Source organism: Panicum virgatum, chromosome 9N (genome assembly GCF_016808335.1).
Source record: "Panicum virgatum strain AP13 chromosome 9N, P.virgatum_v5, whole genome shotgun sequence".
Taxonomy (NCBI): Eukaryota; Viridiplantae; Streptophyta; class Magnoliopsida; order Poales; family Poaceae; genus Panicum; species Panicum virgatum.
In genome coordinates this window covers 76722511-76791352 of record NC_053153.1, presented here as the reverse complement: position 1 = coordinate 76791352, position 68842 = coordinate 76722511, and the positions used below count along the sequence as shown (strand labels likewise).

At 49.0% G+C, this 68842-nt stretch overlaps 7 protein-coding genes across 9 annotated transcripts; 1 reads left to right on the top strand and 6 right to left on the bottom strand.

Annotated features, from left to right (window-relative positions):
- Positions 1-32270: 32270 nt before the first annotated feature.
- LOC120688282 (40S ribosomal protein Sa-2-like) lies at positions 32271-34358 on the bottom strand. The gene is made up of 5 exons (XM_039970536.1): positions 34108-34358; positions 33457-33719; positions 33160-33357; positions 32865-33060; positions 32271-32696 (listed from the first exon to the last, which is right to left on the bottom strand). Exons 1-5 carry the CDS (start codon positions 34253-34255, stop codon positions 32563-32565), a joined length of 939 nt encoding a protein of 312 aa, XP_039826470.1. The 5' UTR covers positions 34256-34358; the 3' UTR covers positions 32271-32562.
- Positions 34359-35942: 1584 nt separating this feature from the next.
- Positions 35943-39497, top strand: LOC120689848 (O-glucosyltransferase rumi homolog). The gene is made up of 7 exons (XM_039972275.1): positions 35943-36121; positions 36337-36381; positions 36640-37274; positions 37554-37746; positions 37955-38019; positions 38099-38309; positions 38863-39497. Exons 1-7 carry the CDS (start codon positions 35969-35971, stop codon positions 39259-39261), a joined length of 1701 nt encoding a protein of 566 aa, XP_039828209.1. The 5' UTR covers positions 35943-35968; the 3' UTR covers positions 39262-39497.
- Positions 39498-40042: 545 nt separating this feature from the next.
- Positions 40043-43382, bottom strand: LOC120689847 (eukaryotic translation initiation factor 3 subunit K-like). The gene is made up of 8 exons (XM_039972274.1): positions 43118-43382; positions 42347-42403; positions 42210-42260; positions 42051-42113; positions 41672-41722; positions 41517-41583; positions 40692-40774; positions 40043-40469 (listed from the first exon to the last, which is right to left on the bottom strand). Exons 1-8 carry the CDS (start codon positions 43223-43225, stop codon positions 40269-40271), a joined length of 681 nt encoding a protein of 226 aa, XP_039828208.1. The 5' UTR covers positions 43226-43382; the 3' UTR covers positions 40043-40268.
- Positions 43383-45475: 2093 nt separating this feature from the next.
- On the bottom strand, positions 45476-47127 carry LOC120689846 (ethylene-responsive transcription factor 1-like). 2 transcript variants are annotated; one of them, XM_039972273.1, is made up of 3 exons: positions 46806-47127; positions 46327-46671; positions 45476-46221 (listed from the first exon to the last, which is right to left on the bottom strand). In XM_039972273.1, the coding sequence occupies exons 1-3, from the start codon at positions 47068-47070 to the stop codon at positions 45977-45979; spliced, it is 855 nt and encodes a 284-aa protein (XP_039828207.1). In that variant the 5' UTR covers positions 47071-47127; the 3' UTR covers positions 45476-45976. The 2 variants fall into 2 exon arrangements, with proteins under 2 accessions (XP_039828207.1, XP_039828206.1); XM_039972272.1 differs by having other exon boundaries at positions 46327-46677; positions 46806-47126.
- Positions 47128-51353: 4226 nt separating this feature from the next.
- Positions 51354-52909, bottom strand: LOC120692382 (ethylene-responsive transcription factor 1-like). Of its 2 annotated transcripts, none has more exons than XM_039975651.1 (3): positions 52592-52909; positions 51714-52454; positions 51354-51644 (listed from the first exon to the last, which is right to left on the bottom strand). In XM_039975651.1, exons 1-2 carry the CDS (start codon positions 52845-52847, stop codon positions 51742-51744), a joined length of 969 nt encoding a protein of 322 aa, XP_039831585.1. In that variant the 5' UTR covers positions 52848-52909; the 3' UTR covers positions 51354-51644; positions 51714-51741. The 2 variants fall into 2 exon arrangements, with proteins under 2 accessions (XP_039831585.1, XP_039831584.1); XM_039975650.1 differs by having other exon boundaries at positions 51354-51625.
- A 5225-nt stretch (positions 52910-58134) lies between these two features.
- On the bottom strand, positions 58135-59409 carry LOC120693306 (ethylene-responsive transcription factor 1-like). Its single transcript, XM_039976730.1, has one exon. The coding sequence runs from the start codon at positions 59193-59195 to the stop codon at positions 58281-58283; it is 915 nt and encodes a 304-aa protein (XP_039832664.1). The 5' UTR covers positions 59196-59409; the 3' UTR covers positions 58135-58280.
- Positions 59410-66895: 7486 nt separating this feature from the next.
- LOC120690842 (ethylene-responsive transcription factor ERF073-like) lies at positions 66896-68109 on the bottom strand. The gene has a single exon (XM_039973688.1). The coding sequence runs from the start codon at positions 67979-67981 to the stop codon at positions 67049-67051; it is 933 nt and encodes a 310-aa protein (XP_039829622.1). The 5' UTR covers positions 67982-68109; the 3' UTR covers positions 66896-67048.
- Positions 68110-68842: the final 733 nt, after the last annotated feature.

Here is a 68842-nt window from a genome sequence, read left to right as displayed (position 1 = left end):
GAAGCTCAAGCGGAGGACGAGGCCCTCGCAGCCACCCTCGACAAAATGGCAAGAGAGGCCTTGGATTCCACGCACCGACATGCCGGGAGCTTCGAACCCGCCGAGTGTATCAAGAAGGTGCCTCTCGACCCGGGCCACCCGACAGCAAGGCGTTGCAGATCAGCTCCACCCTCGACGACAAATAGGAAGTGGTGCTCGTCGATTTCCTCCGCGCCAACGCAGATATCTTTGTGTGGAGCCCCTCGGACATGCTTGGCATACCGAGGGAGGTCGCCGAGCACTCTCTTGATGTCCGACCCAACTCCAAGCCGGTGAAGCAGCGCCTAAGACGCTTTGACGAGCTCAAGCGCCAGGCGATCGGCGAGGAGTTGCAGAAACTTCTGGCGGCCGGATTCATCAAAGAGGTATTCCATCCCGAGTGGCTAGCTAATCCAGTATTAGTGAAGAAAAAGAGTGGGAGCTGGAGGATGTGTGTAGACTACACTAGTTTAAATAAGACATGTCCGAAGGTTCCCTTTCCTTTGCCACGAATCGATCAGATTGTAGACACTACTGCGGGATGTGAGCTCTTGTCCTTTCTTGATGCTTACTCCGGTTACCACCAAATCAAGATGAAAGAGTCCGACCAGCTCGCGACTTCTTTTATCACACCTTTCGGCATGTACTGCTACGTTACGATGCCCTTTGGCCTCAGAAACGCCGGAGCCACCTATCAACGGTGTATGCTCCACGTTTTCGGAGACCATCTCGGGCGCAGCGTAGAAGCATATGTCGACGAAATCGTTGTGAAATCCAGGAAGGCGGACGACCTGGTTGCTGATCTCAGGATCGCATTCGATTGCCTACGAGCCAAAGGGGTAAAACTAAACCCCGAGAAGTGCGTGTTCGGGGTGCCTCGAGGCATGCTCTTGGGTTTCATTGTCTCCCAGCGGGGCATCGAACCCAACCCTGACAAAGTCTCGGCCATCACTCGGATGGGACCAATCCGAGACTTGAAGGGGGTACAGAGGGTCATGGGATGCCTAGCGTCCCTTAGCCGTTTTATCTCGCGCCTCAGGCGAGAAAGGCTTACCCCTGTACCGACTCTTGAGGAAAACTGAGCGCTTCACGTGGACCCCCGAAGCTCAAGAAGCCCTCGAAAGGCTGAAAGCATCGCTCACTCGAGCTCCCATTCTCACACCGCCTACGGACGGCGAGCCCCTCTATCTGTACGTAGCCGCGACGACCCAAGTGGTCAGCGCGGTGATCGTGGTCGAAAGACAAGAGGAGGGTCATGCTCTGCCCGTCCAATGACCAGTGTATTACATCAGCGAGGTGTTGTCTGAAACTAAGACACGCTATCCACAGATTCAAAAGCTGCTCTACGCAGTGGTTTTGGCTCGGCGCAAGCTGCGCCACTACTTCGAGGCTCATCCCGTCACCGTGGTCTCATCTTTCCCCTTGGGAGAGATAGCTCGCAACCGGGAAGCCGAGGGTAGAATTGCCAAATGGTCTGTGGAGCTGATGGGAGAAACACTCACTTACGCCCCTCGCAAGGCAATCAAGTCCCAAACCTTGGCTGACTTCATGGCTGAGTGGACGGACACTCAGCTACCCCCATCGCAAATCCAGGGCGAATGCTAGGACTATGTACTTCGACGGGTCGGTGATGAAAACCGGCGCCGGTGCCGGCCTCCTCTTCATCTCACCCCTCGGAGAACACATGCGGTACGTGACCCGCTTGCATTTCCCTGCTTCGAACAACATGGCGGAGTATGAGGCCCTCCTTGAGGGCCTCCGCATTGCCGTCGAACTTGGCGTCAAGCGCCTCGACATACGCGGGGACTCTCAACTCGTCGTCGATCAAGTCATGAAGGAGTCTAGCTGTCACGACCCGAAGATGGAGGCGTACTGCAACGCAGTACGCTGCCTCGAGGACAAGTTCGACGGCCTTGAGCTCAATCATGTCCCGCGCAAGTATAACGAGGACGCCGACAAACTGGCCAAGATAGCTTCGGGGCGGACCACCGTCCCCCCGAGCATCTTCGCTCGCGACATCCCCAAGCCCTCCGTCGAGTTCAATCAACCGACGGAGCCAAGCCCCTCGTCCGACGGGCCCTCCGGCGGGAACCCCCCAGCGGACGGGGTCGAGCCCATGGACTTTGACCTCGGGACCACCTCTGCGGACGAGGCCGAAGCAATGGAAGTTGACAAGACCCCCACTTCGCATGACTGGCGCGTCCAGTACCTTGACTGGATAGTTCGAGGGATCTTACCCTCGGACCACACTCAGGCGCGATGCCTCGCCAGGCGGGCCAAGTCCTTCGTCCTAATCGACAATGAGCTACACAAGCGTAGCCCCTCGGGTGTCCTGCAATGATGCATCCCCATCCCCGAGGGCAAGGAGCTGATCCGCGACATCCATGCTGGCATCTGTGGCCATCACGCCGCGCCACGCACTCTCGTGGGTAACGCGTTTCGACAAGGCTTTTACTGGCCCACCGCAGTCGCCGACGCCACTGACGTTGTGCGGACCTGCGAGGGGTGCCAGTTCTATGCTCGAAAAACACATCTTTCGGCCCATGCTCTGCAGACCATCCCCATCACATGGCCGTTCGCCGTGTGGGGGCTAGATCTTGTCGGTCCGTTGAAGAAGGCGCCGGGGGGCTTCACCCACTTACTGGTAGCGGTCGACAAGTTCTCCAAATGGATCGAGGCTCGATCCATCGGCAAGATCAAATCCGAGCAAGCAGTCCAATTCTTCACTGACATCGTCTTCAGGTTCGGGGTCCCGAACTCGATCATCACCGACAACGGCACCCAGTTCACAGGCAAGAAGTTCTTGGCGTTCTGCGACAGCTTCCACATACGTGTGGACTGGTCGGCTGTGGCACACCCACAGACGAACGGGCAAGTGGAGCGCGCCAACGGCATGATCCTCCAAGGACTAAAGCCAAGAATCTTCAACCAGCTGAACAAGTTTGGCCGGAGGTGGCTCACGGAGCTACCCTCGGTCATCTGGAGCCTGAGGACGACCCCAAGCAGAGCTACGAGTTTCTCTCTGTTCTTCCTCGTCTATGGTGCCGAGGCCATCCTCCCCACCGACTTGGAATACGGATCGCCAAGGCTCAAGGCATATCAAGAACAACGAAACCAGCGAGTTCACGAAGACTCGCTGGACCAAGTGGACGAGGCTCGAGACACGGCGCTCCTCCACTCTGCGCGCTACCAGCAGTCTTTGCGAAGGTATCAAGCGCAGAGGGTCCGGCGCCGAGACCTCAACGAAGGGGACTTGGTGCTAAGGCTTCGACAGGACAACAAGGGCCGCCACAAGCTCTCACCTCCATGGGAAGGACCGTACATAATCGCCGAGGTGCTCAAACCCGGCACGTACAAGCTGGCCAACGAAAAAGGCGAAGTCCTCACCAATGCTTGGAATATACAACAGCTACGTCGTTTCTATCCCTAGAAATTTCAAGTTTTTTGTACATTTGCCTGTACTCGCATCTTCAATTCCCCGATATAATAAAGTACGCATTACTGGTTTATTTTTGGGAACCATCCGGGCCCTCGAAGGCTAGGACGCGCGTTGACGCTGAGGTATGCTCGGCTTTACCCTCGGCAAAGCCGAGCCTCCCTCGGGGGCTACTACGGGGGGGGACCCCCGAACGTCCCCAAAAAAGTCGCCAATATTTTTCGAAATATTTCCGTCTCGACCCTAAGCTTCTCGTATCCTTGGAAAAAACCGGCGCGAGGTGTAAGCAACTACGGACGGGGCCGGCCGAGTCGAGAGGCCGCCTACGCCTCCGGGATATGGCACCCCCCTCACCACCCTACGCCTACGTTGCTTATGAACGCGAACCCCCTCATAGACGTTCGTCCAAGTCGCATACAAGAACACGGAAATAAAGTAAAGAAATAATAGGCTCGAACACGCAAGGCCTCGACAGGTCACGCATTCAAATTATGAAAATAAAATCTCATATACTCATAGGATGCGATAACAAAGTGCGACTATGACATAAACACTAATCTATTTACATGGGCTCCAAGGCCCAACTGTCCTACAGGCTACCATCCCCCCCTTGCGGGTCTTCAGGGGCGTCGAATTCGGCGATGGGAGGGATGTCCACCTCGAGCTTCGCGGCGAGGACGGCGGCGAACTCCTCCGCGGCCGCGTCGGCTTCATCCATGATGGTCGATGCGGCGTCTGCGTCAGCATCATCGGGCACGACGTACCCCGACGACACCTTCTGGAGATCCATGAGGTAATGCGTCGAGGCCACGGCGAGGGCCCGCAGGACACCGAGGCGGAAGGTACTCTTGGCGTGTTCGGCAATCCGGCCGCCTAGCGCGCGCAGGCGGCTGATCACCGAACTGCCCGAGACGGCACCTTCCCCCTCGAGCTCTTGACACACACTCATGGCGGTCTGCTCCAGCTCAGCAAACTCCATCTGTGCCGCCATGAGTGCGGTGTGGACCGCTTCCTTCGCCGCGGTCTCGTCCGCCACCTTTTGCCTCAGCTCTGAGTAAAGGAAATCAACATTAGCTACGAAAAGAAACAAATCGACGGAAAATTGAAGGTACTCACCCGACATGTTCTTCTGCGCCTCCTCCCTCTGGGAACGGGCGGCCTCCTCGAGCGAGGACAAAGAGGCTTCTTTTTCCTTAAGGCTAGCCCCCATGTTCTGGAGGGCCACCTCCCTCTCTTCGAGGGCCACACCCTGTTCCTGGAGGGTCCCGGCGAGCGCAACCATGGCCACCTCTTTGTGGAGGAGCTCGGCCTTCTGCTGCTCGAGAATGGCGCTGAGGCGTTGCAGCTCGGCGCTCTGCGCCTCAGCCTCCCGAGCTCTTTCCTCGAGCGCCGTCCGAAGGTGCTGCAGCTCGACGGCTTGGGCCTCGGCCGCCCGAGCCTTCTGCTCCGCTGCCGCCCTCTGGGCGTTCCGCTCATCGGTGACCCGGGCCAGTTCCTCCTCCAGCGCCTGCTGACGTGCCCCCAGATCGGCCATTTTTGTGTTGACATCGATATTTTTGAGCACCAGTTCGGCGTTGTGTTGCCCGAGCTGGCTCATCTGGGAGTACAGCCGGTTCATCTCGGTGCTCTTCTCGCGCGAGATTTCCCTCAGCTGCTGCAAAGGGGGACGGCGTGGGTGAAGACACGCAAAAACTAAAACCAAATCCGATCAATTTTCGGCGGGAAATATTTACCTGGCTGACCTGGTAATCCGCGTTCTGATGAAGCTGATAAGCGCGGTCGAGGTCCTGCAAGATCTCGCGCCCAACGCCCATCTGCTTGTTCCAGGCCTCCTCCTCCTCCTGCTCCTTGCGAAGGAACTCTGAGGGGACACCAGACGGGACGATAACCAAGAGGTGGCTCCCCTCCGACGCCCCCGCTGCGAGCACGCCCGCGCTGGCCGACGCGAACTCGGCAATATGTGCGGCGGCGCTCGCCGTAGCAGCGGGGTCGATATCCATCGAGTCCCCGTACTCCTCGCTGCTGTCTGGCAGCTCCACCACCGCCGTTGCGCCCTCCTGTGCCGTGGGCACGGGCACTATCGCGACGGTACCCTCGTCCCGGGCCTCGGTGGGCTCCGAGATGGGGGCTCCTTCTATCTCTGGCGCCTCATGCGCCATGTCCTCTACGAGGCCCTCGCCCTCGACCCTCGGGGGCTCGAAGACGAGGATCTCCTCCGCAACTTGGCCTGCAGGGCGCTCCTGCGCGCCCCCGCCAGTTTCTCCTTCTATGTCCAGTCGGGCGGCGCTGTCTGCGTCGCCCTGACCGGCCTCAACATCAATGACCGCTTGAGCGGCGCCACCGGCATCGCCCTGGCCGGTCTCCTCGGCGTCGGCCGCTTGAGCAGCCGCCTCGGCGCCACGGTGGCCGACGTCATTCTGACCGGCGTCGCCCTCCTTCTCCCGGGCTTGTTGCACCGCCTGGGCCCCTCGGGCCACGGCCTCCCGTAGCCTAGCGGCCGCCGCCTCGAGATCCACGGCAGGAGGGGGCTGCGGCGCCGTGTGCGGAGTGCTACGAGCCCCGGTCTTGAGAGCCTTGGCCGGGGCAAGCCGCACTGCATCCTTGGGAACGGCCCCGGGGCTGGAAATCAAGAGACGCGAGTTGAGCAGGATCGAGAAATCCGCCAAATACGTGACAAAAACGAGATCCGAAATACATACCTAGATCGAGCGCTCATACTCCGCTTCTTCGTGGCGGTCTTTCGGCCTCGGGGCATCGAACTGTCCCTCGAAGACTGCCCCGAAGCCGCCCCCTCGTGTCGGCCCGGTGGCTCGAGGCTGCCAGCGCGGACGACTCCTCTCCCGCCGCGGCCTCGTGGCCACGGATCAGCACTTGGGGCGCAGGCGACTCCTCGCCGGCCGCCGGCGAGGATGACCCCCGCGCCGCACCCTCGAGGGAGAGGTTCGCCAATGACCCCCCTGCGGCCCTTGGCTCCTCTCGTGCCACGGTCGCTCCCTCTTCCTCATCCCACAGGTAGAACGGTGGGGGGCTCGCACCCTCCCCGTCCCCCCTCGGAGCGTGGTCCTCGGCGTCCGAGGCCTCCTCCTCGTCCTCCTCCGAGGACTCAGGTGTGGCGGGCTGCGGCTTCCCCTCCGCCCGAGCGAGCTGGCGCGCTTTGTCGTGCGCCGCCTTCCTTTTCCTCTTCCTCTCGGCCTTTGCCTCCGCCGTGTCCTTCCGCCTCTTCATCTTCTTTGCATGGAGGTGATTGATCAGGCGCTGTTCTGGGGCCGGGGGCCTCGAGATGCCGCACCTCAACCCCTAAACAACACACCCGAGGTGGGGTCAGGAAAAGGGAACTACACGATGCACGACGAGTTCGAAGCCAAAACTCACCAGGGAAATATACCCCGGCTCGGGGCGCATCTTGATCCTCCAAAGATCCGCGGGATCTTGGCGAAAATCCGCCACCGCGTACTTCGCCCTCCGGGCGGCGTTGGTGTGGGAGAGAAGCTTGCTCGACATCCTCGAGCCCTCGACCTTGCTCCCAGGGGTGAGCTGGTAAATCGGCAGGGCCCTCTCCACGAGAGGGATCACCCTCTGCCGGTGAAAGTTCGCGATGACGGCCCCCGCTATCAACCCCTTCCTCGCCAAATGCGCCAGCGCATCGGTGAGGCCCTCGAGCCTGGCTTGTTGCGCCGGGGGCGACACCCCCCAGTCCCACTTCGCCGGACGCTCCCGAAGAAACCTTGTTGGTAAACGCCGGGAGCGTGCCACTGAAGTTTCGAAGGTAGAACCACCCTCGGCCCCACCCGGAGTTGTTTGTCGTCATCTTGCTTGTGATGTAAAGGTTCCTCCGGTTCGGGCGGACATGGAGCGTCAGGCCACCGGCGCGCGCGAACCGCCTCGGCTGGTTCCGCGCGTTTTCGACGAAGAGCTCGCCGCGGAACAGGTGGATCCAAAGATCCCAGTGGACGTCGATGCCGAGGTACCCCTCGCAGACGGCGACGAAGACCGCCGCCTGTGAGATGGAGTTGGGGCTGAAGTTGTGCAGCTCCACTCCGTAGTACTCGCACAGGGCCCTCATGAACTTGCTGACGGGGACGCCGAAGCCCCGTTCGTGGAGGCGCACGAAGCTTACGACGTAGCCCTGCGGGGGCTTCGGCTCGGTCTCGTCCGGGTGCGGGGAAATCCACGCCGGAGCCCCCAAGTCCGGGTTCCGCGGCAGCAGCCGCTCAGCGACCAGCTGCTCCAGCACCGCCTCGGTGGCGGAGGACTTCCCCCATGGCAAGGGCTCCTGGATGTCCGACATCTCCGAGAGTCGAGGGGGGACGCGAAAAGGAAGGCTCCGAAATGGCTAAGTCTCTCTCTCTCTCTCTCTCTCTCCTTTCTCCTTCTCGCTCTTGGCTATGGGTTCAGGAGGCGACGGAGGCGGAGAAGGCGAAACAGGATGAAGGCAAATGGCCAGGTGAACCCAAAACGCCCACTTTCTCTTCGTATTTATTCACCTACTCGGGCGCATCCGTAGCCACGGCCTAAATCTACCGCATTGAATGCGGTAGATTTTGCTATCGCTGACGGATGGGCCCCACGACCGCGGGGTCCCCCACGCGCGCACGCCGCAATAAATGCGGCACGGTAACCGGCGGGTGCGGCGCGACTGTTGCGCTATCCCATCCGTCAGCCGCCTCCCACGCCGCTTCGTCTACCCGAGGCTGTTGCCTGAAAAGGCGCGCCCACACCGTGCCGCACAAATCGGGCCACGCCGCCCGCTACCGGCGGAAGACCCGCACACACGCGTGGCTCGCGACTCTGCGACATTTTCAGATCACGACGGAATATTCCTTCATGGGGTCTCTTTACCCTCGAAGGAATCGCATTTCGAGGCCTTACTGATCAGGGGTTCGAAGCCTGGCCCTTCGGGGGGATCGACAGGCACCCCAGATCACCGGAGTCAGGGACTGCAGGGATGTGCCATACAAGCTACCCTCGAACACGGAGTTCGAGACATCCTAAGAAGTGTTCAAGGCCAGTCGAGGGTGCCTAGAAGGGGGATCCCATCGAGGGAGAGCATCGAGCCCTCGAACCCTACCGAATGGGTTCGAGCCCCGCCTAGCGAACCCTCGCGAGCGCTTTATGAGACGTGTCCATGGACCACGAGCCGACCCCTATCGAACGGGGCACGGACGTCCACTTGAACAACCCGCTAATAGCTCACAGAAGCAGCCATGGCTCGCGGCCCGGGCATGGGTAGCATGGTGCGCTTCACCCCTCCTCCCTGCGGAAGGGCGACGAGGGTCGTAATCGAATTCGAGGGTTCCCCTGAACGCCTTCACACGGGCCTGGGCTCGGGGGCTCCCCGCACACCACGGTACAAACCACACCCTTGAATAAGTCGACAACCGTCCATTGTGAAACTCCATGTGTCTAATCAAACCCTCCGCTATTAACGTACGCTCCCCTAATGGCTAAGCTGAACGCCGGGTCGTTGTACCAGCACTAAGAATGCCGAGGCCGGCTGAAAAAGTGCCGATGCCGGCTGAAAAAGACGCTGGACGGCCATCCCAGTAAATCTACCTAGTGGGACAACGTTTGTAGCCCTTGGACGAGCACAAACGCTCCTCCAAGGCCTCGGGGGCTACACCCGCGGGTGCGCTGACGCGCCCCCGCGAAGGAGACTTCACACATATTCGAGGGTCGTAACTCTATGTACACCCCTATACCCTCGGTAATCCTCCCCGTAGAGGAGAAAGGGGACTTTATTGCTCAATGCGAATAAAGATTACAAACGGTTACCGGCGCGAAGCCATCGAAAGATACAAACACGTTGCCACCTACGTGGCAATTTTCCCTATCTTGGGGAGGAGCGGGCGACGAAGAAAGGCACCGGGCCCCTAGCTGACGCAACAGCGAGGCTGCTAGGGATGCGAGGACCAGCCCCCAGACCACACGGGTCCAGCGGGATGCTTTCCTCTCAAGCCTTCTTCTAGCGTCTCCTCCACCGAAGACCATGCGGGGGGTCGAGCTGGCGGACAGCGCCCTCCTCACCGTCTCCCCGAGAGCAACCTTGTCGCCTGGGGGACGATGCAAAGAACAGCCGCCCAACCTGGCACGAACGCCATGGTCAGGCGTCTCCATCCCCCTTCAGGCTAGGGGACATCGCAGAAGCAGGATCCCACGGGCCCAATGCTCTTCTGCTGATCCCACTGAACCTAAGGGATGGAGCGCACGCCCACTCCGGTCTTCCCCAACCGCTCGCAAGCATTCCTCTAGCGCCAAAAGCCTAAAAAAGCCAGGCCACCCCATCTGGGGGCCGGTCACAAAAAGGCAAAGGAAACATTACAAGAGTTGGGCAACGCTGGAAGAAAGAGCTGGGAGGATGGAGAAAAAAGGGAACCTCACGATCCCTATTTATAGCTGCGCCGGGCACAAAGCTTCAAGCCTGGCGAAGAGCGGAGGCTTGTGTTACCCGTGACGGCGCGGCAATCCACCAATAAAGGATGCCCTCGGTCACCGCACCGAGACATGACCGAACGAAATAAAGTGGAGCTCAGCCCTTGGACGCTAAGCGGTGCGGCGTCGGCTCTGGCCGGCTGCCCTCGAACAGCGCACCGCAAGGCGACCAGGAACGCGGGAGCCAAGGCTCTGCATGCAGTACAGCGTGATGAAAGCGCCAGCTGCCAAGCAGCGGGCGCCGCCGTCGCCCTGCCCCCCCCCCCTCAGCACGCGGACACGTTTCGTCCTTCAAACAAACAAACAAAAGGGCACGCGCCTCGAGCACCTTGCCCGCAGGCGCACTACCCCGTCTGACGAGTTGTCACATCCGCCGGGCCGGCGCCCAGGCGCGCCTGGCGGGGGCACGGCAGTCTCCGATCACGTCAAGGGAGAAATCGCCGAAATACCCTTTGGTCGAATCCCTTAACTCGACCAAAGCCTCGGGGGCTACTGTCGAGTACCACAATTAGGGACACCCTAATCAGGGTACTAAGATCGCTTTAAAAAACACAAACACCTGTTAAAGCAACTGGGCCCACGAAGGCCCACGGCCTACTTCCCGTCTGGAAGAAAGGAAAGGACTCAAAGAAGCCCAGCGTGCGGCCCATTCACATTCCCCTCGAACCCACTGAACCATCTCCGCCTCGTTCGAGGGTCCCTCTCGGGTCCGCTGGGCAATCTCCGCCCCGCTCGAGGGTAGCGGAACTACCCTCGAGCAGAAGACCAATCTCCGCCTCGCTCGAGGGTAGCGGATATACCCTCGAGCGGGTAACTTATTCTCTGCCTCGCTCGAAGGTCCCTCAATCACGCAACGCACCTCCACCTCGCTCGAGGGTAGCGGATCTACCCTCGAGCGGTGTCTCATCTCCGCCTCGCTCGAGGCCGTCTGTCGGCACAAAGGACAAACGGCTCCGCCGCCCAACCGTTCGCCGTACGAAGGCATTCAAAGTCAGCCACTCCACCACGGCTCAAAGGACAGGCGGCGTCAGGCCGCCACTCCCACGGTAGATATGGCCGGGGTCCCATCCGCTGACTCTGGCCACCACACCGCCATCCCGGACGCTGTGGCAGCGCCTTGGGACCTGCGACGCGGGACAAGACAGGCTCGGTACTGCTCCCGCCGACCTCCCGGACTCGCCTCCCACTGGGGAAGGGGTCCGGCGCATCACACACGGGTGGGATCCCAGACCTCCCACCTCCTCTCAGAGGCCCGGGACCTCCACGTGTCCCCCGGGCCTTCTAGTGTGCACGCCTGCGCCCCGACCAGGTGGTCCGGAGCCATCCCGCGCCATAACTACCGCCGGAACACTACAGGACAAAGGACGAAATCCAGGACGACAGCGACGCACGCCGCCTTCCCACAGTATACTTACTACAGTATCCGACCACTGTAACCCCGCGATTCAAGGGAAAACGACGACTTCCATGCCCCCACTCGTGTACCCCACCCCTCCTTATACCTATAAAAGGAGGAGGTGGGCTTCCTTTAGCAGGGGCTGGCGGATCTCCCTGGTCTGGACTCTAGTCTGCTTGGTCTCTCTGGCTTCTCTCCTCAAGAGGACGCACAAGGACTACTGAGCACTCATCTCCACCGACTCCACTCTTAGCTGAGACTTGGGAGCTTCTCTCCCTTCTCTCGCCTCGCTTGTACCCCCTACTACAAGCACTCCGGGTGCAAGATAATACAGTGCCCTCGCACACCCCCTTTGCTGGACGTACGGCCCCGCGGCCGGAACCAGGATAAACCGTGCGTTACTGTGATTGCCTCTTGCATCATCATCTGGGACGAGAAAACACGCAGCATTCACTAGTTGGGATCCGGGCCCCCGGGTCGGGACACCGACACGGGTGAAGGGCCCCTCGCTGCGAACTCCCAGAGAACCTGGAGGCGACATACTATTCAACACCCGCCATCATCCCATGCCCAGAGTAGCAGGTAGCAATTCAAAGTGTCATTGTAACTCAGGTCTACAGCTTACCAGTTTCGACTACCTCCTACTTCTGGCATGTGGTTAGTACTGTTCAATCCTCGGTCAGCAGGGCCAACAACGGTACGGTTCTCAATCGACACAGGCAGAGACTCACTTTCCAATCATTCCATGCCCATAACCAATTCCTATCCACCTGGTCTCCAGTTTCCCTTTCTTTTCTCAATGATTCATTCTCCAGTAACTTCGCCATAAGAACAAAACCTTATATCTCGCGAGTGACAGGAAATCACTCGACTTCTACTGAATTCTAATTAAGCATGGCAGTACTAACGAACTGCACATACTAGTAGAGACACTGAGGTAACCTAGGGATCATGCATCTAGGGTTTCAAGCAACTCCTAGAAACTTAATGCACAAGTACTTAATTAAGAACATTGCGTAAATTTAAAATAAGGGTTATGCTCCAAGGCTTACATGTGATAACACTAAACCAATGTTAGTATTATCAAGCCCTTGGGCCCTTCCAATTTTGGGTCGGTTCTTCAGTTGCTCCAGCTGGTCTTCTCTTTAGGATATGTCCACTAACGTCGTCTTGTGGATTCAGCTCCCAATTCGCCTTTCAGTTCCACGCGTCATACATCTAGCGTACCTAGATGATATGTAACGATGCAAGTGCATGAACTTAAGGAAAATACCACACGAGGCAAGCCTAAGGTCACAATTATATGGATGTTGAGGTGTGGGTTCAGACTTCAACTCCTTTTAGCCTGAAGTGTCTCCTTCAAAGAAGAGCTACTAAACTCACTTAGTATGGTTAAACCCGATTAAAACACTATCTTACAAAATGTAAAACAAATAGCACAGGAATTATCTTAACTAGGTATTATAGATTATAATGAGGCTAAACCAACTGGTTTCACATTTTTTGCGTACTCCTAGCTCTATGCATGCATTAACAATCTACAAAAGCAGTTTATCCTTGCATAAGCAAGACTACACATCAAAAGTGGTCAAACCACCCATTTCATGGTCCTAACATACAGAGCATGAAGATACGAAGCTAAAAAAACTAGTTTTGTGTTTTAACATTTTTCTACTAATTTACACGGATTTTTTCAAAATTAGCTGACCACAACAAAATTGATAGCAGGGGTTCATTTGCAAACAGGTCTGATCGGTCGCCAATACCGGTCAGACCGGTCCTCGGGGGCAAAAACAGAGGATGTCGGGGCCGTGGCCGACATGGCTGGCAGCGGCGGCGCTGGCACTGTTTCGGCAAGGCTGGGCGGTCGGGGTCAGGCCGAGGAGCATCACCGCGACGCGGCACACCCCATGCGTGCAGTGGAGCGGCAGCTTGGCAGGGGTGGAAGCTCGGTGGCGCGCGGGCTGTGTGAGTAGGGCAAGCCGTGGCGGCACGGCAATGTTCCGGTACCGACGCCATGGGAAAGAACGGAAAAAGGGTTCGGGGAGCTTTGGTGACTCACCATGAACTTGTTTTGGGCATCGATTCGAGTGGAAGAGAGCCGGAAGGAGGGACTCGATGTTGGGATGTGTGACACCCTAGGTGTCTGCACATTAAAACTAGATTTATTTCCTATGCTTCATGTGTGAAATTATTTGAGCAAGGGCCTACTTGAAAATTTTAAGGACCTTTGTGTAATTATAGATTGTTCTAAGGTCAACTTTACAGTTTTATTTGAATAGGATGTGTGATTATAGATTTTGTGGAGGGTTTATTTGCAAAATTCAGTGCAATCATTGCATGGCAGGAAATCTTTCATTTCAGCCTAAGTTTAAAGTGAATTTACCTTGAAAAAGACAAAAGTCCTTTGAATTCAAATTCTCCTTATGTTTTCAAAAATAACTCTTTAACCTTTGATCAAATAAACTTTTGCACAACATCAAAGTTGTAGATCTTGAAAAGTTGAACAACTTTCATGTTGGGCACTTTTATATTTGAGCCCTAGATTAAAAGTTATTGCTGATTTACAGTTGGGTGCCTGGAATTTTCGGAAATTGCAAACTAGTCATTTCTTCCACCTCCAGCCTGCTTCATCTGTTCCTATGGCCGCCGTTGCTGTGAAGTGCTGCCCGCCGCCGTGGAGGGCCAGCCCGGCCACCTCTTGCTTGCTGGGCAGTCCCACACGTCGCGCTGAACCTCTCCACCGCTCGCTACCCCTCGCGCTGGCGTTCTCCCCGCTCTGCCACGCCGCACAGAACCGCCCGCCGGCCGCCACCTCGCCGCCGCCGTGGAGAGCTCGGGACAGAGCCCGCCGCTCTCTCCTCTCGCGCGCAGCGGCACTACAAATACCCCCACGAACCGTTCCCCTCACTCTTTCGCTCATTCCTAGCTCCCAAACCCCAGAACGCCACCGCCGCCTCGATCGAACGCCGGTGAGCTCAACGCCGCCGCGGAACCGCCACTCCAGCCCTTCTCCACCCGCGCCAACCCCTCCATTAGCTTTGCCTCGTCTCCGCGAAGCTAACCGACCACTCCTCCTCGCCCAATCCCCACTGGAACCACCCCGCCGCCATAGCCGAGCTCCGCCAGCCGCTGCTCGCCGTCGACGCCATAGCTCCGGTCCTCCTCTCGAGCTCCCAAGCCACCCAAGGGTTCGCCTCGGCCTCCTCTCCGTTTTCCCCACCCTAAACCTCGCCGCCGGTGACCCCTCTCGCCGGATTTGGCCGGTCAACCGCCCCCCCTCTCTGACCACGGCCAGGGACCTTGTTTGAGAAGGAGCAAAAGTTCTAGGGGGTTTTAAGCAAAATCTAGGGGCTATTCTGTGAAACAATTTAAGTTTTCTTTATTTCTTGCTGTGAACTTTGAAAATGTCTAGAAATTCGTAGAAAATTCAGAAAAATGCAAATCCAAATGTTTTGGAATCCTTGTTAAAAGATCTACAAAGTTTGTTACATGCATATTTTGAGTTCTGGACTGAATTTTAATCCAAGAAATAGAATAGAAATAATAGGATTTATTTGTTCCATGAGTTCTACTCATTACATGTATGTGATTTTTGGCCAGCTTGTATTTTGCAGTGTTGTTAGCCTCTGGTAGAAAGTTGAAACCTTTTTTACATCATTAGCTAGGTCAAAATTTCAAGATTCTTTTATATACTAGTGTTGCTAATTTATTTGTGCTGGTTGAATTACTAAAGTTCTGTGTGTGAAACTTTTTCCATGATCACATGTTGCTAAAATAGTACTGTTGCCCAAGGTTGGGAAATTTCTGATCTGTTTAGCTTTTTCTTTTATTTAATGCTTGTTGTTGGGGATTGGACCTTCGTGTCAAGCCCTCACCCTCAGAAATGCTCCCTAACCTGTTTGCTGGGCCACAACGAAATGGAGCCAAGCATACCCGAAGGTATCGGATGAACACTAAGAAGTGCAAACTCAAAAACCATGACCTTCGGGCCGAAGGATATCGCCTTCTGAAGGCCGAAGCTAACGGATGGCTGCCCAGAAACGCAAGCGCAAACACCAAGGCCTTCGGTCCGAAGGGTACCGCTTCCACCGCGCCGAAGGTGACAAACGGCCACCCGGAAGCATAAACTCGAGGATCAAGACCTTCGGGAAAAGAGCCCGTGGCCGGGAACGAGGATGACGGCTGGTCGATCGTTGATGGAACCTTCATGGCCCAAACTCCCGGAGGAACCCGAAGGTTATTGAAACCTTCGTCGGCTGAAGACATGTGAGTAAAATGTGAATATGTAAGAAGGTTGGATTTGTACACCTCCCGAATATGTGAGAAGGTCGGATTTGTAAACCTCTCACCTTGTAATTTTACCTCGGAACTGGCTGAGAGTGAGCTGTAAATGAGTTGGGAGGGGGCAATTTAGGAAAACCTGGCCGAGGGCTAGGGGTATAAATAGCCCCCTCTCTCCACAGTGTAAGTGATTGAATTTTCTGATCATTATTGGAGAGTTCGACACTTACTTTCATTGCCACCTTTCTTACTGTTCATGCTCCTTGTCTGGGCATCTACAAAGCAGAGATCCCAACACTTGTTAAGTGAGTTTTAATCATGTTAAATAGTTTTCTTGCTTAGAAAATCCTGCGAATTTTTTTAGAGCCTTGTTTTTGTCACAGGTTACTGTCTGTAAAATTTGAACACCAGTTCATGGATAGAACAGAAGCTACAAATGAATCTTGTTAGTTTGCTGTCAGTTTTGTTTATTTTCTCAGAATAAATTCTGTGTAGATTAAATCCTGAAAATTTTACAGAAGCTTAGTTAGCACTGTGTTGGTGTTCTGTCTAATTTATAGCCTCTGTTTTTCTATAGTTCAATCTGTAGAATTCAATCTTGTTCTAGGAGTTGTCTGAATAAATGATTTATCCTGAATAAATGGCTGCATGTTTTAATATGAAATTTTCAGGGTAGATCACTCTGATTACCTTCTGTTTGATGTAATTTTTTCTCAATTTAATACTGTATGTGAGCTGAGTTGTTTATTTATTAGCAAACCATGATTTACTTGTTATAGGAAACCACTTCAACTTGCTTGGTGAAGTTAGTATAGTTCTTTTGTGCTGTTGATCATGATGCCTTGGGTAGTTAAAAATGTTAGTTAACTACTCTATAAACGATTGCCCATGTGATAAATATGTTTGTTAATTGTTAGACTACAACTTTATCGTGAAGTGAAGTTTGTTTACAATTTCATCTCTTGCATCACATATAGATACGACTGCTTTATCAGACGGAACGTACGAGCTGATCCCGGAGTCCGAAGGAGGTGATCACGAAGCTCAAGTGAACACCGCCGTACTGACTAAAGACCCGGACCAAAGTTCGGAAGAGCCCCAGGCTAACCTAGCTAGCGACTACCGAGAAGGCAAGCCCCGGACATAACCTATATTTCAAATTATTACCATTTACTATTATTACTTACTTGTGCATTTACAGTTCTTAGGATTTGAATTGAAACCCTAGATGCATGATCCTAGGAACCTATGTACTGAACACTAGACCTGAGTTCGAATAATTGCTAAGCTTATAGGACCGGTAAAAGTCGAGTGATTGCCTGTCACTCGTGAGCTCTATAGGAATTGATTGTTTACTTTCTGTTATCAATATAAGGACGACGGACGGGGTTGTGTTCGATATCATGACCTTGTGTGAGACCTCGTCTGTGTTGATGAACTTGCTAAGGTCGCGGTGTGTGGTAGCGGTGGTTAAGTTTTTGAACGTACTAGCCACATGCCGTAAATATGGTACGCGGTAAGCCTAGTCGCCGATTGGACCTGTGAGTGGATATACCTTTCACTCTCTCTTAGGGATAGGTTTTATTTTTATGTTGCGCAACACTGTGACTTCGAGGGACAAGGTTGGACCTTGGAGCCCTGTAGTCGGGGAGAGTGACCCTATCCACAAGCCGGGAAGAAAGGTAAATGGTTGTTTGGGAACGACTCGACGGTGTTCCAAACGTGTGTGTTAGGTCTGCCTGGCCAGGTTAACAAATTCGATTCGAACCGTCTGCTTCTCACAGTTTGGGACTGCTTGATCCCTTTGCCACACAGAGTAATAAGAGCAACAATATTATGATCAATCTTGATGGTTGCTTATCATTCTACCATGGTTGAATAGTAGTTGCTTACATAGAATGGTTAATCAACTAGAATCCTAGAAGCTAAAACTTAAAAGTAAGGACCTACTCTTTATTGCTTTTCAGCAAAAATGAAAACCAGATCCTCACAGAACCTTGCATAGTCTAGTTAGGTGGGCTATGTATACCCGTTGACGGTTAAGTCTTGCTGAGTATTAGAATACTCAGCCTTGATGTTAAAACCCTTTTTCAGGTATGAGTTTTGAGGACCAGGTCGCTAGTTTGTCTTGGCCCTACTCTTTGCCTCCTGGCTGGTCCGTAGAGTGGGATACGTCTTCGGCCGGCAATGACCCTTACGAGTGATACCATGCTTGGGCTAGCCTGGTATACTTTTGCGACGTGTTGTAGCCGTCGTGTGTTATCTTCCGCTGTTTAAACTCTGAAGCTTTACACTTATGGCTTGTATAACGGTTTTACTAAGTTTGGTTTTGTAATAATGGTTTGAACTGGTTTGTAATCACTACTTTGCCTGTGTTGTAAAATTGTGGTTGTAATATCTCTGGACTCGCCTTCATGCGAGGTATGCTTGTTCGATCCGAGAACCGGTGGTTGTATCGGGACGTTACCCGACAGACCAAGAATTGTTTCGTTTGAAGTGCGTTTGAGCCGGTGTTGCCTTTATGGTGATGGCCTGCGCACTTGAGCCGAGATAATTCAGGTGGTTCTGCCACAGGATGGAGCTTCGGCGGCGGCGTCAATGGTGTCCGGTGGTGGGGAGGCCGATTCCGGGCGGAAAAGAGGCCGGCCGAGTTTGGGGAGGGACTGTGGAGGTGGAGGACTAGGTTGTAGGGTTTGGGGAGCGAGAGATTGAAGCGGGGCGGCGAGGGACTGGTCGGTGCGGCGAGCGGCGGCGCTCGGCTCTGCTCTGCTTGATGCGCTCGAGCGTGATGAAGGAGAAGGGGAGGAGAAAGGGGAACAGGGCTTCGGGGACAAGATAAGGATGGGCGAGTACGTGGAGGGCGAGGATCGCCGGCGTGGTGACGCGTGGAATCGACGGCGAGAAGAACGGCGTCGGGATGGGCGACAGGGGCGCATTGGTCCGATCGGTGCCCCATACCGATCCGACCGGTCGAGGCTCAGCCAGTAGCAATTTATCAGATTCGATTTTTGAGCGCCCAAAACTCAAAATTTTTGTATAAAAACTTGAATTTTGGCCAAAACAAAAGTTGTAGAGGATAAAAAGATCTACAAAATTGAATTTGGGCAAAAGTTGATCTGAGCTCCGGATTTGAGAGGAAAGAGGTTTAAAACTCAGCTCAGATTTGAAATTACAAATTTTGAAAATAGGATTCGACTAGATTTGACTGCAGTTTTGAAAATAAACCAATTCTTAAAAATTATGGTTCAACCCTACTTAGCAGAAATTGGCCCAAACATAATTAAATTTGAACGCATGTGATGACATGCAATTCAAAATGTAATTAGACGTGCACAATTAATGCTAATTACAAAGCTTAAGCTACGATTAGCAACCAAAGCACGAAACTAACACCCGGGGTGTTACATTTTTTCTCTTTCTTCCTTTCTCTCTCACCCACATCGGATTTCACTCGCTATTCGCCCATTACTATACTCGCTCTGATGCCGCAGCATTCAGCTCGAGGCTGCCATGGCGATGGTTGGAAATAATAGATCCTCGCGGAGTTCTGGTGACGAGCCCCTCTCCTGACGCTTGACGACAGTGCCCGCTCTATATGGATGTGATGCCCGCTCGTCGCCGCCCTCTCAAAATTCGTATCTAGTTCGTGCTCGTGCCTCATATTCATGAGCAAACTTTGCCAAAATTCGTGACATTTTGATAATTGGCAGCTCGTTGTTTCCGCTCTGTTGACGCCTTTTACGGATCAACACACGAACACGCTAGGTTGCGCAGCGCGAGGAGGAGCTCGATGCAATGCCTCCTGCATGGAGTGGTCAGACCGGTCGCCGGGGTGAATCTGCGACGACCGACGAACACTCGCCCGGGAGGGACCTTGTTAGGGCAGGCGCACGTAGAGTTGTTCTAGGATCGGCAGGCCACCTAGAACGCCTTCAAACATCGCGGAGACGAAGAAAGAATAGTAGTTGAGAGTTGTAAAAGCTAGGGTTTGGAGAAAAGGTAAAGATGATAATAAGTAGTAATTGTATTGTGTTTTGATCGATTGGATAATACTCAATCGGCCTTGACTCTTTATATTTATAGAGTGGGATGAACTTATCCCGCAAGGAAACTCTTTTATAGATCTAATTCTACAAAGAATTATAATTACAGTCGGACTCCTCCTAGACCGGTCAGACCGGTCGGTCTCTGCCGGACTGGCCACAGTGCCCCGATCGATCAGACCGCTCGATCGGACCGGTCAGACCGCTTGATTGGACCAGTCAGACCGGTTGATGCCAATTTTGGCTGTCAACATATGTCCTCTTATTTTTTGGTAAAGCTTACTTGCCAAAAACATTCTTCTGAGTCAAAATTGTCTAAGGGCGATGATTAACATTACATCGGCCATTATTTGTGCGAAGGGCAATAAATAACTATCGGTCATAACTTGCTCTATTCAAGTTTATGTAGAAACAACTTGCTTCGGCCGCCACACCTTCTTCATGTTAACTGACCTCCCTGGCGTAGCCTCCACTTGTTGCTCCATTGACTCCTTTTTGCACAAACATTCCAGCCTTTGCTTCTGAGTATGAGACAAGTCTGAGGGACACCACCTCGGTTATAAATACTTTGAATCTTGCTTCACACTCTTCTCATCAGCTTTGCTGCAACCAACCTATTGTTTAACCAGATTATTGTTAGCAACAATCGGTCTTTGTGGAGATGCATGATTTGGATATATAGAAGGATATTGAATATAACATGACTGCATATGCATCCTACTATAATCCATAGGCGTATAGAAGTAAGGATACTAGCAATACCATGGAGCAATCGGTACACTAAATGAAGCATAATTACCTTGACCGGATCACTCTTGATGTTTCGACGATGGCTCCGTATTCTTGACTTTGCTTGGTCACCTCTTCTGTCTCTCAGCAATCTCCTCCTCATATTTGGCCAAGAGTTCCTTAAAACTCGGCCTTGTCTTGCTTTTGGAGGAATTCCCAGATTTACTGGGCACACCGGTCAGACCGGTCGTAGGACCAGTCAGACCGGTCGAATCGGTCAGACCGTCGCTGGGGCCGGTTAGACCGGTCGATTTGATGTCAGCCTCCTTTTTGTTGTCTTGCCCCCCGAGTATCTTTGTAGCTTGAGAGGTCTTCTGTGCCAGCTTCTTCTCATGCCTTTCATCACCAATGATTACATTCTTCCTCTTCATTGATTCGGCTTGACTTGGCTGAATTAGCTCTTTAGGATTATTCAATTCCAACATGTGCATTGAAAAAGAGTTCTGATCAACCTGCATAGTAGGAATAACCAATCGTCATTCATTAATGGCCGATTGAATCTACCTACGTAATACGTTGCAATTATTGGTAACATGTGAAAAAGTATAATGAAATTTGTAATATGCTCGCCGCTTCAATTCTTCAAGCGGCGGTATAGTATGTGATATCTTGATGTATCCAATCCTATATAACTCATCAAAAATTCTTTCACACTTGTGAAAGCTTCTAGGTCCCTAATTCGAGTTTTGGTAATTAATGACAACGGTTTGTGGATTAATAATTTCATTTGAGATAATGAGCTTAGGTTGTTGGATAGATAGCCGTACTATCAAGAGGGGTCATGTACTTGTGCTTGACGGGTCTTTAGTGTCATTTTGCTCAAAATGTCTAGATGCATGCATGAGGGCTAACGATGTTTTGAAAAGTTTGAAAAAAGAACTAAAGTTTGAGTGCTGACTGTCTAAGTGCGGACAGTCCGCCCGTGGGGTGCGGACGGTCCGCCATACAATTTGAAAATGTACCAGAGAGGCTGTTTGCCTCTGGTGGGGGTGAAAAATGAAGGGCGGATGGTCCGGCCCAGGTGGGTGGACGGTTCCCCCCCTCTAACTCAAATTGTACCAGAGACGTTGCATCTCTGGTTGGGCTGATGGTCTGAACGGCGAACGGTCCGCCCCTGGGGCGCAGACGGTCCGTCGTTCAATTAACTTTTGTACCAGAGACGTTTGCGTCTCTGGTGGAATTTAAAGTTGAACGGCGGACGTTCTGCCCCTGGGCATGGACGGTCCGCCGGTATTTTTCAAAAGTGACCAGAGACGATTTTCGTCTCTGGTGGTGTGGAACTTTGAACTACGGACGGTCCGCCCCTAGGGCGCGGACGGTCCGCCGGGGCTATAACGGCTAGTTCTAACACACAATCATTGTACTCTGACTCGCTGGTTTATAAGGGCGGACAGTCCGGTTTTTGAACCGCGGACGGTCCGCGATTACGTAGAAAAAAGTGTAACAGCTAGTTTTTGAGGGGATGTCTATATATACCCAATGCCCGGCCATTGGGAGGCTCTCTTGGCCATTTGGACTACTTTTTTGACACATTAGAGCTGAGCCATCCCTCTCTCACACATTCTTACTTAGAGATTGCATTCTTGTGAGTGTGAGAGCATCCTAGTGCATTGCATCAAGAGTTTGAGCTTTGTGGCACTTAGGAAACTTCAAGCAATCGTCATCGACTTGTAACTCTTGGGAGTTGCCGCTCCCTAAACGACTTGGAGAAGTGGATTTCGTGGAGCACCTCCAAGGAGATTGTTGAGGAGCCCCGATTTCGGTTGTGAGAGGTTTTGTGCTCACCTCACCGGAGTGGTGAAGAGCAACTCTAGTGGAATCGAGGTGTGGAGCGGTTCCTTGATTCAAGCCAGCTCAAGATCAAGAGAGTTCTTGATAGAGGAGCGGTTGACTCTTGGAATCCACCTCAATGTGGATTAGGGGTGACCGGCAAGTCATCGACACCACGGGATAAAATCTTGTGTCAAGCTCGGTTATCTCTCTTGCTCATCTTGTTTAGTTTATTTACTTTGAGCAATTTACTTTCCTAGAGATTGCAATTTATCTTGTCATCCTAGGTTGCAAACCCAAACTAGAGATAGTAATAGTGAGACATAGGGCTCTCTTGTTTTACTAATTAAATTTCTCTAGTGTTTGTGGTTTTAGTTTTTTAAACCGCCTATTCACCCCCCCTCTAGTCGGTGTTCTTGATCCTACAAGTGGTACCAGAGCTAAGTACTCCTTAAATTGCGAATTTAACCATCTTAGAGTAGAACAATAACTAGTGATAATGGTATTCATGTCGGGAAGCCACCTTTCTTTGATGGAAACAATTATGATTATTGGAAGACTAGAATGTCGGCTCATCTCAAGGCTATGAGTAGAAAGTTATGGAGGATTGTGAATGATGGATATGTTATCCTAGACACAAAGAATTTGACCCTCCTAGATGAGGAAAATGATGTGCTAAATGATCAAGGGGTAAATGTGCTCTTGATGTGAGTGAGTTTAATAGAGTCAAGAGCCTCACGAATGCAAAAGATATATGGAAAAAGCTCATGGAAATTCATGAGGGCACATCAAGTGTAAAGGAGGCAAAGTTGCATGTGCTCAAAGGAAAATTTAGTGAATTTGCCATGAAGAAAGATGAGAGTGTAGCCGAGATATTCAACCGGCTAAATGATATTGTGAATGAGCTCAAGGGGCTTCAATTTGAGGTGCCGGATGCAGATTTCAATCACAAATTTTTTAGAAGTCTTCTGAAAAGATATGACACCATTGTGACTTTGCTTGTGAGGTCAAATGTCTTCACCGCTACTCCCACACAAATATTGGGAGAAGTGCTTACTCATAATGTGTTCAAGAAATCTCAAGATGAAGCTCATGGTGGAGAAATTGATGAGAAAAAGAAAAGTGTGGCTTTCAAGGCTCAAGATAGCAAAAATGAAGAAGAAAGTGGTTGTCAAGATGAAGAATCGGATGAAGAGATGGCTCTCTTTGTCAAGAGGTTCAATAGAATGATGAGCAAGAAGAACTTTGGCAAGAGAGGACAATCATCAAGAAAAAAATCCTTTGTTGACAAGACATGCTTTTAATGTGATGAAGTTGGGCATATCATCATAAATTGTCCAAACAAGAAGAATGACAAGAACAAGAAAGACAAGAAAAATGATGAGAAGAAGAAAAAGAAGTTCATCAAGAAGAAGAAAAATGGTCAAGCCTACTTTGTTGAGTGGGATTCCGATGCAAACTCCGATGATGATGATGATGATGACAATTGACAAGCCATCCAAGGGAGTTGCCGGGATCGCCATCAAGGAGGCTCCATCACTCTTCTACACACCACATTGTCTTATGGCAAAGGGTGGTGCAAAGGTATTACAAGACAATGAACTTGAAGAATTTTCATATGATGATCTTGTAGATATGCTCACCGATGCCGGTGAACTTGTGATCAAGAAAAAAGAAAAATTGAAGGACTTGGAGTTGAAGTATGGTTCACTCCAAGCTTCTTATGAGGAGCTAAAGACCCCTCATGAGAATCTTAAGAAAACTCATGAGAAACTTAAGGAAGCTCACAACACCTTGCTTGATCACAAGGACAAGGCTAAGTTGAGCATAGGGAATAGTTGTGAAACTTGCAAATCATATTGTGTATCTAGCTCTACTAACCCCTCATGTAGCACAAGTGATAAGTCTTCTTGTGATGAGTCACTTATTGTGGAGAATGAAAAATTGAAGAATGAAATTGTGAAAGTTGGCAAAATTCAGAGCTGTCAGAAATTTGGTAGCGCGGACGGTCCGCGGGTAAGAGGTGGACGGTCCGCCGTTAATGAGATTTGTCACCAAAGGCTCTGCAGAAAGATGTTTCAGCCGCAAAAATATACCGCGGATGGTCTGCCTATGGATCGCGGACGGTCCGCTAGGTGCACCGGTCAGCTTCGGATACACCGGAGGTGGGTCCACTGTGCAAATTGCGGACTATCCGCCAAGGTCTCGCGGACGGTCCGCCCGTGTCAAGAAGGATTGTTCCAGTGCCAGTTCCTATGGGGTGATGTCTCAGACATTACAAAGGCGGACGGTCTGTCTGGAGGTCGCGGACGGTCCGCCCCTGCGCTGAAAGATGGGGTCGGCCAGACTTGACTTATATGTGGGTGTCTCTTTCTTCTTCCCCACCAAACCGACCACAACCACCCAAAAGGCTTCTCTCTTTCTATCTCAAGCACGTGGGGGAGACTTCGAGGTCAAGGGTGTTTGGCGTGATTCCCGGACGGTCCGAGCACATCCCCGGACTCTTCTTGCAACACTCCGTCATGTCCTCTCGGTATTTCATTGATTCCTATCCTTATGTTCTTGGATTTCATCATGAAAGAGGCTAGGGTTTGGGGTGTTCCGATCTGTTTCTAGACCATGGATTTGAGAAATCAATTGGGGAACTTGTTGCTGGTATTGAGGAGATATTGTGGCTAAAATTTGGTTAGCAGATTTGATCTAGAACTCAAATTATGGATGAATCAAGTTTTGGGGTGATTTTGTGTCTCCTGCGCATGAACAGATCCATCGCTGACGGTCCGCGCTAGGCTGGCGGACGGTCCACCGTTACACAAAATCAGCACAATGGACGCGGATAGTCCGCGGTCTTCTTGCGGACGGTCTGCCAGTATACAGATTTGCTGATTTCTGTTACTTTGTGATGATTTGTTATGCCACATCTCTTATACTTGAATATTTGAATCCTTATGTTTAATTCTTGATCTCAGGGCACCTCGGAAGATACAAAAGGCCACTACTTCCAAGATCAAGAAGGTCGTATCCTCCAAGAGACAAAGAGATAGCGATGACTCAGATGATGTTGATTATGCTCCAAATCCAAGTGACTTGGCTGCTGCATCATCAATTGGGTGTGTTGGAGATGATTCCTCTACGGAAGATGTTGAGGGTGATGAGAATGACGTCACTGATCTTATGGGGCTAGACCTTCCTAGCAGGCAGTGGACTACTGAGTCTTACTCACATGCAAGGTCAGTAAATCAGCTCAATGAACCAAGTGACACAAATATCCTCTATTTCAGCACTATGGTTCAACAAGATGCTTATTTTGGTCATATAGTCAAGAAAATTGTCTTCAAGCATCAAACCATAGACTTAGCCTATATGAGGTCACAGCCTATCATGTCTGCACTTGTTGATAGATTTGAGCACATGGGTCTAGCAAACTTCCTGCAGCATAGGTGTGATTGGAATGAAACAGTCATTCACCAGTTCTATGCCACCCTAGAGATTAGCATGGTAGAAGAAAAGATATGGTGGAAAACCGGAAAAGGGGTATATTATGCTACCTTTGCTCAGTTTGCTGCAGCTAATCAGTTAGACTATGATCTCATGAAGAATGTGCAAACTATGGATATTGTGATGGAAAATCCCTTGCCTAAAACTGATTATCCCATATACTATGAGCCTGCAAATGTGGGGATTGCCAGAATGTTTGGGGGTACTCAGGGTCTTAGACATCATCCTGCAGTAATTAACAAGATTGCTAGAGTCACATTTATGTCTAAGAGTGGAAACAAGGACAAAATTAGAGGTCTCTATTGGAATGTGATTTCTCATATGATGAATGGAAATTGAATCAATATTATTGCTCTTATCATGGATCAGTTGGCATATCTAAGGCTAAACCTTGAGATGAACCTCTATTTGCTCCTTACATCATGTCTATCATCAAGGCAAAGACCAGTTTCAGAGGGATCTGTGAGTGCAGGCACATTCCTTTTAGGCCTTTCAAGAATGACACAGGTTTTCTTCTGAGGCCCCTGACTCCTTTCCCTGGAGATGATATGGAGGAGGAGCATGATCAAGATGGCGATGATGGGGATGATGATGCTCACATGGGAGCAGTTGTAGCACAGCATGCTATGCCACCTCCACAGCCTCCACTATAGCCACAGTGGGCTCATCCAGCTGGATATTTTGATCCATACTTTGCATCCATGCAGCAGGGGATGAGTTCTCAGATTGAGGGTTTGGCCAGCCAGATGCAGAGTCAGATGAACCTTGGCTTTCAGAACATGCAGCAGCAGATGACTCAGCACTTTCATGAGAGCATGTTCCAGCCTATGATGGCTCGGATGCAAGGAGTTCAGGAGGATCTCCACTCAGACATAGCAGCTCTGGATTCTCGCTTTGAGGATATGCCGTCATCTGAGCAGTTTCAGTAGCTTGAGCAGAGGCAGCAGCAGTTAGAGCAGAGGTTTGACACCTTCAGTACTGCCTTCACTAGGTTCTCGGATCACTTCTACTCAGTTTTCCCGGCTCTAGTGCCGCCTCCAGAGTTTTATCCTCACCAGCCCTTCTACCCACCGCCACCGCCTCCACCACCGATGGACTGATCTTCTTGGCAATTGATGCCAAAGGGGGAGAAGGACAGCTTGGAGTGACGCTTGGATCTAGGGGGAGCTCATGGACTTCACATGGAGATTCTATTTGATTTGCTTCCGCTTGCTACTCATATTTTATTTGTGTCAAACTCTATTGCATTGCATGTTTATATTATTGTCTCGCATGGATTTGTGGCTTGAACTTGAACTTGGCTTGTAATGTGTGATGAACTTCGTTGGCTTGTAATACCCTTATCGTGTTTATGTTCATCCTTGTGGCTTGTTGAGATTGTGCTAATCATGATAAGTTCATATCATATATATCTTGTATGTTGTATTGCCTCGATTTCCACTTGTAGGGGAAACTCCGTCAAAAATTTCAAATTTCATATATATGTGCTCTTGGTTTTCATTCAAATTTATAAGCCCATATCAAGGGGGAGTTCTCTCTACTCATCAAACTTAGGTGAATCTATTCATATCAAATTCTGAAATTTTCAAGAAAAATGAGTAAGTTATTCCAAAGTTCAATTCCAAGTCTACCTTATGCCTTGTGTATAAAATTGACTTGAATTATTTTTATCACTCCAAAATTAGTATTGTCATCAATTACCAAAAAGGGGGAGATTGAAAACATCTAGGCCCCTAATTCGAGTTTCGGTTATTAATGACAACGGTTTGTGGATTAACAATTTCATTTGAGATAATGAGCATAGGTTGATCCACGGATGAAAAGGATTTGATTGTGATCGTATGAAGTTTTGGAGATAATATGCAAAGCTCGGGCTCAAGGCAAAGGTATCAAATAGGGCTTTTGCATTTTACCGGTCATAAGGCGATTAGTGGATGAAATATGACCGAGTTTGTTGGATAGATAGCCGTACTATCAAGAGAGGTCATGTACTTGTGCTTGACGGGTCTTTAGTGTCATTTTGCTCAAAATGTCTAGATGCATGCATGAGGGCTAATGACGTTTTGAAAAGTTTAAAAAAGATCTAAAGTTTGAGTGCTGAATGTCTAAGTGCGGACAGTCCGCCCCTGGGGTGCGGACGGTCCGCCATACAATTTAAAAATGTACCAGAGAGGCTGTTTGCCTCTGGTGGGGGTGAAAAATGAAGAGCGGACGGTCCGGCCCAGGTGGGCGGACGGTCCGCCCCTCTAACTCAAATTGTACTAGAGACGTTGCCTCTTTGGTTGGGCTGATGGTCTGAACGGCGGACGGTCCGCCCCTGGGGCGCGGAAGGTCCACCGGTCAATTAACTTTTGTACCAGAGACGTTTGCGTCTCTGGTGGAATTTAAAGTTGAACGGCGGACAGTCCGCCCCTGGGGCGCAGACGGTCCGCCGGTATTTTTCAAAAGTGACCAGAATCGTCTCTGGTGGTGTGGAACATTGAACTGCGGACGGTTCGCCCCTAGGGCGCGGACGGTCCGCCAGGGCTGTAACGGCTAGTTCTGACACACAATCATTGTACTCTGACTCACTGGTTTATAAGGGCGGACAGTCCGGTTTTTGAACCGCGGACGGACCGCGATTACGCAGAAAAGAGTGTAACGGCTAGTTTTTTAGGGGATGTCTATATATACCCAATGCTCGGCCATTGGGAGGCTCTCTTGGCCATTTGGACAACTTTCTTGACACATTAGAGCTGAGCCATTCCTCTCTCTCACATTCTTGCTTAGAGATTGCATTCTTATGAGTGTGAGAGCATTCTAGTGCATTGCATTAAGAGTTTGAGTTTTGTGGCACTTAGGAAACATCAAGCAAGCGTCATCGACTTGTTACTCTTGGGAGTTGCCGCTCCCTAGACGGCTTGGAGAAGTGGATTTCGTGGAGCACCTCCAAGGAGATTGTTGAGGAGCCCCGATTTCAATTGTGAGAGGTTTTGTGCTCATCTCACCGGAGTAGTGAAGAGCAACTCTAGTGGAATCGAGATGTGGAGCGGTTCCTTGATTCAAGCCGTCTCAAGATTAAGAGAGTTCTTGATAGAGGAGCGGTTGACTCTTGGAATCCACCTCAACGTGGATTAGGGTTGACCGGCAAGTCATCAACACCACGGGATAAAATCTTGTGTCAAGCTCGGTTATCTCTCTTGCTCATCTTGTTTAGTTTATTTACTTTGAGCAATTTACTTTCCTAGAAATTGCAATTTATCTTGTCATCCTAGGTTGCAAACCAAACTAGAGATAGTAGTAGTGAGACATAGAGCTCTCTTGTTTTACTAATTAAATTTCTCTAGTGTTTGTGGTTTTAGTTTTTAAACCGCCTATTCACTCCCCCTCTAGTCGGTGTTCTTGATCCTACAACTTGGACACATCAAAAGTAAATTTTTCTTCTTGCCGATTTTTGTGAATCGGCTTAAGAGCAGAACAAGTGAAAGGTTTGGCTTGAGATGGCCAAACAAATTCAGCAGCATATACATCATTAGGATCATCGTCCGAACAATCTGAATTGCAATCTAAAGCATGCACACTAGAACGATGATGTCTATGAGACTCTTGAGACTCTTTGCTTCGGCTTTCTATAGCCAAAAATCTCTGATACACTTGAGTAACATAAAAGAAATCATAGCCCTCTAATCTTTCTTTGATATGAGAGCGTAAGCCATTAAAAGTCAAATAAGCTAAATCTTTTTCTGCAATATTTACACTAAAGCATCGGTTTTTTGTATCGTGAAACCTTCTTATGTAATCATTGACAGATTCATCACGCATATGTCTAACCGATATCAAGTGAAACAATTTAAGCTCATCATGCTCACAGAAAAAGTGCTCATGGAACTTCTGCTCTAATTGTTCCCACGAGCCAATGGAATTAGGTGCCAAAGAAGAAAACTATGAGAAAACAGTTCCAGTTAGAGATAAAGAAAATAAACACACTTTCAACTCATTTATTAAACCAGCTTCTCCTAATTGGGCAAGATACTGACTAATATGCTCTAAAGTGCTCCTAGTATCTTCCCCACTGAATTTAATAAATTCAGACAACCTAAAACCAGTAGGGTATGCAATCGAATCAAACGAAGTAGGATACGGCTTTTGGTATGTGCGAGTCTTGTTTCTAACATCCACTCCAAAGTTTTCTCTAAGCAAGTTGGCCAAATCATTCTTATAATCAGCAAGCAGTTTATCAAAATGTCTCAAAGAATTTAACTGTGTGGATGTAGACACTTAGCACTGGTTTGAAACAGAATGACCGGACAGACTGGTCGGCGCGACCGGTCTGACCAGCTGAGGGGAACTGGTCTGACTGGACTGATAAGTTAGTCTGACCGGTCTCTGCCGGTTTTGCCAACATTGCACATATCGCTCAAAAATCTCGTTGAAGATAGAACCGATAGGTGGTACTGAGTTCCTGGGGGGTGTTGGTGGCATGTACGGAACGAGTTTGTTTGTTCGGCTAATGTTGGCCGAACCAGGGAAGCTCGTAATAGGATCAGTATATATAGGTGTTATCGTTTGACCACTAAAATAATTCATCGGCATCCCATATTAGGGTTGATTCACAGGAGATGCTGCCGATGGTTGAGGAACATAAAATTCAGAAGTAGCAACAGTAGAAATAGATGGAGGTTCATCGGCTATCTCTGGTTCCTTACCAGCCGATTCTCTATTTTTAGAATTAAGCCAATTAGCCCAATGCACATCGCGCTCAGCTAGCAACTTCTGAACTTGATCTAAAGTAACACCAGAAGATGGAGCACTTGCAGCAGGTGTTACCTCAGTAGATGTATTCGTGGAGGTAGAAGGGAAGTTGATCTCTTTGATCTTGGTGACTTTGCCTCATCGACAGACCTTGATGCTCGCAAGCGCCACTGGTAGATCTTCTTCATCACGCTTCTTCTTGCGCTCCTCCAGCATTTGACGGACCTCCTCAGGAAGATGCTCGTATGTCGCAAGAATGACATCGTCCTTGTCGATTTCAGAAGTAGAGCCCATCTTCGGTGTAGATTAGATCGGTTTTGTCAACCAAGATCTTTCGTCCCCAGCAGAGTCGCCAAAAATGTGTTGACGCCTTTTACGGATCAACACACGAATGCGCTAGGTCGCGCGGCGCGAGTACGAGCTCGATGCAGCGCCTCCTGCGTGGAGCGGTCAGACCGGTCTAAGGGACCGGTCAGACAGGTCGCCGGGGTGAATCAGCGACGACCGACGAACGCTCGCCCGAGAGGGACCCCGTCAGGGCAGGCGCGCGTAGGGTTGTTCTAGGATCAGCAGGCCACCTAGAACGTCTTCAAACGTCGCGTAGACAATGGAAGAACAGCAGATGAGGTTTGGAAAAGTTAGGGTTTGGAGAAAAGATAAAGACGATAAAAAGTAGTAATTGTATTGTGTTCTGATCAATTGGATGATACTCAATCGGCCGTGTCCCTTTATATTTATAGGGTGGGATGGATTTATCCCGCAAAGAATCCCTTTTACATATCTAATTCTACAAAAAATTATAATTACAGTCGGACTCCTCCTAGACCGGTCAGACCAGTCAGACCCACCGGTCAGACCGGTCGGTCTCTGTCGGACTGACCATAGTGCCCCGACCGATCAGACCGCTCGGTCAAACCGATCAGACCGGTTGATGCTAATTTCGACTGTCAACACGCTCCTGGATGAGCTTCCATCCCTACTGGATTGGATGATCCAGGATTTCATCACCCTAAAGCAAGCCTAGAGGCTTCTTCTACCGCACTACCGCAGCCGGATCCATAGTGCCCCCTAAACTCCTACATTTTTTTACCATGGATGCACCACGATTAAAAGCTGAAGTTGTCTAGAGATTAAAGAAAACTCTCTAACAATTATCCTGGATCCGCATTGCTGTCATCTGTCTCACGGCGGCCATGGCACTCGGCTGATGGCCATGGACGTGGCTCTTTGATAAAGAGGTAGTCAAGGACAGTGTCGTCCATTCAGGTAGCTTTGCTTAAAATTGGATAAAACATTAGACTTAATTTTCTACAGCAAATTACTATGTTGATTAGCGTTTTTTAGCAAAGATAAATTTTTTTAGTGGTCCTGAAAAAGTACAAGACAAATTGAACTTTATGGGTTCATCTGAAAATGATATGACCATAAAAATTTGCCAAACTCCTTTGTCACTTACAGATCAGATCAACCTGGTTGATCTTATCTTATAATTCAATAACCATGCACTAATGAAGTGTACCCACGAGGCCACAACAACAATCAAAATACACGCTAATGCTGTTAAAATAGACTAAAATTTTCACGTCAAAACTAATCAGCAGCTAGCTAGGAGCCACACGTGCTCGGCCTTCTCGGTCACACAGCAGGTAGAAGCCCAGGACTGCTAGGCTCTGTGCCTGTCCAGCAGCACTAGTGGCGGGCCTGGTTCCAGAGCTAGCTCGCTTGCTGGGCCGGTATGGTATGGCAAGGCAGGCAAGCAGCCGACGTAAAGAAAATTGATTAACAAAGTAAACAGATAATTACTCGAGCGTTAGTTAGAAATTCCGTTTCTCATTCAGTCGAACTGAAAGGAACTTCAAACGAACTGGGAAGATTGTACAGCACAAAATAAATGGCAACCAAATTTTCTCAACTGCCTCAACATGTTATATAGAACCATCACATTGAACGGATCCATAAACAACACGAACGGAAATGCTACTTATACCACATCTTCGCAGTCTCCTCTAGCAGCAATGTTGAAAACAGAACAGGGGCACAAGTTCAGCTAGAAAGCCCTAAACAAAAGTGTTCAATGCATAGCTGTAGACGATGCATCCTGATTTTGGGCATTCATACTTTGGAAAAATTCCTGAATTCAAGATGCATCACAAAGGGAGGGCCTATGCCTAGTCCCAGCCCTGGGCGGTGGGTTGTGCTGCTGGATCCCAACCAGCCGAAGCAGCAACAACCGGAGGAACAGCACCCTCCACAGGTGCAGGAGCCCCAGCTGGATCCCAGCCTTCTCCAGTAGGAACTGGAGCTGCAACGAAAAAAAATGAGATTATGAGAACAGTGTTTACCACAAACTTGTACATGAGCAACTCCCAGCAGATCAAATGGTCTGGACTATAATAACTTCCATTTGAACACAGGGTACATTTCAGCAAAAGGGTTCCATAACAAAGATGATGAAATTTTCAGCACATACCTGGAGCAGCACCCCACTCGGCACCAGTGCCACCAACAGCAACAGGCGGTGCAGCAACATCAGAGGTCCACTGGTCTCCACCACCCCACTGATCAGCCGCTGGGTAATCAGTGATAGCGGCAAACTCAGGGGCAGCAGCAGCTTCCTCCTCCTGCTCCTTTGCTTCCTCAGGGTCTCTGTAGAAGAACAAATCAACCTGCAAACAACATCATCACATAAGAATGCTAAGGGTGATAAAAATCTGCACACATTGCATGGCCAATGGCATTTTAAAAAGCATCCTAAGATTGCATACCATGACTTCCCACTTGTGCCCAGGGAGGATAGTGCCCCTCATCTGCAGAACCATCCTTGCCAAGAGCCAGAACAGGCATCCAATGCTGTTCCTTCCCTTGTTGTTGGCTGGGATGCCGATATCGACATACCGCATGGGGGAGTCAGTATCACAGAAGGCAATGGTGGGGATGTTCCCCAGAGCAGACTCCTTGATCGGCTGCAAACAGTTACAAATAAAAATTAGTTCACCAGCACAGGCTACTGCATGATCCAACAAATGCACATCTCAGGACTTTCAAATCGAAATGCTCTTCACCTGGTGGTCAGTCCTTGGGTCGGTAAGGATGAGCAGCCGAGGCTCACTGAAGGACGTCTGCAGCTGATTGGTGAAGGTTCCAGGGGTGTGCCTCCCGGCAATAGCATGGGCACCAGTGTACTGCGCGAACTTGAGGACGGCGCGCTGGCCGTAGGGGCGGGCGGACTGGACAATGATGTCCTGAGGGTTCTCAATGGCAACGATTACCCTCGCCGCCAGCTGGAGCTTCTCCCATGTCTTGCCAAGGTTGATGATGTAGATGCCTGATTAAAAAAAACATCAACAGGAAGGCATATCACAACAAGGCACTACTTGTGAGTTAACTAGGGTGCTAAATAGCACATGGCAACGCAGATCACAATCAATACTAGTTTATCATTCCTCATACCGCTACAATTTTTTTAGTGAGATGCGGGAGACGCACAGCCCCAATCATTGAACAAGGCAAAACCATTTAAGCGTTTACAGAGATATACCGCTACAATTGGTGACAAGAACATCTATTTCTGATAAATGCTAAAAATCTTAGCTTACGATACAAGCACGGTGGCACGAGCTCACGGCCTATCTACGCATGAGATCTCATGGCAGGAACATAGAGCTGCAAAGGTTGTTTACATAGATCTACATGGGGAGGAGAATGATCCGTACCGTCAGTGCGGCGCTTGAAGACGTAGCGCTCCATCTGGAAGTCGCAGTTCTTGGTGCCCAGTTGGACGTCGGCGGCGAGCATCATCTGGATGTCCTGCTCCTTCTGGGACAACGCCCGCGGCGCGCCTCCGCCTGCCGCCGCCGCCATGGTGGATGGGTATGCAAGGGTTTGGTGGTGGCCCGAAGGGGAGGAGGAGAGGGCTCGGGCTATGTGTCTGGGAGTGGCGGCGCTAATGGGAGGAATGGGAGGAGAAGAGGTGTCTCTTATATTATGCGGCGCCTCAAAACCCTAGGAAGCTTCTGCAGCGACTCAGCGAGGAGATGCGCGTTGGGCCGTGCCCAAACATGGGCCTACTCATTCGTCGGTCCATCATACTACTGTTTCTGTTTTTTTTCTCCTTTTTCCATATGAGTTTCAAAACAAATTATCTCCCTGGTTTTTAGTAACGGAATTAAATAGGAAAGATTTGCTAGTGGACATCGTTAAAACATAGCTTTTGTCAGGACCACTAAATAATTTTATCTTTGCTAAAAAAACATTCTTCAACTGTAGTAATTTACCACAGAAAATTAAGTTTAATATTATATCCAATTTTAAGCAAAGCTATACCTCAATGGATGGCACTGTCCTCGACTATCTCTTTAGCAAAGAGCCACGTCCATGGCCATCAGCCCCGCTAAAACCCTAGGAAGCTTCTGCAGCGAGGAGATGCGTGTTGGGCCGTGCCAAAATATGGGTCTAGCCATTTGTCGGCCTGTCATACTATAATTTCGGTTTTTTCTTCTTTTTCCATATGAATTTCAAATGTAATAAAAAATGAATTTCAAAAAAGATTATCTCCCTAGTTTTATGGGATAAAATATATCCCACCTTTAGAGCATCTCCAACAATCGTCCTAAATTTTTTTTGGTAAGGGCTCCCTTTATTTTTTGAGGACTAGCTTTTTAACCTCAACTCTAGCAGGGGCCTTTGAATCTCATCATCTTCTTTCGATCTAAAGGGGTCCCATTTGTTAGTGGATGACTCTATAGGAGGAATAGAGGGTGAAGAAAGAGATTTGAAGATCTCCCTAAAATGGAAGCTTTAATAAAAAGATCTCCCTAAAATGGAAGCTTTGATAAAAGGTAAGATCTGCTGAAGTGTGATTTTTTTTATTTCGTCTTCCAATTTTGAGATGAAAAGGTCCATTTAAAGGATTTATTGGAGTTGCTCTTATGATGCATATCTCCAATACTGCATATTTTTTATTGCAAATAGCTGCAGTGCAAATCCTCCTCAGAGATGTCTTGCAAGAATGAAAAGCTAAATAATAAAAAAATTAAAGATGAATAGCCTGTTGCTAATCAAGCAACCTTTCAATCTTGGTTGGCAAATCTTCAAAATGACTGTCCCCGGCATGCGGCGGCACGCATTGCTTGCACAAAGTGATGTCGGTCCTCCTGTTTCTGTCGCAGCGCGCAAAACCTCTTCAAATTTTGAAATATGAGCAGCAGCAGGTTGAATTTACCGATTCACCCCAGTTTAATCGGCAAAGCCAAATCTCACCTGCTCCCGTTGCCTCGCATGCACACGCTTTACTGCTTTAGCACAGTCAAAAGCTTGGCTCACTCTGACCGCGTCTTGTGGAACTTGGCGGCCGCATGCATGGCACCACTCGCTACGTAGCACACGTGGACGCGCCTCCTGAGCGATCGGCGCGGATGCAACGGCCTCCTGAACGCTGCCGTGTTCGACGATGCATGCTTCGATCTGATGCATGCCGAGTTCCTTCTCTGATCCAGAGGCGAAACCCATGATCATCGGAGTCTGATCGCAGGAGACGAAGCGGTGGACAAGGGAGGACTCACCGCTAGGCGATCCATGGCTACGGCGCCGGCCGCAGCTGTGATCCCGGACGGGCGGCGGAGCAAGGGGTCGGACTCGTCGTCGTCGCCGGTGACGACGGCCATCTTCCTCTTCTTCTTCGTCGTCGTGGTCGGCGTCCTCGTGTCCGCCCGCTGGATCACCACCACTGTGAGTGCAGGGTTTATATTTCCCCTCCTCCCCGTATTGCAATCGATCTCAAATTGGCTTCATATTAGTTCCTACACAGATAAATATGTCCCAAACATAAGAAGAAAAATATGTTCGGTGCATTTCATCTATCATTTTTTCTCCGATTAATGCTAAGATCAGTCAAGGCCGTCCTTCCTAGGCACAAATTAACAATTAATTCAAAATATGTGCAGACTCATCTGTCAATCACGAATCTGGATCAGTGGCGCTCAAAGCCGGTAGGTAAGCCCCATCCATTCTCTCTCTTTTTTTCAAAAATTTTTCAATCGCCCAGTGTGACCTACCCTTAAAGAATTTGCAACGGCGTAATTCATATTCATATATTCATTACAAAGGAATGTCTGAAAAAATTGGGATTTTTCATTTCTTATCAGCATAGTCACTTGAATTCGATGAAGTATTTTTCTTCTTTTTTTTAAAAAAAAAGTGAGCTGGTTAGTGTGGATCATCGTCTTCCTCTCCGGCTCTCCCTGCAGGCTATCCTGACCACGACGCATACCACCTCTATTCCGGCTATCCCCGCCGCGCCGCCGCCGCCGCGGGCGACCTACTCCCTCTCCTGCTCGGCGCCGCCGCTTGCCTGCGACCTGGACATACCCAGCAACATCTCCCAGACCCTCGACCTCGCCCTCTCCCCCAACGCCTCCTCCGCCTCCGCCTCCGCCTCCACCTGCGCCGCCATCCCCGACCCACCGCCTCTCCCCGCCACCGCCAACGCCTCCTCAATCTGCCCCACCTACTTCCGCTCCATCCACGAGGACCTCCACCCATGGCGCGCAGCGGGGGGCATCACCCGCGCCATGGTCGACCGCGCACGCGCCACCGCCAATTTCCGCCTCGTCGTGATCCGGGGCCGCGCCTACATCGAGCGCATCGCGCCTGCATTCCAGACTCGCGACCTCTTCACTATCTGGGGCATCCTGCAGCTGCTCCGGCGCTACCCCGGCCGCGTCCCCGACCTCGACCTCATGTTCGACTGCGTCGACTGGCCCGTCGTGCACGCTGACCAGTACCAGGGGGAGAACGCCACCGTACTGCCGCCGCTCTTCAGGTACTGCGGCGACAACGAGACGCTCGACGTCGTCTTCCCGGACTGGTCTTTCTGGGGATGGTAAGCAGCTGATCTTACCTTCCTGTTTCTCCACCACAAAATTAGTTATGTTTCTTTCATGCATTGGCATGGTTATATACCAGTATTCACTGCGTTCCTTGTTGATAATTGTGAATTCGACGAAAACCAATTGCAAGAGAACAGTTGCATTTCTGATTGTGCTTTTACCTTTTAGGGGCTATCAAAGTGAAATTGTTGTTGATAGTCTGTTCATTTGTGTTTTGATGTTCAGACAAAGGCACGACCACTTAATTAAATGTCTGTGATGACTGATGACAGGCCTGAGATCAACATAAAGCCATGGAATGCTCTGCAGAAGGAATTGAACAGTGGCAACAGGAGGGTGAAATGGATGTATAGGCAACCTTATGCTTACTGGAAAGGGAATCCAGATGTGGCAGCTATAAGGCAGGAGCTAGTTAAGTGTAATGTCTCCAGTGAGCATGATTGGAACGCACGTATTTACAAACAGGTACTTTGCTTTTCTTTATGTTGCATTCAAGTTAAAATTATACTTGGAGATACTGTAATGCCCATTGGCTTCTAACAAATTAATTGTTCAATTCCATCCCATAAAATGTTTAAACCTTCATATTTAGTGGACAATCATTTTTCACTGAAACAGTTCGGGTAATGGTGATTCATCATTGATTAGCTAGTTCATTTTCTCTATCATTCAGGATTGGGTCAAAGAGATCAAGGCAGGATACAAACAATCAAATTTGGCTAGTCAATGCATCCATAGGTTTGCTTTTTCTCTTGCAGATAAGTTGAAATTTATTTTGTTCTGTCAGTAATGCTGACCTTCTTTCTTTGGGAGACAGGTATAAGATTTATATTGAAGGATCAGCATGGTCAGTTAGCGAGAAGTATATTCTAGCTTGCGATTCAATGACACTAGTGGTTGCACCAAAATACTATGATTTCTATTCAAGGGTGCTGATGCCCATGCAACATTATTGGCCAGTTCGGGATGACAATAAGTGTAGCTTAATCAAGTATGCTGTTGATTGGGGCAATTCTCACAAACAAGAGGTATTTATATGACTTTATGTGTCAGTAATGAAGTTTGCTACAGTATACCATGGCATACTCCTGTCTTGCTTATGTGAGTGAATAGAAATTTGAAATATGTTGCTTATAAGATACATTATGTCCTCTGAACTCTGGAGATATTTTACTGTCACCTGTATTAATCAAACAACCGTGGAGCGTGGAGTTAATTCAACATTTTTTGTATTTTTGCTGCGCTTGCTTTGATATATTCTTTGGTTAAAAGCATGAAACTTATGATTATAACATAATATAACACAACGGAGAAATGCTGGTCTTATATACTGCTCGATTCACTTCGATTAAAAATATTGCAAGCTTAAATTTTGCTGGCAAATGCTTCCTGGTATCGTGCGGAATGCTTGTCTAGTCTGATTCCACTTGATTTTCACTAGTAATGATCATATTGGAGTAAAGAACAAGCCTTTTCTTCTATAGAGAATGTTTTGTTATTTAGTTTTGTAAAAGGTTTTGCATCTTTTGATAATAACCACGTTCATGTATATCTCTACGTCAAATATAGGCACAAATATAGGCACAGAGAATAGGGAAGCAAGCAAGCAACTTCATTAAAAAAGAGCGCAGAATGGACTATGTATACGACTACATGTTTCACCTCTTAACTGAGTATGCCAAGCTCCTAAGGTTCAAGCCAACCAAACCACCTGAAGCTGTTGAGATCTGCTCCGAATCTTTGGCTTGCCAAGCTATAGGCCTTGAGAAGAAGTTCATGGAGGATTCCATGATGAGGTCCGCCAGTGATGCTGGCCCATGCGATCTGCCACCTCCTTTCAGCCCTGAGGAATTCAAAGCCCTACAACGTAAGAGAGAGAAGACAATGAAGCAGATAGAAACATGGGAGGAGAAAGCTTCCAAGCCCGTGGATAGCAAGACCAGAGTACATGCATTTCCCTCGCAAAAGAAATTCATATAAATTGAATGGTACATACCCAAATTTTGTAGTGGTAAATCACATGTGTTTCGATGATGATGATCATCATCATGATTGAACCAAATGTGTGACATCTAGTGTAAGTCACATATGGTTTTAGTTCATCTCTTCATTGTAATTTTATTTTGTTGACTTAGAATACCTTAGAATATTGTCGCAAGGTAGTCTGAGAAAATTTTGGAACAAATTCCTTATCTCTACAGATGTTTCAGAATTCAGACTCATGCTTCCATCATACAATGTCAATGCCCAGCATGGAAACACCCTGAGAAAAATTTGGAAGCAAATTCCTTGACCTCTGCAGTATGTTTGAGAACTTAGACTGATGCTTCCAGCATACTAAGTCAATGTCCCGCATGGATTCACCGTTATCAGATAGTACTGCACATAACATATTCCTATCAATTGATATGTTGTTTGAAATATCTCCAGGTCTGGGACCTGTTGCAGGAGGTCGAACTGAGACGCTGGACGTGCACCAATTGTGTCACTGCGCCTCTGCAAGTTCTCGTGGCTAAACAGACAAGACTTCAGGTCCTGGGCAAACGAAAATGAAATTTCACTACGACTGATGGCAGTGGCATATTTTTCAAATACATCAAATTCAAGGAATATTTCTGTGAGTGCCGTACGAAATTATATTTAACTTTTTTTTTGCGGTCGGAGCTGCCTCCAGTTTCATCATAATTGGTTCGGAAGACACGGGTTTAAAGAACCAGTCTTCTCAGAAACATTATCGGCAGTATCACAAGCACAGGTAGCATTAGGGCAGACCAATCTGATAAATGAATAATGGCATACACCATTTTGACAAACGGGGCATTTCGGTAGAGTTACGGAGTAGGCACCATCAGTTGCAAGTACTAATTAACCCCAAAAGAGGTATACCAAAATAATCTCAAAATGCAGTACACCACAAAACAGAAGATACAGGTGCTTAGAGAAACTTCACTCCCTCTGAGTTATGTAAATCTCTCGGTAAGATTGAATCAGCTAAGGACAGGGAATATGCGTGTTACATGCTCAAATGGAACAGTATCAGCTGTGTTCTTCTTGATCTCAGGGTGATTGAACTCGTTGCGCGGAAGAACAATCACTTGAGACTGTCCACCCTTCTCAATCACCCAACCTGAGTTCGTGGCATGGTACTCCAGAAACTTGTCCAATGCGAGGCCTTCAATGTTGATAGCCTGTAAAGAAAAGTGGCATGTTAATATCAAGAAATAATCCAATACCATGTGTAAACAAAGCACGACCTGGATGACCACAAACTCATGAGTATGCTACAATTGACATCAAACATATTCCCACCAATTGTCTAATATGCTTCGTACATTACCGGTGTCAAAAAAAAATATAGCGATACTTACTAAAGAACTTGAAGCATTTACTAAACAGAGCAAATGTTTTACCTCCGCAAGAACAGGCCTAGGAACTTTCTGGTATGTCAAGGAAAGCAGATGAATCGCATAGGTTTGGATAGCCTGCTCAAATCCTGCACATAATAATATGTACCATCAGAAAAAATAGGATATATAGGTCAAAATGAATATCAGCTGCCCTCAATGTCATCGAACTGAACATCTCTGAATAAATACATCCATAGAAAATTGCCCTCTGGTGTTCCTCCAATACATCGAACCCACATAAAATGAGGTCGCCACACCTTAATAAGGCTAAGGTAAATGTTACAGCCCAGGACCAACTGGGCTCGATAAGCAGTCTGTTCAGACCGAGAGTATGGGTACTACCTACCAAAAATGAACAAGCAACATCCTTCTCCCTCAATTATCCCCAAAATCTCCTCTCCCATCTCTTGTAAGTAATGGCCTTCTCCCTCAATTATCCCCAAAATCTCCACACCAATCTCTTGTAACATATGCTCATAGCAGTAAGACACCTTAAGATTAAGAAAACACGAGGTACCATGCACTTAACAACAAGAGAGGGCAGGTACGCAAAATAATTTGCTATGTCATGAATATGCAATTCTATGCTAAATGAACACCAATGATGAAAAGCACCAGCACCCAAGCTAATGATAGGAAAACGAAAAGAATAAGGTCTACATCATTTTGAACTTATGGGAATCCATGTGAAATTAAAATTTTAACATGCCTGAGGATTCCTCTAGGAATTGAAACCCAGATTGATGCAATAAGTTAAGGTCACTTCAAATATGTGACAGACAATGCATGTCTTCAGTTCTTGACTCCATGGCTTAAGAAATTATTTACCTGGAACAACTTCCAATATGTGGCGGTTCTTTGCTGCTTCATCCCAGAACTGACGGAATCTAGCAGTCTGTAAGTAAGTTAATGGATTTAGCAATAGATTCCACGATAGTTTTTTACATTTTGTTATATGTAGAAAAGTTAGACCAAGTATTTACCTCCAGGTAGTGAGAAAGAACTATCAATGTCTTAAATTGCTCCTCCATTTGCTGAAACAAAGGCGTGGAACAAGTGAGCTAACAAAACATTTCAAGTGATCCACACAACAATGAAGCACAAAAAAGGGGCAACAGGAACCCGTATGACATCTGATACATTTAAAGATCAATCTGTTTCAGGAAAAAAATCCAAGCTCCCACTAATTGCAGTATATAGCTCAAACATGGTTGTGGGGGCCTCTTTAGCACGTGTACAAAGATAAGAGACCATGCACATTCATAATGAATGAACCATCAATATATATTGTACATCCCAGGTTTACACAGCATGTCTGATAATATATTACTCACTAAAAGGGAAGGATGCGATTTCTCATACCACATGTTCAGGGATTAAGAACAAGCACAGACTGAAGTCAGGGGCTGGCATTGCCATGAGAGCCTGTCAACAGAACATCATGGACAAAGCCATAGTCAGAAAGTGAATCAAAATATGCTACTGATAAATAAAATCAATGCAACCATTAGATGTTATGACCTTAATCAATATGCGGGCTACAATCTGTATGCTCATCCTTTCTGGCTCAAACTGCAGAAGGAAACCATTATTAAGAAAATTTATAAATGGAACCACACTATTGGTAAAAATTGGTTTCACTAGGGAATCATTGTTACCTGGTACAAGCGAAGGAGGCTGAGATTTGCATCCAAGTTATATGTTTGAGACGAGACCTAAACACAACAACAAAATAAAGACTCAAGCATTAGGTAACTAATGTTGTAATAAAACTAAGTGTAGAACTACAAGACGTGTACGAATTTGGAACCTAAAGTTTTTTCAGCCAATCGATTGATTGAAGCAGTTCAATCTATGGGTATCATACACTAAAATTTTTATTTAGCGACAGCATGACCACTGACCGCATAGCATGCAAACTGAAAATGGCTCTTATAATCATTAACATATCTGATGGGTGATGATCACAGATTTATGCACGAGACACAATGCTTAACATCTTATAACAGTGGTGGCATTCCTAACCTCCCATTATGATAATCAGAACAGTCCTCTTTTTCAGTCACCACACAATCCCTTACATGCAACTCCTATAAAGTGAATATATATGCTAGAAACTCCTGTTGACCATAGATCGTAAAGAAACATGCTCAGTACATCCAGTAAATTCACAACTAGTCAACTGCCCAGCAAACAAATACACTACAAGCCGCCCGCAAAGGTGGAAAACATTGTTAATTTTCCATGCACATTAAAACAAGACGATGGCACCATTCCATGTGTCGAAGCTGCGCTGTTACCTAGCATCCGACAAGCCCCCGATTTCGCCGACGTTCAACGTGAACAAGAGAACGCTCTATTCATTAGCACGAATCAAAACCCTCGCGGGAAAAAAGCAGAAGCATGAGCATCCGGTGGCTAGGGTTTACCTGCTCGTTGACGAACTTCTCGAGGTCGTTGAGGATGTCGGGGTTGTAGGGATTCAAGGCCACGAGGTCCTCCACCGTGTAGTTCTCCGCCGCTTGCTCGGTCGCCATCGCCGCCGGTCCCCAGAAAAACCCGAACCCTAGCTAGATCTCGCGCGAAACCGTGGGGAGCTCGCGAGAGAGAGAGAGGAAGTGGCGGCGCGGAGGAGGAGAGGCGATGGAAGGGTTTTCGGGCCTGCGTGAATTTGTTATTTCGGTCCCTCGAATGTCCGTGTCCACACGTATGGGGGTCTGCGCTGCAAAATACGACAGGGGAAAATGCATCGGTGCCCAATTAGAGTTTGATAATTGCATAAGAACTCCTCTTTGATGTGAAGGTGATGAAATCGGTTGAAAAAATTCAAAGTTAACAAACGGGTGGCATAGTAGAGTACTAGAGTAATAGTAGTATTTCAATGTAACTCCGGGTGAGCAAAGGAGACCGGACCGGCAGTCAGTTCCAGATCCTACGCCGGCACCGGCAGCAAGAAATCGACCAAATCCCAAATGCTAGACGGATGCTACGGCTACTCCAGATCGGTCACTTCCTGGGGCTACGATGATCCACTGATTGCACGCACGAGAAGAGCTCGCCGAATTTACCGTGTCCGATGATCTCTCCATCAGTCTAAGCTCTACTTGTTTTTTAACTAAAGAATTATTCCGGCCTCGAACATCCACAGGAGAATGTTTACAGCTAAGTCTATAAGCTCTACCCATGCTTTCTAGACAGCTTTCTGCACTCATAGTGTTAGAACAAACCAGGCACGCTTTTTTTCTCAATCCAGAAGTTGACGCGGCTTTTTACCTCTTTCATTCCATTTTAGAATAAAAAAGCATGATAAGCTTTGTCCGTTATATTCAGTTTGATCTCAAATGTTATTGGGTTGGGTATTTCCTGGACTGGTGGCGACGTCCGTGTTCCTTGGAGTGCGACGCCCTGGCTGACCTGCCCCTAGATGTCTGGAAAGATGTAATTTTGATTATTCTTTGGCAAATCTGGAAGTCCCGTAACTGTATGATTTTCGAGTCTGTCATTCGGTCTCCAAGTGATGTAACCCGCTTGATTGTAAAGGAGATCGACCACTGGAGTCATAGATACACTAAGCACCACCACCAGATGTGGGCATGGCGTGACTATATCGGCTCTTGTCTCCGACTCATGTAATCTCCCCCCGGTATGCCGGGTTATCTTGTATGCTCTGTGCCTTATAGCAATGCAATTTGATTAGTAGGTGGGGGACCCCCCCCCCCCCCCCGAATTCCTCAAAAAAAATGTTATTGGGTTCTCGGTTTCTTAGCTAAAAAGCATAAACAGTGAAAGCAAAGGTCAAGAACAGTACAGCAGAACAGAGTTTTGCCTTTGTACTTGAGCGTGTTTTGTACATGTTAAATACCCCAACATTTATTACATCATAATAAAAAGGACCCTCACCGTCTATATCACCTCCTGAACTTTTCAAAATCGATAAAATTACCCCCTAAAGCGCAGTTTTGAAAAATCATAATAAATCACAGAAAAATCATAAAATAGAAAATTCAATTGTGTTAAACTCCAAATAAGAAGATCTACACAGTGAACATATAATATGGTGTGTTTTAGTACATTTTTTTACGGCTATGAAGAAAAGCATAGATCTAAAGCTATAGAAAAAAATAAACTAAAGCATATCATATTATGTGTTTGTTCTACTCATTTGGAGTCTAACATAATTGGAGTTTCTATTTTATGATTTTTCTGTGATTTACTATGATTTTTCAAAACTGTTTTAGGGGGGTAATTTGACCGGTTTTGGAAAGTTCGGGAGTGATATAAACTGTTTCATAGGTTGGGGTTATATATTCCACCCTCCATAAGTGAGGGGGTTATATAGATTTTTTTCCTAACAAAATGCCCTTGATTACCCGGAATATTCGAGGAATATTTTGGGCAAAGGGTCATTCCCCAAAGGTTGTATTGTATAATTTGTCTACCTCTACTGAAACGTGGTCTTCACGCCACCCCGAAGCTTTGGAATACGTTCGGAGAGATCTTCGGATCTCTTCCGCCTCCTACTGGGGTCATGCTAACCTTTGGCAGTCTTCATGTCCTTCGGGTCTCGAACGCCACCTTCGGGGGTCATGGCTAACCTTCGGCAGTTTTCGTGACCTTCTCTTATACCTTCGGGGGAACTCCGATCTCCGAGGTGGCGATCCCGATTGTGCTTGCAACTTTTTTACCTAAATCTTAGAAAATCAGCAATGGTTGAGGCACCAGTACACAAAGTAGACCATTAGTCAAGCATGGTACAAGGAAAATAGTGATCAACCAATCGATCTTAATTTGTTTTTTGAAAGACCTGGAACATTGTCCAGCATGTATTGATAAGAAGGAGAGAGTTTACAGCAGCGCCAGTGGCGCCAATTACAACTTCCCTCTAAAAACAGGATGTTTGGAGGGCCCTGTGAAACAAAGACTAATTACTCACTAAAGATGCTAATCGATCTTAATACCCAGAGCAAAGAGAAATTTACAAGCCACCATTTTTCATAAAAGTATACAGCTATGTGGATCGGAGATAAACTTTCATGGAAGTCAACATCTTGATGACTAAAAACAACACAAGAATTCTAAGGATAAACAAAGACATTAATCTCTCAGCAGGACCATCACCGTAGATGCTGGTGTACATAATTTTCTGAACAAAGAGCACACTGTAATCAAAGTGGGGGCTGAAATGGTATTCAAAAGTGAACTGTTTGTCACGCCCTTCATCATGCCTCTCAGCTTCATTTTTACACTCATCAGGGCTGAAATGGTATTCAAAAGTGAACTGTTAGTGATCAACGAAGCATAACATTTGAAACCAGCCGGACAAGCTGCCTCTCGCGTGTCTCGAGGTCTCTCCGCAGGGCAGCAATCCCCTCCATCTGACGGCTGCATTCGGCGATCAGCGCCGCGTACTGCAACGCCCCGGCCGCTCCGTTCATCTTCAGTTCCGGCACGATCCTCTCTCCGTGAGGACCCTGCTGTGTGATCAGTTCCTTGATCCGCGCCAGCGTGCTCTGCACCGCCTCACCGCCCATCGCTGCAAATTAAAGACATGATGGCAACGCCGCCATTGTTTCAGTGGATAGCTAGCATTCAAGTGTAACTGTGCAAGCATGCTGTCACGAGGAGATGTTGTTGTTGCCTGAACGGTGAGCGTCGTCGGAATCGTCGTCAGCATCCATGGTGTCGTCGTCGGAGACGGCCGGCAGGTTGAGGTCGATGGCCATGGCCGGCGCCGGCGCGGTCCGCCTCTGGCGGCGGCCTTCGTCCAGGAGCGGGAAGTTGAGCCGCGCGCTCTTCCCGCGGATCCGGCGGGCCTCGCGGTCGTACGCCCGGGCGGCCTCCTCGGCGGAGCAGAAGGTGCCGAGCCAGGCGCGCCGCCCCTGCCGCGGGTCCCTGATCTCCGCCGCCCACCTCCCCGACCGGCGGTAGCGGACGCCCCTGTACTTGTTCACGCGCGGAGCCGGGCTCGTGCAAACGGAGCGCCCTGAAACTGACAGCTGCGCGTGTGATGCACGGGAATTAACACAAGGGAAGTGAGCACATTTTTTTTTTCTTTTTGTTTTGCAAGCGAAGCGTGGTTGAGGTTGTCCAGCCTTGTGATGGTCTGATCGACCGTACCTGCAGGAGAAGGGGCAGCCCTGGACCTGCGGCCGCCGGATTCCGGCGAGGCGGCCGGAGACGGCTCGTCGTCGTCCACGAAAAGCTGGAACTCGGCCTCGAACTCCTCGTCGTCGGTGACGGTCTCGAGCTCGTCGACGTCGGCCGCCTTCCTCTTGCCGCCGGCGGTGGCCCCGCTGTCGGCCGCCGGCCAGAGCGTGGCGACCGTGAGCGGCCGGTGCACCCGCGCGGGGACGAGCTCGGCGAGGATCGCTCCCCCGCACATGACGTATCGCTACGTTTCCTTGGCTGGAAGGACGAAGCTTGGCGACGCGGGAGAGCGACCGAGGCTGTAAATAGAGGAACAGGGGTGACGTGGGCTGTCCAAGACTGTGGGCTCGTCTTCGTCGCCGCTCCTCCGGTTTCTCCTAATCTTGTGGGCGCTCACAGACTCCGGGCTTCATGAGTATGAACAGATAAATCGCTATGCTGACACGACCACAGTGGGTTGTTGATACTTTGCGATACTGGGTTGCGATACCATGGGCTCTTTTCAGCCCACGGAGCCATGGGCGGCTGGCTGGTGCGCGCGAGTCTACTTCTCCACTCATACAGACTTGCAGGGTCCCGTTGGCCAATGTCAGAACAGAATCTAGAGGCGTATCATCCTCCCTCCGTCATCCATGCTTGTATAAGACCGTCAGAAATGCCCCCTTCTGCAGAAAGTGTTGGGAGCCCTTCGGTTTGATGCGCACACGCATGACGTGGCATTGCTACTTATAGAATCCCGGGCCATGGACAATTGCTTATTCGGGCTTGGCCTTGTCAGTTGTCAGATGCACCACACTGTCCAAGGTGAATAGGTGATGTGCTCAACCTCAACTCGGGAGGTCTGAATTCCTCCATCGACTGCGTTCGTTTGAGCAGAAAGAGGTGATTTTCGCATGGCTCATGAACCCTTGTTTCTGCACTGCGTCTTTCTTTTTTCATGTCGTGGCTTGAATGGGAAATGCTGTTGTTCCCAACAAGTTTCAGATTGTGAAGCAGCGAATTCATCATCGGAAGCGCAGGTTTGCTCCGTTTCTTCCAGGCTCCACTTCGTAGGAGCAGAAGATCGACGACCGGAGGCGCTTCCGTCTCTGCAGAACCACATCCCAAATCTCCTCGTCTTCTTTTGGATAATGAATCCCAACTCCCTTCTAGAGGCTACAATCCTTGACCAGAGACGGACAAACTTGTTGAGAGTCATCGGCAGCATCTCTCCACATGCATGAATAAGTAACACCGTTCTGAAGTCTGAAAATAAAGGTGAGGTATATTTTTTTTATAATTGGATCACCCTTTCTCTCTTAATATAAAGATACACAGCTCTCCTGCGTGTTCTAGAAAAAAAGTATGAAAATACAACTAACAGTGGCACCTGACTAGCCTTATCGTCCTTCCAAAAAAAAGAAGACTAGCCTAGTTCTACAAAAGTTATGTCGTTCTGAGCCAGAAATGGATAGCAGTATAAGCTTGCGAGGATTTTTTATTTTTGCTGAAAAGAACTTGGCATCTGGAGGATCGAGGATTATTGTTTATTTTTGAGGAACTGGATCGAATATCACTCCTCTCGATCCTATATGTACTGGGGGAATTCTCCGGCTAACGGAACAGGTGAGAGTGGCCAAACAAATTATTGGAGGGCCTAGACCCTACTAGGCAACTACTAGTTAATCAGCAACCCATGCTGGGAAGATGAAGATCCAATCGCTGCGAGGAATCGTGGGCCGCAAAATCAGGCCATCATCACGGGGCAGATTATGCAGAGGGCCGAGCCGCTGCAACTGGCAGTTTTCTGAAGGTAAGATTAGGTCCTGCCGACTGATCATGGCATCTAAAGTAACAATCCGGGCGGGCTCGGCGGCCGCGCAGCCGGTACACGTCACCCGAAAATCCTTGACCCCTGCGATGCCGATCGAGCGGCTCACGCCGTGTCAAAACTTGCGGCCGCTGCTCGAGTGTTGCTGCTGGTGGTTCTCCTGCCGACACGTTGGTGCCGTTCCGCTGGCCGCGTGTCATCAAGCACAACTCACTCCGCGTGTCATCAAGCAAGAACTTCTTCGGTCGATATTTACTTCAACTACTGTACCGTGCTAACACTGCATTAGAAAAACTTGCTCCTCCATATACATACACAGATCATGTATCAACCGACTACAAGACTAAGTCAACATCTCTTACCACACGTTATAGTGTACCTACCTCATCAGCACGTATCATGTAGATTATGATCCACAACGTCATAATTCTATCTAGCTATAGAAGAACTGCCAATTGTTTAGCTAAATTTATATCTATGCTTGTAATATACTGCTACTCCCTAGGTAACTATGATGTAATCATCTTGAGTATCTAAATGTGTACTCACGCGCATGGGCACGCGCCAAGCACTAGTATATAGCATGGCCCTCAAGCAAGTTGCAGCCAAACAAATGCAAGGCCCAACCTTATCACTAAAAAAAAGGGGGGAAACAAGGACTGAAGCGTTTCAGCGTTTGGCTTTTGCTACCACTTGGGGTTTCTTTTTCTTTTTTTATCTTTGCTTGAGAATCCTGCAACTCAACTCGGTCTGGAACGCCGCTCAACAAAAAAAAAAAACTCGGTCTGGAACGTAGCTGAGCCTAGTCGCTGTCGCGACGACATCGGGGCGAGAAAGATAACAGCAAGATGTGCAAATTGCAGCCTGAATTATATATCGTCCGGCAGCCGTCGGAAACCGGTGGCGCGCCCACAGGACTGCGAGGTGGTTTCCGCATCCGTCGCAGCTCACTGGACTGTTTCTGGAAGAAAAAAACCTACCCAGGAAAATGGAGACGAATATTTTTGGAGGTGGTCAGAATTTGGTGTCATGGAATCAATGGAAATGGCAAAGAACTGCTGCCAGCACATAGGAATATACTGTGTGTTATTTCCTTTGAACTCCTTGCAGGGGTGTTAATTGATTGGCTTGAGTCTGTTTTTGTCATGTTTGCGAATATGTAATTTTTTTTGAGAAAATATTTAATTTTTCAAGCTTGAAGGAGTTCTTCAAGTATACCCTTGTGCCGGGCATGGTCGCTGTCTTTGTGGTTATCGTTTTAGCCCTATTTTTCCCAAATTGACCTTGAGATGTACAGTAGGGTTTTACCTTGTTTTTCATAAAAAACAAGGTTGTTGATATGCAGTTATATATTGCGCCTTATTGATGCAATTAGGGGGAAATGTGTCTCACCTATGTCAAGTAAAAAAAGAACACAACCTATATATACCAGAAGCAAAATTGTTCACCATCTGACACGATTCAAAAAACTATGATATCTATCCTTATTAGAGCATCTCCAACAGATTTGCTATAATGGATATCTATCCCTAAAAACTGCCAGGATACCTAAAATCCACCAAAAAACCGCTCCAGCAGATTTGGTATATGGATACCTATCCCTAAATTTTTTAGAAAATTACCTAAATTTCTCTCTCCTTGACCCAAATATACCAAACTAAAGTGTGGATTGCTAAAACTGGAGGTGTGTGGCGGGAGAGACCAACCGCTCCTGATCGGAGCTTTCCCCGCACTGCGCCGCCTCCTGGAGGTCCGGCCGCCGCATGGAGTGCCCCGCCGCCGCCGACATGGAAGTCCGGCTGCCCCCTGGGAGGTCGCGCCACCGCTACCCCTGAAGCTGGAGGGCCGACTGCCCCTGGAGCAGGAGGTCCGCGCCGCCTCCTAAAGGTTCAACCGGCCCCTAGAGGCCCCGTGCCGCCGCCTTGGAGTCTCGCCGCCGCCGCCATGGAAGTCCAGCCGGAGGGCTCAGATCCGGCAGGATGCGCGGCGGCCAGATGGATGAGCAGGACGTCGCGGCCAGGGCTCGCCACCGACTCCGCCTCCCGCCTCAGCCTCAGCACGCCGGTGCTCGCCGCCGTCGATCAAGATCCGCGGCAACGCCGGCGCCAGGAGGGCAGCCAGGTGCGAGCTCTCGAGGCGAGCACCGAGTAAGGCCCACGCCGCACGGCCTCCTTCGGCGTGGCTTCGGCCTCTGCGGCAGCCAAGGTAGAGCAGTGCCTCGGAGGCGGCGCGGGGCGCCGGTGGCGGCGCAGGACAGCGGAGGTGACGTGAGACGCTGGTGGTGGCGCGGGATGCCGGAGAGGAGGAGGAGGAGGGGCCGGGAGGGGAGGAGGCGGCGACCGGCGTGTGAAGGGAGGTAGAAGGGGATTTTTTTGTGTGAAGGTAATGTTTTGCAAAAAGACCCTTAGTGAAATATGTAATTTTTGATAGTTTTTCTGTGTCTTGGACCTTTTACGAAAAACCCTACAACATAAGAGTATTTTTAGAAAGCTTTATAGGTATCCAGTTATACCAAATCTGGTGGAGAGGAGCACAAAATCATAACTTAAATCTTTTCTCTCCTATACCTAAAAGCAAATTTAGGTATCTAGTTTTACTAAATCTGCTGGAGATGCTCTTACATACTCCGGCTGAAACATGGAAGGATGGCTAGTATGTAGAACCAGGTTCACAAACTTATACGGCATAACAATCACAACCGTACAATATAGACGACCATTACCGACATGCCTCATCAAATTCATAGGATTATTGACCCACAACACAATAGGAAGCACCAAACGAGTTGTACAAATATTCAAAGTAGAGTACAGTTTGATCAGGAGGCAGGCAGTACAGATACAGAATCTAGCGAGCAAACTCAAGCAGCACAGTACAGTACAGTACTCTGACATATGATTACACATCAATAAACAAGCAACCGATCGGCAGTCGCCCTCATCAGCTGCATCGATCGTCCGGTGGAGCACCGCCGCCGTCCCTGAAGAAAGAATCAGAGCCTGTGACGTAGGGTGATCGATGGACACGAGGAACAGAAAAGCCATGGTGATGAATTCAGGTGCCCTTACAGCTGAGGGAAACTGGTAGGCCGGCACGTTAGAAGACAGCGCTGTCGTCGGGGAACTCGTCGAAGCTCCACAGGCTGACGCCGTTCATGCCGTTGTTCACGTCCTGGGCGGCGTCGACGGCGAACAGGCCGTCGAGGGACTCGTACCCACCCGAGTAGGGCATCTGGAGCAGCATGAACGGATCGAACGCGAGCTCGTCAGCGAGCTCCAGCGCGGAGCCGCCGCCGGAGCTCATCCCATCGGACGAGTCGTTGTCGTATCTCATCTTCTTTGCGGGGCTACCGGACTCCGACCCGGCGCTGCCGGTGAAGGAGCTCTCCATGGCCGGCGCCGCCGCGGGGAAGGCGGAGAAGGTCATGTCGAAGAAGCTGCCCACGTCGAACGACGCCCCAATTTCAGGCTTCACCACGACCTCCTCCTCCCTCTGCTTCTCTCCTGCGAGCAACGCGGGCTGCGCTGCAGCATGGTGGCGCTGCGGTCTCGGCGCGTTGCCGCGGCGTGGGCGCGCGCCGGCCGCGGGGAAGTTGACCTTGGCCTTGCTGCCGCGGAGGCGGCGTGCCTCGACGTCGTAGGCCCGGGCGGCGTCCTCGGCGGTGTTGAAGGTGCCGAGCCAGACGCGGGTGCCCTTGTGCGGGTCGCGGATCTCCGCCGCCCACTTGCCCCAGGGGCGCTGCCGGATGCCGCGGAAGTGGCGGCGGCCGCGCTTCTTCTGGGTCGCCGGCGCCGCGCGCCCGCCGTGGGCTACAAGAGTTCTTTCCCTTGAGATTACACACTAACAGCTCTTGTGCACGCCACGATCAGACCAAAGAACGCGCGTGAACATTCTGCCGGTCACAGATTATTGAACCCTCGAATGAGCCACGATGTTGATCGGTTACCTGGGGAGAATGCGGATTTGGACGAGAACACGAAGTGGTGGCCGTCCTCGACCTCCTCCTCGTCAAAATCGTCGGCGAAGTCCTCGAAGGCGGCCTCAAAGTCGTCGACGTCGGCGAGCTGGTGCCTCTTGCTCCTCCCGCTGCCGGCTTTCTTGGAGTCGGAGCCCGCCGGCCTAAGGTGGCCCGCGGTCACCGGCTTCGACGCCGCCCGGCGCGGCGACGGGATCAGCTCCGCGAGGATGGCGCCCCCGCACATTGTTCACCGTTCCGTAAAGTGCTTTTCTTGGGTTGTTCGTGTTGTTTAGAACCACGAAGGTTGCCGACGGAGGGAAGTGATTTATAAACCAGCTGCTAGCTAGGACCGTTGGCGGATGACTTGGCATGATGACTGGCATGCCACATGTCACTCGCCTAGCAGGCTAGCACGCCACGTTGCATTACCGGTCTTACTGGGTTGTACGTATATATACTTCAGACATAATCTGAAGGAACTAAGGTGATTCACACTTGCCGTCCAACTGAAATGACGAAGATACGCGCATATAAGGATTTTCCCAATGACTTCTGATCCGCATTATATTTTAGCCTGAATCACAATCTGAGCAGTAAGATGGTGAGCTCTGAGTACACAAAAATATCTCTAAGGCAACACCAACCAGAAAATGCCATGCTTCACCATGCCACAAAGTAGATGACTGGCCATAAACCATTCCATCACGGCGACCCTTTCAGAAAGAGTTGGTTCATTAATGCTTCACTTGAGAGCTCTGACCGTGCTTGGGCTAAGCATGAATTGTTGCCGATTATATTAGCAGTTATCTAGCACTAATGGGGAATCGCCCAGTTCGTCAGGTAACGCCATTTGCTCTGCAACTATCTGGGTGTGTGTCCCTTCAGCTGCCGGTTCATCCCTCCTCGTCGTTCAGGCCGGACAACCATCCAGAGCAACTTGTGCAAAGGCCACGTTCCTCCCCACTTGGCCGTCAATGATAAACTTGCAAAAGGACGCCGGGGAGCTAATCGGTCTCGTCCCACTGCACTAGCCATGTTGATTACTTGAGCAATGATGTCACGGTCACATAACAACAACCATCGTTGGCGTCACGCCAACAACTTAGTTTTAAGGTAGAGCAAACAGATCAACAAACAGCTAATAAATAAGGGATTAGAATGGGCACATCAGCTACGCAGAAATTTTGACTACTTTATCCCCAATGGCACGTTCAATGCTCCTATGTTTGGGTATAGGCGTATAGCTTTGTGGCCACCACGTTCCGCCTACTTGGCCAAACCAAAGCAATGTACTTCCTCCCCCTTTTTTTTATAACGCGTATTAGGTGCTGGAAAGGAATATTAAAACAAATCTTCATTCATTAAATAATGATTAATTATTACAAAGCTAGTATTATATATTAAATATATGTGAAATAGGAATATGTTGATATAACTTTTAGACACTAAATGTATATGACTAGTTCTTGGCCAAAACTTATAAAATTTGACCTTATGAAATCCTAAATACGTCCTATCAATAAAAAACAAAGAGAATACGAATAGTCTGGATTCCGAAACAGTTCATAGGACGTGCTACGCTGGTCTATATTTGTCTTTATGGTTTTTTATCCTGTCTATTTCACAGTTTCATTTCTTTTTTGCTTCCTGTTTTTCCATATTAAATCCTTGGTAACAATATCACACTGGACATAGGTCATAGCTGGGTGCAGACAATTAGAGAGGCAGGTTGTTGGAATTTGGATTTAGCCCATTTTATTCATTTACAATAAAAGAATTGAAAAACACTAATTAATGCTAGGGAATAATAAATTGATTCTGTATGGACATTTGAGGAGCATCCCAATCGACATAAATGGTGGACCATGTGAACACTATTTGTGAAGCCGGCAAGATGGAATTGGTGAGCCATACGCGCTCGCTCGCCTCACCAGGCCGAGGCCGTGGGTGTGGGTGTGACTCGATTGAGGCTGTGGCTCGGCTCGTGCTTGGGCTCGACTGGCTGGTTGGTGCGATGAGCTGAGATGAGAAATATTTTGCCGTTGAATGCAATTAAATGATTGTGAGACATAAAACATTGCCAGTTACCTGATGCACTACCACCACTATATAAACGTAACCAACCCCCTCTTCTCTCATTCCACACAACTCAACACTCAAGGTACTGTCTTCTCTACGCTTAGGAGACCTCTCCCTTCTCTCTTTCTCTTAGTTGTTTCTCTGCATCCCATTATTAGCATTGCACGCACAGTTTTGGTGAGAGCAGGCCTCTGTAACCTCTACACGCTGATGATCCTGCACGGGATAGTGGGCAATTAGGTTTCTTGGAGTGTTTTCGTGTGGCTGCTCGCTCCTGATCGTCACATCTTGGTGGCCTTCCTCAAGAACAATTACTTCGTCGGTAATCGTTCTTGAGGAACGGTTACTTCATCTACTTAAAGGTGACCATTCGTGGGTAATCGCTCTTGGTTAAATAGACATGCTATTCAACTAACCTTCATCAAGAACGATTACTCGGCATTTGGCTGCAATATCATTCCAAGCCATCGCTCAGTGCAGAGAATCAAACAGACGGCGCCCTGCATCTCCGTGAGTTCACAGTGGACAGTGCCAGACCAACTTGTTTGTGACCGCACATGTGCACAACTTGATAGCCTAACTTCAACTGGCGTTAGGAAATGGACTTGTCACTTGTGCAACTTACTAACGTTCATGTACCCGAACCGAGGAATCCGTAGTAGGAGCGTCCACGTCGGACGCGCTGCACATCGCGATGCTGAGTTTAAGGTCGACCGTAACTTCCGCCTCTAGCGGTCGATTTTTTCCTTCCCCCTTCCCCGCACCTTTCTCCTTCCCCGTTCCCTCTTCCTCCCCGGCGCTGCTGCGCTCCCTCCCCTCCCCGCTGATGCCGCCGCCCCCCTTCCTCCCCGGAGCCTGCGCTCCCTCCCCTCCCCCTGAGCCCGCTCCCCTTCCTCCCTGGAGCCGCGCGCACCTCCCCCGCGCCGCCGCTCCCCCTTCCTCCCCCGGAGCCGCGCTCCCCTTCCTCCCTGGGCCGCCGCGGGCTCCCCCATCGGCGGCGCCACTGGATCCGCCTCCCTCGGCCGTCGCGGGCTCCTCCGGCACCGCCGCCGCCGGATCCGAGCTCCCCCCCCCCCCCCCGCCGCGCGCCGCCGGATCCGCTCTCCACCGCTGCGCGTGACGCCGAATCCGCCTCCGCGCGCCGCTGGATCCGCGCTCCGGCGCCGCCGTGGGCTCCTCCGGCACCGCCGCCGCCGGATCTTTTGTGTTGTACTGCAGATATTTTTGTTGCAACATTTTTGTTTTAACAGTAGCTACATGATAACTTTATTTTTTTGTTAACATTGTACTTATTTTTCTCACAACAATTTTTTGTAAACTTTTTTTATTTTTTGCTTCCTGCTGTTTTTTCTGCCCATTTAAATACATCGCCGGCAAAAAGTTTGACATTTTGAAGCTTTAGCAAATAAATTTTTGGCACGTTACTGCAGCAAACGAAAAAATTTTAGTGCATACCAACTTATTTTAGTGCATACCCTTTTTTCTTTTACAAATATATGAATGCTAACCTGAGATTCTTGTGATATTTTTAACAATTAACACCGAGTACAATTCTTTTACTTCAACAATGCATAGTGTAGCTTGTTTAAGAACAGAAACTATTACCAGTCAAACTTGCAACACTAATGGCTTCCATCTTAGCTTATTTAGGTAATTCATTATGATTACATTGCACAAGCAGCCCTGCCATTCAAGTTTAGTCGGCGACTCAGTGTTGAGAAGTATGCACTTCCTCAGTCAGATGTTACATTATATAAAATGGTGTGTATATGGATTTCTCATAGTTATCCCCAGACCAACTCTATCAATTAGCCACAGATTGGAATCATATGTTCATCCCAATAGGCTCATTCAGTCTAGCTATCTGTATGGAGTACTGTTTTTGTGTCAATTCTAGGCACATCCTGATTCTTGGACTCAGTCCTTGGTACGCAACAACTTTTTTTTTCTCGACTCGTAAACATGGAACTGATTGCTAAGCCAGAATATTTGGTTTGATATTGACATTTTGGTGTGGTAATTACAAGCAAATCAGTTTTATTCTGTAGTCTCTTGCTGAGCTTACACATAATGCATCTCTCTTTTGGTTTTAAGGTTTTTTTAAGCAATTTACCGGCTCATATTACTGAGAGAAGTTTGTTCTCTTATCATCTTCGAGAAGCTTAATATGGTCCTGAAGTCCCTCCATTGCTGGCTGCGGGTAGCAAAATGACCTTGCTGCTCTGATATGAACAAGCCTTTTGTACCTTATAGTATACAGAGCTTTCTATAGAGATACTAATGTTGTAAGATACTGCAGATAGTGTATAAATGTTCTTTGTTGCATTTATGTGAGTGATTAGTTCTTACATTAGTGCAAAGTGTGAATGGTCATGTGTCCCTGGTCGAGTTGTTTCTTAGAGTGAGTTAGTTCTCTTGTTGGTAAAAGGGCAGGTTTTAGCATTTTTGTTTTAAACAGTCGCTACATGATAACTTTATTTTTTCTGTTAACATTGTACTTATTTTTCTCGCAACAACTTTTTTTGTAAACTTTTTTTTTATTTTTTTGCATCCCGCTGGTTTTTTGCCCATTTAAATACATCGCCAGCAAAATGTTTGACATTTTGAAGCTTTAGCAAAAAAAATTTGGCACGTTATTGCAGCAAACGAATTTTTTTACAATTCGAAAGTCTACCATAAATATTTTTCAGCACATAAATCTTTGCATGCTATTGTAGCAAACAAAAAAAATTTACTTTTCCAAACTTCACCACAAATTTTTTCACGAAGTCAATTTTCGCACGCAAAGAAGTTTCACATTTCGAAATTTTACTGCAAATTTTTTTCACGAAATAATTTTTTTCACGCTATTGCAGCAAACCAAAAAATATTTGACATTTTGCAAATTTCGTTATTTTGCAGAGAGTATAAAATGTTATTTCGGAATTTTAACACACAAAAAGTTTGTACGCAATAAGTTATAGCATTCCTCAAATAATAGTTAAATATAAGAAATAAAACTTACTTTTATTTTCACTCCCCCCACCCATTTGTTACACCCATTTCCCCACGTCCCGAAACAATGTAGATGGCTGAAAGAGAACTTACCACGTGTAATCGCTACACAGAATTTCCGTAAAGAGAATGGTCAAACGTCCAGAAGCACAATGATTATGTGCTGTCTGGAAATCGTCCGGGGAGCCCAGCCGATGAACGCCACGCCCAAGCGACGAGGAGCATCTCGTCCTCCGCTCCTCGCCTCCTCTGCATCACACCGTGTTCTGCGACCACACTGCCAGGCTGATCAACCAAGTCCAGGCGACCCGTTGCTTCAGCAGTTCAGCGTGCTGATTGTATAAAAGGGCAGCGTCTTACACTTACACGTACTCTGGCCAAACGCTACGACAAGATCACGCACTGTCTTCATGAACAATAAAATGCTAGCAATCACTGAACGATCAAGAAGCAGAATGTAACGATCAAGATGCAGACTCGATACTCGAAAAAAACTCATATGCTGCTGCACAGAGTTTGAAATTACAGGGACGCTTTGCTCACAGCAACAAGAGCATTTGTACAGCGACTGTGAAGCACTGAAGCGCAGGGGACAGGCCAACAACTAATAGCACATGGTGTCCTCGACAAGACGGTTGTCGTCGAAGCTCCAGAGCACCGCGCTCTGGTTGCTCTCCACGGCGTCGCCGCCGAACAGGCCGTCCAGAGACTCGTACGCGCCGCCGTCGAAGAAGCTGAACTGGTCTCCGAACATGAAAACGTCCAACAGCAGGGTGGCGGATCCCTCGGACGCCGCCGGTGGCGCCACCACCACCTCCTCCTGGGGTACGGTACGGGCCCGCTTGCTGGGGCAGCCGAGCTCCACCACGGGCCCGTCTGGCTCGATGTGGAAGTCAGCATCAGGCCGCGCCGCGCCGTCGTCGGTCGCGGACATGCCCTGCCACGAGAAGTCCGGCAGGGAGCCGCCGCAGCTGCTGCCGCCGGAGATGGTGTCGCTGGTTTCGGCGGCCTCGTTCTTGAACGACAGCGCGTGCGCGCCGAGAACATCCGCTCCGTCGTCGACGAGGTCGACGTACGGCGCCGCCTTGGCGATCGCGGCGGCGGCGCGTCGCTTGCGGGTGCGCGCCGTGTCGGAGGACGGGAAGTTGAGCTTGGCGCCGGCGCCGCGGAGGTCGCGCGCCGCGTCGTCGTAGGCGCGCGCGGCGGCCTCGGCGGTGGCGAAGGTGCCGAGCCAGACGCGGACGCCCCTGACGGGGTCGCGGACCTCGGCCGCCCACTTGCCCCACGGCCTCCGCCGGACGCCGTGGTACTGGCTCGGACGCATGTTGCGCCGGGCCCCGGCGGCGCGGGCGCCAAGCGCGGACGCCTTGCGCTCCGTCAGCATCACGACCTCTTCCTCGGAGTCCTCGTCGAACTCCCGGAAGGCGGCCTCGAAGTCGTCGTCCTTGGCCGCCGCGGCGGGGGCTCCCCTCCGGCCGCCGCTGGGTATGAGCTCCGCGAGGATCGCACCGCCGCACATCTTGCTCTGTCGGTCGGAGTGATGACTGAACTGTGATTCTGTGAAGCAGTTGTAGATCGGTGTGGTGGTGTGATGGTGCCGGTCGCCGGCGGTGGCGACTTTATAGGGAGGTCGGGAGCCGCTTGGACGGGGCGACCGGGCGAGGGGGTCAAGGGCAAGCGGGAGAAGCCGAGAAGGAAAGAAAAGCGCCGCGACGGCGGGGCCTCGTCCCGAACGAAGAGGGAGACTAGCGACTTCCAGGCCAGCACGTACGACCCGACTACGATTGGCCCCAAGGGCGCGTGGCTCCAGCTGTTGGACTTAGCACTCCACCCACCACCCACCCAGTAATTCATGGCTGCTTTGTCTCTGCACCAGCCATTCACGTCGACCTGAAAGTCAACACGTCCGCATGGGGCTTAACAGCTTCCCCGTTCTTCTTCTGAAAGAGGCGATTAAAAATTTGCGAAACTTTATCAAACGGCGTACAGTACATACTAGCAGTAAAACGGATTTCAGTAACACGAAAATTGAATGATAAATCCTCTCCTTGTTTTGTTCCCCCGCTGAGAAGATAGGTTCAAAGGTGGAATCGTGCGATACCGAAACCTGGTACGGCTTGCCAGTTTTCCAGGACGGTATCTACTAACACCAAGTGGATGCTGATCAATTACTCTCGTGGTCCTTAAAAAGCTAGTTCATGCGATTGGATGGATCATGCTAGTTTTATGACGAACCTATCTAGCATCAACTTGATAAGTATATATATTATCACAAGCAAGTCATCTGATCTGATACTAACAAATATCAATCCTGAGTCGCTAGTCATGACGCTCTGAGTCATCGTTCAACCTACCTACCTAAAGTTTTGCTATGAATGTATTTGTTTATATGTATACAGATCATCCAATCAGTAATCACCTGGCGATTAATATATAAGCAGGTCAGCACTGCTGCTAACCAGCTTTCCTGTTGAAGGCTGCTGCCTTACCCACCATATGGAACACAAAAACCATGGATCGTTTCCGGTCCCGGTATCACCGGGAGAGCGGTATCTCACACTGAACAAACCTACTGTGTAGCCAGGACTCGAATTTGGGAACAGCAGCTTAGGATGATGATGATGAATAGAATAGGATGCATAGAATGATTTAGCTTAACCAAAAATTACAGGCAGGCAGCAATAATGATTTTGATTCTTTTCACAGGTTGAGCACACCCATCGCCACAATACAAGCACTTACCACTCAACATTCAGATTCATTTCCACTTCCATACCGTAGCTCAGCTCGTTGGCAGTGTGGCTAGGTGGAACGGCGAAAAATGAAGACTTTGGACACACGCATCATGCATGACAAAAAGTCAAAACCCCAGAGTACGGATAACTCAGATCCTACATATCAAAATTACAAAATACTAGCACTGACGATACAGGTGCTCTGTGCACGCACGTATACACAAACAGCCAGGCTTGGCCTGGAGCAGTGATGATCGGGCTGTGAGGATGGCAACATCTTGGTTTGGCTGTTTCAAGGGATCATGGAGCTTCTGTGCCTTAGATGATGGGATGGAGCCCGTATGTCGACACCTTTTTTAGCCGGGCTGGCTGGCTCTCATGGTGAGATTGCGACATGTATCATTGAAAATTTGCAACTTGAGCGACGCCCTGCAAGCAAGAGGAGCCAAGTTCAGTGTCTCCTCCCAGAGGGTTGCCGACAAAATAATGCAACCGATGTGATAATAAAAAAAAATAAAAATACCTTCTTCCCTATCGTTTGGGGGCTCATGCTTGCAGCTGGCAAAGTTTATCTTATTATCACTCGCTTTTTTCCCCCCTCATCATGAATCTTCAACAATATCTCTTGTCATCACCGAATGAAGCCTTGACTTTGTACAATACAAGATGTGTTAAACTCTGCTTACTCCTCCTGCGTAAAATATGTTGTGCAATGATGTGTTCCCATATGCCTGTCCGCGATATTATTATATCTCCTTTTATATTTTTTAAAAAATACATAATATTTATGTAACAAAATAATTAAAAATTGAGTGGTCTTATTCATGTTATTTTAATTTTAACATCAGCTTTAAAACAAAACTTAATCATATATGAGCCAACCATTCGATCAATCACATATATAAATTTTTGCATCTTATATAAATCACATATATATAAAATTGATCATATGTAAGGCTTCTTTTGGGTTTTGGACCCTAGGAATCCTAGGGTTTTGAACTCTATGCGAGCTATCTAGCTTGAATCAGGGTACTCCCTCCGTTCCAAATTATAAGTCATTCCAAGAATTTTGGAGAGTCAAAGTTTTTCAAGTTTCACCCCCTTTTGGCTTGGCGTTCCCCTTTTTCCTGTTGTTTCTGTAACGCAGAAACCGTGAAATTTCCACTCATGTAATGGAAATGGGATAAAACCTCGGATCGGAAAAAACATACCCTAATGTGTTACTGTGTGTGAAGAGTGAGGATATGTCAGATTAAAGTGAAAACTTAATTGCTCATAGTTTAGAATTTTAGGTGCTGATAAAATTGATTCTAACGATCATAATCCTGTATAATAATCGTCCCACAGCTCATGAGATCATTACCGAACTCTTGATTAGTATTATGATTACCACGCCTTTCTGATATCAATATCTTATTTCTTTGCACGATACATCAATCGTATAAGATCATACAATTAACTAATTAAGATGTTCTCTCATATACAGTAGGATCACATAGGGGCTGATTGGTTCCCTGTATCAACCTCTAGCCAGGCTCACGGGGTGCAGTTTAAGGCTGTTTGGATACCTGTATGAGGTAGCGAGCCTGGCTCCGGCGGTGCAAAAGGCTTCCACGAGCCTCGCTCTGGAGGAACGTGGAAATCAGTCGCACACGGTGAGCCTGGCTGCCGTGATGTAGGAGTGAGCATGGGGCCAGCTTCTAGGCAAACAAAAGTGACTGGTCAAACTAGTTAAATGTGTAACCAATCAGTTGCTCTGGCTGGCCTAGCTGTGGGAAAACGTGAACCAAACAACTTGATGTTGTACCACGGGAGCCTGGCCAGCACGAGCCTGGATGGCCAGCGCGAGCCTGGCTGCCTGGAGCAGAGAACCAATCAGGCCCTATATCCTGATACCTGAATGACACGTAGACAGTAAAAACATGTCAGATTAAAATGGAAAACTGAATTGTTCATTAGCGCTACCCAATTTCAAGTGTTGTTAAAGTTAAGTGTAACGATGATGATCATGTAGTATCCTACAGATCTCTCATGAGGTCGATATCATTTGTGGCTTCTAGAATATGATCATCTCCCAACTAGGATCATAATTACGACGATGTGAAATTCACCAAAATAATGTTCACTGCGATCATTATCTTTCTTGCTCTGGCCGGATGAAGGTTGGCCGGTTAGGTCTTCTAGTCAACCGTGGAACAAACGTATTGCTTGACGTTTTTCCTCTTACTCTGAGGATAGACAAGGATCCATGTTCATCGTTTCAATTTCCTGGTTTTTATACCTTGTTTCCAGGTTAGGTATTATTGGATACAGTATAAACCAATTTCAATGTAATCCTGAGATTACCTTGCCTGTCAACCTAGATGTATCCATTAATGCTGAGGAGTTCCCCCCTCTAGTTAACATCACTAAATCTCCTCTTTTAAAAGGGAGTAGCTTAGAAATTGGGGAAAAGAGCTGGGCCAAGATTGTAGGCCAGAACTTAGTTAATTCTAAAATAAGCCATAATGATAGGAGCCTTCTGGAATGTTAGAGGCCTGAATAAGGCTGGTAGGGTTAAATGTGTTGCTGATTTTATTGCTAACAATAATCTCAGTTTTGTTGGTCTTCAAGAAACCAAGAAAGAGTCCTTTAGTGAAGCTCTTCTAAGAGTCTTTAACCCTTACTTCTCTTGGCACTGGCTGCCTGCTAATGGGACAGCTGGTGGTATCTTGATTGGAGCCAAAAATAGCTTGCTAGAAATTATTGGTTGCCAGAATTTTCAATTCTGTGCTACTGCAGTTTTTAGGAATGTGCTAGACAAGAAAGTTTGGAGATTAGGTGTAGTTTATGGTTCCCGTTATGAGGAAGGAAAACAGGGGTTCATTGATGAGCTTCATTCCATTTTTGATAATTGGGATGGTCCTATGATTATAGGTGGGGATTTTAATCTAGTCACGCACCAAGAGGAGAAAAGCAATGACATTGTGGATCATTATTGGACTGATGCCTTTAATGATTGGATTAATTCTTGGGGCCTGCTGGAGATTAAGGACCCTTCCAGGGGCTTCACTTGGTTTAATAACCAAGAGAATCCCATTATGGCTTCCCTGGATAGGGTGCTGGTTAACACTTCCTTTGACCACATGTATCCTTTAGCTAGTGTCAAAAGTGCCTCTAGGGCAGGTAGTGACGATGTTCCCCTTGTCATCAACTTTGGCATCAATAGTACCCCAAAATAAAGCCCGTTTAGATTTGAGAAGTGGTGGCTTCTCCAACCTGACTTCCCTGATCTGGTTAAAAAGATTTGGAATTCCCCCTGCTCTCTGGCTAATTCTATGGATATCTGGCAGTTCAAAATCAGGCTCCTAAGGAAGAAGCTGAGAGGTTGGGCAAGGAATGTAGATGCTGGCATCAGAAAGGAGAAACAGAGACTTAGGGAAAGATATGACAATCTAGATACTAAATATGAGAATGGCTCCATCACAAATATGGAAAGAGAGGATATGGAGAGGACACTGGATGAGCTGGATAAGATATGGAAAATGGAGGCGATAAAGGCAAGAAAAAGATCAAGAGATAGGGATGTCAAGGAGGGTGATAAGAATACAGCTTACTTTCAGGCTGTTGCTAACCAAAGGAGAAGGAAAAAGACCATCAATGCCCTTGAGGGTCCTGGTGGTCTTGTTGAAGACACCCCTGGCATGCTTAAGCTTGCTCTGGAATACTATAGTACCCTCTTTGGGTCAGAACCTAATTTAGGGTTATGCTTGGAGGATACTTTTTGGAAAGAGGAAGAGAAAGTGACTGCAGAGGAGAATGCCTTGCTAGAAGCAGACTTTTCAGAGGCAGGGGTAAAGGAGGCTGTCTTTGGCTCTTATGCTGAAGGAGCTCCTGGTCCTGATGGACTTCCTTTCCTCTTTTATGAAAAGTTCTGGGATACTATTAAGGAGGATTTGTTGGGACTTTTTAATGCCTTTGGAAAAGGAGATCTGAATCTCTCAAGAATTAATTATGCCACTATGGTATTGATACCTAAGGAGAATGAAGCCAAATCCTTGAAGAAATTTAGACCTATTAGCCTTCTGAACTGCAGTTTTAAGATCTTTTCTAAGACCTTGAATAATAGATTGACTAGGATTATCCACAGATTAATTGCGCCAAATCAATCTGCTTTCATAAAAGGTAGATTTATCTTGGAAAGTGTAGTGACAGCTCATGAATTGATTCATGAGATTGCCAGGAAAAAAAAGGAAGGTGTGGTTCTAAAGCTTGATTATGAGAAAGCCTATGATAGGGTGGATTGGAAGTTTCTTGAAGATATGCTCTCCTCTAGAAGGTTTGGTCCAAAGTGGAGAGGCTGGATCAGGAATGTGGTTAGAGGAAGCTCCATTTGTGTTAGGATTAATGAGGAGGACATTTCATACTTTAAAGCTGGTAAGGGCCTCAGACAGGGGGACCCCCTGTCCCCTCTTTTGTTTAACTTGGTGGCAGATGTTTTTACCAGAATGCTTATCAAGGCAGCCAACTAAAACCTGATAACAGGTCTGATGCCTGAAGCTTTCCCAGGAGGCATTATCAGCCTGCAATATGCATATGATACTCTCCTTTTCCTGGAAAATGACTTAGATAAAGCCAGGAACTTCAAATGGCTTTTGGCCTGTTTTGAAAAACTCTCTGACATGAAGATTAATTTTGAAAAAAGTAATGTTCTTATGTTAGGCTTGGATGAGGAGAAATGTAACTATTTTGCTAGCTTATTTTGTTGTCCAGTAGACTGCTTTCCTTTCACTTACTTGGGGGTTCCCCTGCATCATGCTAAACTCAGAAGAATTGATATCCAACCTGTGGTAGACAAAGTCATAAAAAGGATTGCTGGCTGGAAAGGTAAATTACTCTCTTATGGAGGGCGGCTGACTCTTTTGAAATCCTGTCTAGCCAGTATCCCTACTTACCTTATGTCCATTATCAAGTTCCCTAAGTGGGCTATTGAGTCTATAAATTCCCAAATGGCCCACTTCCTTTGGAATAATCTAGAGGAGGGGAAACATAAGTACCACCTGGCCAATTGGCAGCTAGGTTCTCAGAAACAGGATTATGGTGGCTTAGGCATTCCTGATTTGCATCAAATGAATATGTGTCTGTTGGCCTCTTGGATTTCACGTTATCACCTGAATGAGAGTGCCATGTGGAGGAGAATGGTTTATTACAAGTATAAAACCAATGCTCCCAATCTGTTTTGCTGCCCTGATAGAGGAACTTCCCCTTTTTGGAAAAGGGTTCTTTGGGCTAAACAGGCTGCTCAAATGGGGCATGCCTGGAATGTAGGTGATGGTAACAAAATTAGGTTTTGGGAGGATAGATGGTTTGGGAACTCTAGCCTAGCTATCCAGTTTTGGCCTTTGTATGTTCTGGTTAATGAAAAAGGTAAGACAATCCACGAGGCCTGGGATGGGGCTACTTTGAGTTCTCATTTAGGAGATCCTTCCCACCAGTTCTGATGGATGCTTGGCTGGAGATTGTCCAGATTGCGGAGTCAATTGTGTTCACTGATGAACCTGATGCCCCGATCTGGTCTTTCAACTCTAAGGGTATCTATTCGGTCCAATCTCTCTATACTGTGGTGAATTTTTGTGGAATCAAGCCAATCTATCCTAGTGCTGTCTGGGGGCTGTGCATTCCACCAAGAGTTCAAGTTTTCCTATGGCTCCTAAGCAAAAATAAGTTGCTAACAAGAGATAACCTGGCGAAAAGAAGGAAAGTTTCTGACAAATCTTGTTTGTTTTGCTCGGATCCTGAAAGCATAAATCATATCTTTTTTGAGTGCTGTGTTGTTAACTCTATCTGGTCCTTCTTCTCTGATCTGTTTAATGTACAGCTCGTGGGAGGTTTTGAATGTGTGGCCAAGTGGTGGCTTAGTAGGAAGAAATATCTTGTTCTGAATATGTGCACCTCTGCTGTTATGTGGGCGACCTAGAAACTAAGGAATGAAATTTGTTTTCAGGGGATAAGATGGAAGGACGAAAGGATGTTAAAGTGCAAGGTGGCGAGAATGCTCCGACGATGGACCTGCCTCGGCAAGGAAGGAAACACACACCAGTTGGAGGAGATTATTGTGCGGCTGGATGCAAGCTGCAGAGAACCACTGATGATCACTTGGGGAGAACCTTTGGCGCTAGATGCTCATCTTCTACCAAGCTGGCAACAACCGGAGATTGCGGAAAGTTCATCAAGCACTGGCGCTCTACCCAGTGATCGCCTCTTGATAGGATGTTACCTACTACTATGTTAGCTACTGATGTTGAAATGTTACCTACTACTATGTTAGCTACTGATGTTGAACATGTGACGGGCGCCTTCGAATACGCCTGAACTTCCATGTATCGAACTAGTTTCTTTCATTGAATGAAACGGGGGCTACCCTTTCCTCTTAAAAAAAAGTATAAACCAATTTCTTTCTTGACAATTCACATGGCTATCAAACCAATTACTAAGAAGAGTACGATGATTATCAACGCTTGCATATGAAGGGAGAGGCAGGATCTGTTGAGAACAGTAATTTCATCTCTTCCTCGATCCAAAGTTACAAACTAGACAAGATCACAAAACCATCCGTAATTTTACAAGACGTTCACCACAGGCGATTAGGCGAAGAAGCTTAAAACGACAGGTGGTCCTCGACGAGGCAGCCGTCGTCGAAGCTCCACAGGCCCATCCCCTCGTCCGCGGCGGCGTTGCTCTGCACGGCGTCCGCGCTGAACAGGCTGTCGAGGGACTCGTACGCGCCGCCGTTGAAGTAGGCGAGCTGGTCGCCGAAGAGGAACGCGTCGAACAGCGCGTCCGACTCGGAGTCGGAGGCCCGGGGCGACGCCTCGTCGGTGCTCTCCGGCTCGGTCCTCGGGCGCTTGCTGGCGCCGCTCTGGTCCTCGGCCTCGACGGCCACCGGGGCGGGGGCCTCGTCGTACGCCGACACGCCCTGCCAAGAGAAGTCCGGGAGGGCGCCGCCGGACTCGGAGGTCTCGCTCTCGTGTTTGACGCCGGACGCCGCGCAGCGCTGCTGGTCGTCCTCTTCGTCGGCGACGAGGTCGACGAACTCGGCGGCGCGGGCGCGCTTGCGCCCGGCGGCAGGAGCGGCGTCGGTGGGCGAGGGGAAGTTGAGCTTGGCCCTGGGCCCGCGGATGTCGCGCGCGGCGGCGTCGTAGGCGAGCGCGGCGGCCTCGGCGGAGGAGAAGGTGCCGAGCCAGACGCGCACGCCCTTGACGGGGTCGCGGATCTCGGCGGCCCACTTGCCCCACGGGCGGCGCCGGACGCCCTTGTACTGCGCCGCCTTGCGGCGCCTGCTCGGCGCCGGCGCGGCCAGCAGCTCCTCCTGCTGCCTCCTCAGCTTCCTGGTCGCGGCGCCGGCGGAGGAAGCGTTGAACCCGAGCGGCTTGCTCTGCACCTCCTCGTCGGAGTCCCCGTCAAACTCCCGGAACGCGGCCTCGAAGTCGTCGGCCCTCTGCTGCTTGGCCGCGGGCCAGAGGTGGCCCGGCGTGACGCGGTGCGCCGGCGTGCTCGGTATGAGCTCGGCGAGGATCGCACCACCGCACATCTTTGCTTGCTTGCTTTCTCTCTTGCCTTGCCTGCTTGCTGGTTGTTGAAGATGAAGCGAGTCACTAATCACTTGCCGGACGCTATAGCTCTCGTGTTTGGTTTGGAATGGAGGTCTCGGCTCGTCGAGGCGCTGTTAAATAGGAGGTGGAGTGGGGTGCGGTGGCGACGGACGGACGCCGTGGCGTGGCGCCTCCAAAATTCGCGGGGGGCAGGCAGCTTCATCGCAGCGTGTGAGGCGATAAGACCGGCGCGGGCCCCCCGCTCGTCTGTCCTCGTCGCTATCGGCGGCGGTTGGACCCCGCCAGCGGAAGGAGGAGGTGCAATGCATCTGCCTCCTTTGCCTTGCTCCCCTCCTGCGCGGCGTCCAAGTTGTGTCCGGGCCGCTGGCGCGAGGCGCGGCGGGGGACAGCGACGGCAGCAGCCGTGTAGACCCGGGCTGCCGGTGCCGGGACGGGCTGGGATCAAGTTGGCGGCGCCGCGCGTGCCCCGCGGTCCGCGGTTTTGGATGATCCTTTGGCGAGGCGGCCTCTGCACTCTGCAGCCCGCCGTGCCGCCGTGCTGGCGAAGGACGCACCACGGGAAGGAGGCCGTGTGCCCGCCACGCGCTTTGATTTTCCGGTGGCGAGGCGGCCACACGCGGCGCCGCAGAGATGCCGGATGCGGTGTCAGCGTGGGCCGCTGCAGCGGCGCCAAACCGGAACCCGCCTCCTGCCGCCACCCAGTTTGTGGGAAGGCTGTATTGGCAAGTGGGCCTGCCGGCAAACTTTCTTTATTCTAAGCAAAGCGGGTGGGTTAACCTAACCACCGCGCTAACCCTTTGTGCTAAACTAAACTGAGCAAGTGGGGTTAAGCTTTAGCG

Coding starts and splice junctions, on each gene's coding strand:
- LOC120689848 (XM_039972275.1), top strand. CDS start 35,969: ATGGCTACGGCGCCGGCCGCAGCTGTGATCCCGGACGGGCGGCGGAGC. Junction 36,382..36,639: donor ATCAGTGGCGCTCAAAGCCG/GTAGGTAAGCCC, acceptor CTCTCCCTGCAG/GCTATCCTGACCACGACGCA. Junction 37,275..37,553: donor GACTGGTCTTTCTGGGGATG/GTAAGCAGCTGA, acceptor GACTGATGACAG/GCCTGAGATCAACATAAAGC.
- LOC120689846 (XM_039972272.1), bottom strand. CDS start 47,070: ATGTGCGGGGGAGCGATCCTCGCCGAGCTCGTCCCCGCGCGGGTGCAC. Junction 46,678..46,805: donor GGCTGCCCCTTCTCCTGCAG/GTACGGTCGATC, acceptor CGCAGCTGTCAG/TTTCAGGGCGCTCCGTTTGC. Junction 46,222..46,326: donor CGACGACGCTCACCGTTCAG/GCAACAACAACA, acceptor TTTAATTTGCAG/CGATGGGCGGTGAGGCGGTG.
- LOC120692382 (XM_039975651.1), bottom strand. CDS start 52,847: ATGTGCGGGGGCGCCATCCTCGCGGAGCTGATCCCGTCGCCGCGCCGG. Junction 52,455..52,591: donor CAAATCCGCATTCTCCCCAG/GTAACCGATCAA, acceptor GAACTCTTGTAG/CCCACGGCGGGCGCGCGGCG.
- LOC120689847 (XM_039972274.1), bottom strand. CDS start 43,225: ATGGCGACCGAGCAAGCGGCGGAGAACTACACGGTGGAGGACCTCGTG. Junction 42,261..42,346: donor GCCTCCTTCGCTTGTACCAG/GTAACAATGATT, acceptor TTCCTTCTGCAG/TTTGAGCCAGAAAGGATGAG. Junction 40,775..41,516: donor CATATTGGAAGTTGTTCCAG/GTAAATAATTTC, acceptor TATTATGTGCAG/GATTTGAGCAGGCTATCCAA.
- LOC120688282 (XM_039970536.1), bottom strand. CDS start 34,255: ATGGCGGCGGCGGCAGGCGGAGGCGCGCCGCGGGCGTTGTCCCAGAAG. Junction 33,358..33,456: donor ACCCAAGGACTGACCACCAG/GTGAAGAGCATT, acceptor AACTGTTTGCAG/CCGATCAAGGAGTCTGCTCT. Junction 33,061..33,159: donor GGCACAAGTGGGAAGTCATG/GTATGCAATCTT, acceptor TGTTGTTTGCAG/GTTGATTTGTTCTTCTACAG.
- LOC120693306 (XM_039976730.1), bottom strand. CDS start 59,195: ATGTGCGGCGGTGCGATCCTCGCGGAGCTCATACCCAGCGGCGGCCGG.
- LOC120690842 (XM_039973688.1), bottom strand. CDS start 67,981: ATGTGCGGTGGTGCGATCCTCGCCGAGCTCATACCGAGCACGCCGGCG.